General features: G+C 33.5%; 6 protein-coding genes across 9 annotated transcripts in view; 1 reads left to right on the top strand and 5 right to left on the bottom strand.

Annotated features, from left to right (window-relative positions):
* Positions 1–6,138, bottom strand: part of LOC145601085 (uncharacterized) — a 12,152-nt gene extending 6,014 nt beyond the window's left edge. The window contains exons 1-3 of the mRNA XM_081657018.1: positions 5,920–6,138; positions 4,049–5,301; positions 1–301 (exon numbers count right to left, since the gene is read on the bottom strand). The exon at positions 1–301 is cut by the window's left edge and continues 558 nt beyond it. Coding sequence (XP_081513144.1) covers positions 1–301; positions 4,049–5,219 — 1,472 coding nt within the window. The 5' untranslated portion in view covers positions 5,220–5,301; positions 5,920–6,138. The remainder of the gene's footprint in view (positions 302–4,048; positions 5,302–5,919) is intronic.
* Positions 6,139–10,951: 4,813 nt separating this feature from the next.
* LOC145588181 (uncharacterized) lies at positions 10,952–20,298 on the bottom strand. 3 transcript variants are annotated; one of them, XM_081644843.1, is made up of 11 exons: positions 19,893–20,298; positions 18,737–18,886; positions 17,833–18,000; positions 17,331–17,483; positions 16,801–16,953; positions 16,315–16,479; positions 15,993–16,172; positions 14,483–14,657; positions 14,208–14,355; positions 12,240–12,381; positions 10,952–11,516 (listed from the first exon to the last, which is right to left on the bottom strand). In XM_081644843.1, the coding sequence occupies exons 1-11, from the start codon at positions 19,957–19,959 to the stop codon at positions 11,482–11,484; spliced, it is 1,536 nt and encodes a 511-aa protein (XP_081500969.1). In that variant the 5' UTR covers positions 19,960–20,298; the 3' UTR covers positions 10,952–11,481. The 3 variants fall into 3 exon arrangements, with proteins under 3 accessions (XP_081500969.1, XP_081500956.1, XP_081500963.1); XM_081644830.1 differs by having other exon boundaries at positions 19,897–20,298; XM_081644837.1 differs by having other exon boundaries at positions 10,952–11,513; positions 19,897–20,298.
* Positions 20,299–36,237: 15,939 nt separating this feature from the next.
* LOC145588170 (RHOMBOID-like protein 12, mitochondrial) lies at positions 36,238–40,757 on the bottom strand. Its single transcript, XM_081644817.1, has 6 exons — positions 40,340–40,757; positions 39,341–39,470; positions 38,988–39,107; positions 37,846–37,956; positions 37,500–37,538; positions 36,238–36,614 (listed from the first exon to the last, which is right to left on the bottom strand). Exons 1-6 carry the CDS (start codon positions 40,678–40,680, stop codon positions 36,522–36,524), a joined length of 834 nt encoding a protein of 277 aa, XP_081500943.1. The 5' UTR covers positions 40,681–40,757; the 3' UTR covers positions 36,238–36,521.
* Positions 40,758–41,695: 938 nt separating this feature from the next.
* Positions 41,696–44,017, top strand: LOC145588161 (transcription termination factor MTERF15, mitochondrial-like). Its single transcript, XM_081644806.1, has one exon. The coding sequence runs from the start codon at positions 41,758–41,760 to the stop codon at positions 43,123–43,125; it is 1,368 nt and encodes a 455-aa protein (XP_081500932.1). The 5' UTR covers positions 41,696–41,757; the 3' UTR covers positions 43,126–44,017.
* Positions 44,018–44,583: 566 nt separating this feature from the next.
* LOC145601075 (ABC transporter B family member 25-like) lies at positions 44,584–50,962 on the bottom strand. 2 transcript variants are annotated; one of them, XR_014104341.1, is made up of 18 exons: positions 50,687–50,962; positions 49,769–49,825; positions 49,603–49,638; positions 49,438–49,512; positions 49,225–49,349; positions 48,610–48,709; positions 48,312–48,483; positions 47,849–47,967; positions 47,433–47,543; positions 47,204–47,351; positions 46,882–47,014; positions 46,433–46,508; positions 46,287–46,352; positions 46,025–46,132; positions 45,389–45,496; positions 45,107–45,304; positions 44,702–44,969; positions 44,584–44,649 (listed from the first exon to the last, which is right to left on the bottom strand). XR_014104341.1 is itself a non-coding variant. In XM_081657002.1 (17 exons), exons 1-17 carry the CDS (start codon positions 50,792–50,794, stop codon positions 44,766–44,768), a joined length of 1,944 nt encoding a protein of 647 aa, XP_081513128.1. In that variant the 5' UTR covers positions 50,795–50,961; the 3' UTR covers positions 44,584–44,765. The 2 variants fall into 2 exon arrangements, 1 of the variants encoding a protein (XP_081513128.1); XM_081657002.1 differs by having other exon boundaries at positions 44,584–44,969; positions 50,687–50,961.
* A 6,522-nt stretch (positions 50,963–57,484) lies between these two features.
* LOC145588150 (cytochrome P450 78A5-like) lies at positions 57,485–59,758 on the bottom strand. Its single transcript, XM_081644797.1, has 2 exons — positions 58,763–59,758; positions 57,485–58,339 (listed from the first exon to the last, which is right to left on the bottom strand). Exons 1-2 carry the CDS (start codon positions 59,747–59,749, stop codon positions 57,734–57,736), a joined length of 1,593 nt encoding a protein of 530 aa, XP_081500923.1. The 5' UTR covers positions 59,750–59,758; the 3' UTR covers positions 57,485–57,733.
* Between the last annotated feature and the right edge of the window lie 12,331 nt (positions 59,759–72,089).

The raw sequence follows: 72,089 nt of genomic DNA, 5'->3' as shown, positions 1-72,089 counted from the left end.
CGAGACAGCTTACCATCATCATCAGAAGAATCATCAGATGCATAGTTTTGTATAAGTCTGAATGGGCTATGGATATCAGCGGGTTGACCACCCAGCTTTTCAGGCTTTATCTCAGCACTAGTTTTAATTTTGACAGATGGGCTTGATTTTAGGGAAAGACTGTTACCTCTCGAACACTGCAAATCATTTTCATTCTCTTGCATTTGTGGTTCATATACATTTCCAGCTAAAACAGGCTCTGGCTCAACATCTTCAACTGAATGATTAACTCCATGCTCTTTATCAGATTGTGTGATATCATCTAAAAGCCACAATCCAATAGCAACAAAGCATATATAAACATTCTGATAAGAATAATTCAAATTTGAAATGATAAGAAATTTATCTAGGAAAAAATTTTGACCAGTACCCACTAGTTGGCTCCTCTAAGAAAGGAAGGGCAATTGTAATATATAATAATAGTACTATACGAGATATGCAAAAGAATTCATAGAAACCTTAGAATGGCTGAATGATCACTAAAAGCTTCATGAGACAGGGAGGCATTAATAAATTAATGCAACAATCTAAAGAGAAAAATGTCATTTTATCCCTTTATAATGTTTATATACCATAGCTTATTCTCTTTAAAATTGTGGATAGAAAATTAAGGCGATTCAGAGATCAGATTCTATAGCCCAACTGCAGAGACCAAATTCCCAATTGTTAAGAAACCATGTACTAATGGTAAAATATCATCAACAAAAGGAATCAAAATAGAATCGGACACAAAGAACAAAAAAATAAATAAACCTATTCTGCCCCAGCTTCAAGCATTTTATCAAGTGAATGAATGCCGCGACAGAATTAGACAGCACAGTTCACAATGTGATAGAAAATGCAGACAATAACCAATATGCAAACATTATCAAAAGTGATACCTGAAAAAGTGACCAGCAAAGTGAATTGCTCCACATGATTTCAAATGTGCCATTCAAACACTTCAAGCACAGATAGAGTCAAGCATGCTAGACATAGACCTCAAGTTAATTAAGAAGTTCCCAATTCAATAATCTAATTGTCATCCTACTGTAAGATAAAGCTGAAGCTGCACGCCCCTCTTTCAGTTACAATCATTTCAGTAGATCTCAAAAAAGAATTTACTACCTCCGGTTCTTATTACTCACAGCAAAGGAATATTTTATGTCTCACAAATAATACTCCTTGTTGCGAGTAACCTGATCATCTTGATATGGAAACTCTTCTATTTCTGCTTCGGCAGGAGGAGAACCGGAGGTAGTATATTAAAAACATGCAGAAGTTTTGGTATCTTAGAGTTCACTAAGGGAAATTAGCACTTAGGTAAGGATGGGAATAAATTTCCGAGCTAAGCCCAAAGGTATAGACAAACCATTACCTTCTACACTACTTGGAGAAAGTGGCTATTGAGGTTTGGTCACTTTCCAAGGCGGTGGAATCACCGGGTCAACTAATTTGTTTTTTTTTGTTTTTTTTTGGGTGCCAAGGTAACCTTTTAAGTTTTAAATCTAAATATAAATAAACAGAGGTTTCATAAAAACAATAAGGAATCTTGAATAATTTCAGGGAGGAATTAGCACCTAAGGAAGGATGGGGACAATATACCAAGCTAAGCCCAAGGGTATAGAGTCTAGACAACCAATTACCTCCACTACCAACTTATAGAAAGTGGCCACTGTGGTTTGGTCACTTGCCAAGGAGACAGAATTGCCAAGTCAACTAATTTGATTATTTTGGGTGCCAAGGTAACTGTTTACGTTAAAATCTAAATATAAATAAAGGAACAGATAGTTCATAAAGACAGTACTGGAGTTTCAATCTTTTCTGTAAAGCTCATAACAGAGCTCAATCCATACAGGAGTTTCAGTGTCAAAACCTTTACCTCAGAGTTCCCTAGAGGAAATTAGCACCTAGGTTAGGATGGGGACAGTATACCAAGCTAAACCCAAAGGTATAGACCATCGTTACCAGATTTGCGCCTACCCCCCACGAACCTCGATTGGGTTTGCACGAACCAATTCATGGTTCATCGCGTCCCAATTTGGTGTAGTTCGCAAACCGAAATGCCGGTACCATCATCCGAATCCGCAACCCTATTTTTAGCAATTAAAGGTCAAGGGTTGCGCATTAATTTTTGGAAAAGGTGTAAATGTTAGGGCTTTTGGTAGCCCTTGCAAGAGGATTCCCATGATAGTCTTTCTAAAAATTCCGATGTGAAGTGGTGGGAGAATAATGTTGCAAATGGCTGGGAGTTAGAAATCAATTAAAGAGAAGGGTGTGGTGAGGAGAGAGAAAAACATGTGGCAAGTAGATAATTTGACCGGTCAATAAGTAATTTTTTTTTATTATTTTGATCACCATCTTTTCCAGCTGGCTATCCCCTTTTTACTTTCTTTTATAAGAGTAACTTATAGAGTTGTATTCTTTTTATAAAATAACTGCATTACTTATTTTATATATGAAAAAATAATCTTTATATAAAAAAATCTAGCAAACCCCAAATCGACCAAGCCACGAACCCGTATCCATACCATGTACCGAAGCGAACCACGAATCTGGTAACACTGTTATAGACACTCCTATATACAACTTGGAGAAAGTGGCCACCATGGTTTGGTCACTTGACAAGGCGGTGCCGCGGTGGAATTGCGAAGTCAACTAATTTGTTTTTATTTGGATGTCAAGGAAACCTAAGTTTTAACTCTAAATATAACTAAATTACTTGGAAAAATAAAAAGTATAAGAGAGCAAAGACTACATAAAAATAAAAAAAAATTAAAAAATTAAAAAATAAAAAAATTAAAAAAAATTAAAAATTAAAAATTAAAAATAAAAAAAAAAAAAACAATACCCAAGCTACTCAAACATCAGTCATTACAATCTAATAAGCGCAGACAATGGAGGAGCATATGACAAGGAAAATTATAAGACATAGTAAGCAGTAGTCTAGTGGCCATAGCGGAAGTGTGGGACAAATCAAACCACATCATAAAACAAGATCCAGGGCATCAATAGTAGTCAACAAACTCCATGCACTTCTCAGTTCATGCAGTAGTAACACTACAAAGTAGATTAAATACTACACTATGTTTATGCTCAAAACTTTAATCGCCAGGAGAGTTATTGCTTCATTATGTGGATGTGAAATAAAACCATCATATGCACAACTTTGGGGAAGGGAAGTAAAAAAAAACAAGGGAACATAATGAAACACTTATCCTAGAATTAAAAAGATGTAAGATGAAAAACTGAAGACCAAAGGAGAAATCATACCCACAACATAAAATATGATTGCCAAATTTCAAAACATGCAATGCTAGACAAAACACATGGAAGACCATCACTTTAAGGTACAAAGCACACTACAACATCAACTACAAAAATTAGTTTAAAACACAGAACTAAAATTCAATAAGCCCTGAGGTGACTGCTTTCAGTGCTTCATCAATTGTGTCATATAGATAACTTTGAAGTTTAGGTAGCAATTTTGCATAAACCAATCACTATCATCATTTACTAAGCCAATTAGATTTAATGTACTGCCTCTGTACCCAATCCTCCCCATGTTTAATAACTTCCCTTTTTCATCTAAAGACTAGTTTTTACAATTCTATTTCAGGAAAGGCCCCAATATCATTTATAATCTCTTTTTCAATTACCAAAAAGTTAGGGCCTCACACTCTCTCTCACTCAAAAACAGTCTTCTATCACATCTAATTTTTTGGTAAAATAATAGCCCATTATCTATATTCACATCTGCTTTCTTGTAAAACAGAAATTGACAATCAAGCTTATCACCTAAAAGGGCCAAAACTATGTGTCATGTTAAGTGTCAAAACTAAGGTAGGACAGAGAGGATATTTCCTCCCCATTCAAGAAAGTTGACATAAATGATAAGTTCCAACCATTACAGAAGTAAATGATCTTAATTAAGATGAAAAATAATATATAGTCAAAGCGTGATAATATGAAACTCAGGACCTTTATTTTTAAATTAATAAAACACATTCGCTATAAAATTGGCACTAACCTTCCATGTCCACATCAGAATCTGCAGGTGATTGAGATGTTCTCACATTGGGTACAGAATTAGGTCCTGCAGAGGGCTCACAATCACCATACGTATGAGACAAATCTCTCCGGCCTTGACCTTTGTGCAAATCATTTACAAGACCACATTTCTTTTTCATCCACAAGAAATATTCATGTGCACATGAAGCTTCACTTCCCAGATCGCCTCCAACTAAAAAGTTGAACTCTGGATTTCCATATTCTTTTTTACGAGCCATTTCTTCAAATTCCGGCCCATTCTTAGCAATAAACTGGCACAGGACTTCAATATTACGAACAACATTCTCATCCGCTGGCTTAGGTGGTGGGGGAGGAAGATCCAGCAAAACACTTTGTTTTAATGATACATCCTCATCAGAAATTGGAGTGGCACCACTTTTGTGACTATGAGTGGTGACATTACCACCAGATTCAGACACAAGAACTTGTTCAGAAATGGAATCATGACCTGATTGCGTTGGTGACACAGAAGCTGTATTTGTGGGTGTAGAAAACTTTCCAGGAGAAGATGAGGAGCAGGCTGATGGAGGAGGTGGAGCCCTTGGTGGGGGAGAGGGTGGAAGAGGCGGTGGTGGGGGGCCTAAGGAAGACATATGAGACTCTGAGCTTTGTTGATTAGCAGAGTCAAAATTAGCAGGGGAGAAATGACCAGCAGCTGTTGGGGGTGGTGGGGCCTGTGGGGGCGGTGGTGGAAGTTGCATAAAAGGAGGTGGTGGTGGAGCTCTAGGATGACCCATAGAAGGGGGTGGAGGAGGGGGAGGATTGGGATTGGGATTGGGATTGGGACTTCCAGAAACAAAATTTTGTTGAGTAGCTAGATAAGGAAGTTGAGCAGGGGCTCCACTATGTAGAGGTCGATGCATGTAAGGCTGACCAGTGTTCGAAGTAGAAACTGGAGGACCTTGATGTGGCATGCTTGGTGGAGCAGAAGGAGCATTTAAATAGGCAGCCCCACGAGGTGGAACTCCATGAGGAGGTCCACCTTGTTGAATTACAGGTTGCAAGGGAGCGGCATTCCCCGGCTGGAAAAGTGAAGCTGAAGGATGACCAACAAGTTGTTGCTGATAAGGTGCCATTGGTCTTTGAAGACCTTGCCCAAACTGGGGAGCATAATTTCCTCGACCATACATAGCCTAATACTACTATTACTCAGAAAATTGCAATTATAAATAAATCCCCCACAATCTTTGAATTGTGCCAAATTACAAGTCCCTGCAACAAGAAAATCACAACTTTCTTGATGGTAGTATATTATTACAAACCCAACAGCAAAAGTATCATTTCACCAACTAAGGAAAACAGAGATTCACTAAACAGACATTCAATTACATTTTGCACGATTTCGAATATCGCAACAAGAAAATCACAAAATTCATAAGCATGGAAAGAAATCAAGTGTTGATATCTTCCAGCTATGGCAGCATTAATTATTAAATACAACTCATACAAACACAATTAGAAGCCAAATTTCAATTTATAAAAAAAAAAAGAAAAAACTTTCAAATTAAATTAAAAAAATTCAGCCAAACAATTTTAAAATTAAATTCACTCAGTACACAACAAGCAAAAACTAATCTCACTCTCTAATCCCCAATTATTAATTCCCAATTATTTTATACGAAATTGCATGAAAATAATAATAATAATAATAATAATAATACTAATATATAAATAAATAAATAAATAATCAATTCCACAAGCATCTAAAACCGCACTCTAAATGCTTCAAATTCGAACAAAATATAAATATAAGCACCAACAAAAGATCATAAATGTAATAATTCTTAGCTTCAACGAATCGAAAAGGCGAAAACAAAATGGTAAACGTACCGCATAGCAACGAGCAGCTGATAATTCGAGTAATTGGGAGAAAACCCTAAAGTTTGAAATTGGAAGAAAAGGATTAGGGTTTTTGAGGGTCGGAAAAATCCCTAAAAAGATGAATGGTGTGCAGTAGAAATTATGATTTGTGTTGTTAACATGAAACTCTTTTCCAATGGCTAGATTGAGTTGCCCTCAATTTTACTGCATAAATTGGAAGGGGGTGAGTTTTTTAGTTCAAAGAAATTGCAATTGATAATTTTTTTTTAATTTTTTTAAATTTTGTTTTTTTTACTCTTCACACTAAGGTTTGAGTATGACAAGGTAAGGGTGAGAGATTGAGAGTTCGATTTTCGGTTTGGATTTGAGTGATCGAGTCCGAATTTATATTCGTTTTTGGATTGTAAGTCCACTTCAATCTGACGTGCCAGCGACTTCCATTCAATCTAATCTAATTAGGTAATATGAATTCGATCTATAATTCAATTGATCAATGATAATACGATATTTGGTCGGTCTTTTATAAATAAGATGACCTTTTTTCATCACGGCCTAATCCAATTAGGTAATATGAATTCCATCTCAAATTTGATTAATCAATAATAATACGATATTTGACCGCTCTTTTATAAATAAGATGACTTTTTCATTACGAAGTATCATAATATAATACCACCTTTAATGGTATCCGTCTTAAATAGTTAATAAGTTACGTAAATTAAAATTAATTTTTTTAAGGAAATTTTGACATTTGCTACCAGGAAAAACACCTTAATTCACATTTGCTACCGTTTTAAAAGAAAAAAATTACTTTGCTACTACCTAAATCATATTTTGTTAGAAATTACTACCACTTAACGATTAAGTTTATTTAAAAAAAAAAAATTTAAAAAAAAGAAAAAAAAAAAAAAAAAAAAAAAAAAAACCAGCCACCCCCTCCCCTCAACTGCCACCCCTCCCCCTCCCTCCTGCTTGCGGCCGGCCAAAAGATTTGGCCAATGTCGGTGACTTCGCCCCCTCCCTTTTCCCACCCACGAAGCCAACCCCCCTCCTCCCCACCCACGAAGCCAAACCCCACCACCCACGAAGCCAACCCCCCACCGAAATAAGCCCCCCTCCCCGTTACCCCCATCGAAAGCGACCCCCTTCCCCTTCCCCCACCCTATAACTGACACCCCTAACCCTAAACCACCCTTAATGATTTTTAGGGTTTCGCTCATGGTGTTTTTTGGGGTGGTGGTTTAGGGTTAGGGGTGGCCGAAAAGGGTAGGAGAAGGGGAGGGGTTCGATTCCGATGGAGGGAACGGGGATGGGGATGAATTTGGTGGGGGTTGGCTTCGGTGGGTGGGGGAAATAAAGGGGGGGTTGGCTTCGTGGTGGGGGGAAGGCAGGGGGATTGGCTTCATGGGTGGGGGAAAGGGAGGGGGTGGCTGGACAGCGGTTCGGCCCCACTAAAGGAAATTGTTACGGTGTAAGGCATTGGGTAGTAATTTCTAACAAACTCTGATTTAGGTGGTAGCAAAATTTTAAAAAAAAAGAAAATTTAAAACAGTAGCAAATGTGAATCGAGGCGTTTTTCCTAGTAGCAAATGTCAAAATTTCTTTTCTTTTTTTTTAAATAATTAAATTGTAAAAAAAAAATTTTAAAAAAGTCTAACTAATCAAATAGTGACAAGTGTCACACTTAACCTGTTGATCGGGCTACCTGAAGGAATTGTGTCTTCGATAAGTGCAATTACTAGATATATCAAGGATCACTATTATGGAGATAATAAGTTTATTCTATTGGGGCGTCATCCTCTGTTGCTAGACTATGAGAGATGATCTTTGGGCTAGTTAAATAGTCCAAAGCCCTTTAGAATGGATCCTATAAGGTCACACACAAGGGTAATGGGTTAAGCAAGTTAGAGGCCCATTAATGGGCCTCATGAACATTTAATTAGTCATAAGTATTATTGGGCTAAGTGTAGTTTGAGTGGGATTAGGAATTGGGCTTTGACTTGGACTATTATTTAGAGATATGATCTATAAATAATAGTCATGCCTAGGGTTGATTAATTAAGTCACAATTAACATACAGTGAATTGTGAATCTAAGCAACCGTCATCCAAAGTCCTCTCTCCTCTCAAACACACGACCCTCTCTCTCCCCTCTCACCCACGGCCGGCCACCCTAGTGGTCCTCGTGGTGTTGCGCGGTGGTCCTTGGCTAGTTCGTTGTTCGTTCATCTCTGTAGAAGGTCGATTGAAGAGTTCTCTCGCGACTAACTAGCATTAGTGGAGGTCTTAATCCGTGCCCGTGGACCAAGTAGAGGAATCACACTTGAGGTTCTTTATCTCCCTAGTTCTTGCTCGATCACCGGTGGAATCACGCTTCAAAGGTATTATTCTTACTCTTTATGTGTTATGCATGAGATCCTTGGTTAGGTGCTGTATGAATATGATTCATGATTATTTCCGCTGCGTAGTACCTATAAACTAAAAGATATTGAATAATTAACTCTAGGCTAATAAGTTAAGTTCAGGTGAAAAAGATATTATTTTTAAATTAAGGAAAGAAACTAAAAGTGAAAACAATAGACATTGAATAATTAACACTTACTACACCGATTTATTCGTGAAAATAAGTATATTAAATGCTTATATATATGTAGCTTAAATCCAAAACCCCTAACTTCTAGAGTATGTGTTAAAAGTTAATTTAACATGAAAAATTGACAATAATCCAAACCTTATTTCTTTTAATCCGATTAATATAATCTATCTATGCTTTATTAGTTAGTTAGTATTAGTATTAGTATTTAAAATCACAAACCAAATTTCCACATGTCTTCCTTTCCTTTTAACCTTTTCCATTCTTTTTCCATGAGTCCAATTAATCTTTTCATTGGATTTCTTAACAACTACTCGTATTTATATTTTGCAACTTCTAATTTAATTCAACAAATTGAATTTCTTAACTTTCTCCTCTTCTCCCTCCATCTTTCAATTGAATTAGTCACATTTGCATTCAATTATTTTGCCCCTTATCTTCCCCCTATTAATCTCATAATATAAATACAAACTTTCAATAAAGTTTTTTGAGAGAGAGAGAGAGAGAGAGATATTTTTTAAAAAAAATGTAAATTGAGGTTACAAAGAAGGAAGAATTGATTTTTCATTCAAGAAAATGAAATATGTTCCATAGTATATATGACATTCCTTGCATGTCATAGGGTTTGGTATTTAGCTTTTTGATAAAAAAAAAAAATTATTGAGTAACTACACTGTAATTAAAGAATTTGATTTCATAATAATTAAGCCATTTTTTTTACAAGTATTGTTTTGCTAATTATTTGTTAAAAGATTGATCTTGCTATTATTTTGCTAGGCTTTTGAAACTTGCAAACATACAACAATTATAAGGGATCACCGACAATTAGTCAGCAAATGAACACACAAGCTATGTCGACTCTTTTCACATTCTTTTTCTATAAATCATATTATGCGGATTCTTCCAAACTAAACCATTAGTACTTTTATTTTTCAAACCCAAAAACAATATAATAAAAAAAAGTTAGTTATATCAAAAGCTCTTAAGAACAAAAGAAGCATTAATTACAATAATAAAGCATTAGAACCTAAACAGTTTGTAAAATATTATAATTGTTAAGACTCAATGAAATCAAGTTATTCAAGTAATTTGTAAAGTTTTAAGTATACATAACTAATAACTTATGCGTAGTCCGTGCATAGGTAGGGCTCAAAAGCTAGTTCTAGCAATAAGCTGTCAATATTGTTAGTAGGTATTTGATGTTTTGTTAAAGTCATACAAGTTCATTGATTCACTTGACCTAATAATCATGTATACTATCATTAGCTAAAATAGAGTGGAATTAGGAAAAGGGGGTGTGCTTAGAAAAATAGGAGGAATGTGACATGCACATGTGGGAAAAAGCAAGGGTGGTCAACGCCTAGAGTCAACGTCGAAAAGTCCAGAACAAAAAAAATTAAAACAGGTTTTTCCTAGCCAATTTTTTTTTAAAAAAGATTTGCCTGAACAAAAAAAATTACTTTAAAAGCTTTTTGGGAACAAATTTTCCTTTAAATTTATGTCTATTTGGTCAAGTATAATTTTGAATATATAAGAGCATCCACATTCATTAGGCTCCCTATAATTTCTCTCTCCTCACCTCATTAGTCCACATCACTTCCCACTAACTTCTTTACATACCTTTCCCTTTCCATTTTACATTTTCATACCTACTATCATTAACCTCCCCATTTACTTTCTCTCTTATGTTTTTCCATATCCCACCGCCTTTTCTCTCTCCTACTTTAAAATATCCCACAAGGCAAAAGGAAAAAAAAAAAAAAAAAAAAAGGAAAATGACCTTGCTTGATGATGGTGGTAGACAAAAAAAAAAAAGACGGTTAAGTATTGGCGCATAGCTGCTATTTATATATCAATTAAATAGCAGCTATACGACAAAAGAGTGGTGAATTTTTTTTTTTTCCCAGTGTTTGTACCACTGTTACCTAAAATAGCTATAAATAGTACTACTAAAATAGCTTATACTCTAATAGTACATTAAAAATTCCACTGCAAGTATAATGGTATATTAAACATACCACTATAGCAAATAAAAAATCTCAAAAACTAAATGAATTTACCAATTAACCCTCCTATATGGTTATATGCATTCTAAACATATAGGAGCTATACGCCTAGTTGCGCTCAAAAAGGACCCCACTCTTTCATATTGGGAGGGTTTCAATATTATTAACCTCCCCAAATTAAAGTGATGGATGGGGTGTTTGGACCAATGTTGGGAAGATCCCCACTTTTACTTTTTGTCAAATGGAGAGCTAAATTTCCAAGTTTCCAACCAATGTAGATGCTCTACAGTCTAACCTCCATGGATGATGCTAGTGAATAGAGGTGAATACGTATAGGTATTTTAGCAAATAGCCTCTTATGAAGTACGGAGTACATCTTTAAACTTACGTTGTATTTCTCATGATTGTCAAATGCAGAGCATTTCATAAGACTAGACAAATCACTGCTGAACAAATACACTCTTAGTCGAGTTAGTTTAACAGAAATTTGGTAATCAAGAATGACACAAACAAACAAGTAAACACATCATGACAGAATGATGCACCTCTATTCAAACTAACTGCCACAACTAGCCCTTGATTGTCAAGGTAAAATACTCATTCAAGAATCACTTTACAATTTAATGTCACTTGAATTTGCATATTCTAGTACTATGCATGTAATATTGTCTTCTAAAATGATACTAATGTGAAGAAGTTACAATCAATTTGTGGCAGTTGTCATCTGTCAGCTGTCTACGATCACCTTCAAGCTATGATGGATGTACAATTAGCTGGTAATATATGTACCTCTTCGACACAAATAAAAAATTCGACCCCAGAAGAAATTTTTGCATGTGCAAAAAACTGCCATTGCTGGAGCGCTTCTAGTCTAGTTTAGCAGTCTTCAAGCTCGATAACTGCCCAAATACTAACCGCAAAAAATGGTTTCCGCCCAATGTCAAAACTAGTTTTAAAAGCTTTTAGTCTAGCTTCATGTTGTCTCAGCAAACTCTATCTGGCCCTCTGCTATAGCCATAAACAAAATAGAAGACACACTATCAGGGAAAAAGTCTTTCACTAGTGTCAATCCAAGATACATAATAGAGAACACTGATATTTGAATTATAAAAAACACCAGTCCACCACAACTTGAGCGATTTCTTTCCAAAAAACTTAAAAATAAAGAAAAAGAACAATCCATCATGACTAGAAGCATTTAACTGGGCTAGAATCAATATTGTTGATATGCAACATTGATTGGGCATCAGTTGAACATCTGTGAAATGGGATGCTATGAATGCTTTGAAATCATTATTTACTCTATAGGAATAAAGGCAAAGTGGGAGAAGCAAATCAGAGTCCGAATATCCTTCCAAGGTTTGAAAAAAAAAAAAAAATTAATCCGTATGCAAGCTCTGGTAAAAAAAATCTGCTTCCAAGGTTTCAAAAGGCAATACCAAATTCTACTTCATCTGCTGATCCGTGACGCTAGTTGCATCGTATTATATGGCCAGTGGGGATTAACTAATTACTGATGTTTGCTATCCCTTTGAAATAAATTGTCCACTCCCAAAAAGAAAAAGATTTTAAGAATTATCAATTTAGAAACTAAGCCTGGAAAATCGGTGATAACAGGGTAAGCATTAGAAATTAAAGCTCTTCTAGAACAGCCACTCAAGAATTCTCTTCATCAAGACTCGTTCTGCATACATGAAACTTTTCTTACAAAAACTTGGAAAACAAGCTTACCTTGGCTAGTAGGTAGCACAACAGAGCCCTCAGGCATTGAAGATGGATTATCCAAGAGAGCTGAATCTGATGGGGCTGCAGCTCCATCTGATTTCTTGACTTCAACATTCGCTTCTAATGTTTTCGACTCTCTAATTTCTACCTGAATAATCATTCAAGCAGAACAGCACAGGTCAAAAACACATAACAGTTATCTAGACACCTGTAACTCAAATGATTAATGAAAGCATGGTAATAAGCCAAGTATTTAAATTGTTGCAAATTGTGAATTGATTACAAAATTATTTTAAGTCCAAAGTGCAATATGAATGGATAGGCATGAATGCGTGATAAACTAATTGATTTGCCAAATGAGCCTCTTATTCCTCAAGAGTATTATAATAAGGGCAGCCGAGCAGGTAGTAAAGCAGGATAGCCCGTTAAGCTACAGATCATATTCTCTGACATGGGTAAAATCTATGAGCATAACGGTTATTAATTAAGGGAAATTCTCAATGGTAGCCTCATGTTTTGGCTTTTTCTCAATGGTAGTCAAGTTTTTTTTGAATTCCCAATGGTAGACTTCAACTTTTAAAAAATTGCAAACATAACCTTAATTATGTTTTTCCGTCAAATATCTGTTAAATCTAATCTTATTACAACCAAGGTTAACTTTAAAAATAATAATAATCAAAAACAAATATCAAAAATAAAACCACCCCTCCCCACTAAGCACTTGCCCAACCCAGCTCAGTCTAGATAACCTCCCCGGCCCTGCCCCCCACCCCCCTCTTCTACCGGAACCCAGCTAACCCTTGTCCATCCGGCGCCCAGCCAACCCCCACCCATCAGCAATTTTCCCCAACATCCATGAGTATTCACTATATTATTAAGCATTCAAAATAATTTCATTTTGAAGTTAAGTTAGAAATTATGAAATTTGGGTTTAGCTCCAATGGCTTCCGACGCCTCTGCAACTACTACTTCCTGCCTACCTTTCGATGCATTTCTCTTCTTTGTCAAAGGGAGGTAATACTTCTTCTTCATCATCTTCATTTGCGAATTTCTTGGTTGAAAAATATGGGTTTCTCCAACCACCAATCTCTCTCTACTTTCACTACACTCGCTAGTTGGCGCCCTCGGCAGAGAATTAGTCGGACAAAGCTGGTTATTGATTTCAATTTGGTTGAAAAGGGTTATTCATTTTCTTAAGCAAATAGGTTTTCAGCCATCAGAGGAGAGAGAAAGGGGAAGGTATGAGAAGAGAAGTGTGAAAATGGCAGGCAAGGGTTGGGGGGTGGCTGGGCAGGTGGAGAGGGGTGGTTTTATTTTATTTATTATTATTTTGTTTAAAAGTTAACCTTGGTTTATTATAAGGTTAAATTTAACTGAAAGTTAACGGAAAAACTTAAATAAGGTTACGGTTGTAACTTTTAAAAAGTTGAGGGCTACCAATGATAATCGAAAAAAAAGTTGGCTACCATTTAAAAAAAGCAAAAATACAAGGCTACCATTGAGAATTTCCCATTAATTAATCAAGTGAGTGCAAATGAACTGTGAGAGTTATTCATCTGAGCTCTGGACTCTTTAAGTGCTTTAAAATGTAAGAGGCACACTTCTCAATTTATACATTTGTTTCCTAACACCTGTTGCTAATTTTGAAGCTTTACAATCTGGTATTGCAGCAGTGCCTGTCTCATACAGTCATACAACTCTCGTTGATTGCCCATCTCATAGTGAGGAAAACTCTAATTAGCATGCCTTTTAAACAGGTGAAAGAATCATTAAGGACAAGGCAAAACCACACAAGGATGTTTTCAGACTCAATAGAACAATATGTGTAAAGTGTATGAGAGAGTGACATATGCGACTGAAGGATGAGGTAAAGCAGAAAACATACAGCACATTTAATTAGATGCATAATTAATCTAAAATAGGGTAGGGTAGTGATCAAGCTTTCAGTTTTCTGATGGCAACATATAAACTAACCTCCTGTGACTGGCTCAAATCTGAATGCTCTGCAATTTTAGAAACCGATGCATTGGTAGGTTCTATAGACTCCTGAATAGTTGGAGATATTGTAATAGGACCCTGTTTTTCATTTACCTTGGACTTGACATTTTCAGAGTCCTTTTTCCTGAACAGTAATCACCATGAGTAGATATTAAAAATAAAAAATAAATTAAATTTTTAAAAAAAAAAAAAAAAACTTTAAGATAAAGAAGTAATACAAGAAAAAAAAAAAAAAACTCCTAGAGCCTCACCCATGCAAGCTAAGGTTAGCTTCAACGGAAGTTGAAAAAAGAACTCCACGCAATGGTTTTCCGTCAATAATGGTTTCAATAGAATATCCACTAGCAAAATTTTTAGTAACTTTGGCTTGAAATGTTCTCTTCCCTATTGGGGGTCGGTACATATTTAGATGGAAATACTGCTGACCTGCACAATAGCTCATTGTCTGTAAATCAAGAATACATGTCTGCATTAACAAAAGAAAAAGAAAATCTTCGTGGAATCATCAGGTAATATGCAGGAAAATGGTACATCATAACATCAGCAAACTATGACAACAGAAGATTTGAAGTCATAAGTAGTACAGTGATAGTAAGCAATTAGAAATTTAAGTGAATTGAAATATAGGGGGAAAAACTAATCCACACCATTGGACATTATGAGTGTTCAAGCTCACCTATTCTGTCTCCGGGGTCACATATTATAAGATTTGAGATAATTATACACCATATAAATGACATGTCACATCACATAATGTCATTTCCGATCCGTATGAAACTAAAATTCAGCACTTATTGCATTAACTATTGATCTTATCATGTATGGGAGCCTCTACAAAAGGTCTGGGCTTTAAGGTGGCTCAGAAAGAAAAAAAAAAAAAAAAAGAAAGAAAGAAAGGCCAGCTGTTGATATAGACCCAATGCTGCTCCAGTGACAAATATGGAGACAGCCCCAGGAACTATGATCCTACTTCTGTGATGCTCATCACCCCCTTAGACTTCAATAAAAATATACAATCTCAATCACATTCATTGGTTTCAAAATCTACCCTAACAAAGCCACTGTAATCCTAGACAACTATATTGTTACCAGACACCATGCCAGGGGTTTTAATTAAAAAAAAAAAAAAAAAAAAAAAAAAAGAGTAAAGAAAAGAAAAGAAAAAAGAAAATGTCACTCAATGAAGGTCTTGCTGCTTTCAGCTCAGCCCTTTGTCTGTGACAGGTCGCTGAGTGGAGGCCTACACTCATTCAGAGTTTAAGGAAGGGGGTGGGGAGAGAGCAGAAAGATCTGAAATCAAGAACCTAGTTATCCATTAAATGTGAACATGTCACAGTACTACAGATGAACCCTAATTCATGTGGATCCTTTCACGAGCATATACTACGTATAAAAGATTGAAGGAATTGATGCTAATGGGCTTCATCCATTTTGACTGTGTTTATCCTATGATAAACATGATATACTCCAACTCCTATGCATCAATATTAAACTAGCAAGGTTTTTATGGATGGAATACTTTTATATATCGATTTAAGTTGGCTAATATCATCATATCGCAGTTATCAGCTATATGAGCATTGCACGACTAGAGCACAAGCATGAAGATTAAGTTCATGAAATTTGAGAAATATGCTTAAATAAGCAATGATATCACATATTTCTATCTTGTTGATTGCTGTATGGCACAGAGAATGGTGGCATATATTGTTACGTGTAACTAGATACATATAATAAAATACTGGATATATGTTGTCTTACTTTGTTGGCTACCATATGGCACAGAAATTGGTGAGCTAAGATCGGCTGCCTCATATGCGACTATAGCCTTATCGTTCTCCGAAGAAGCAACGTATTGTTGTTGACACTTCATCTTCAGTTGTTTTCTGAGAGACAATTTTTCTGACCTTCGCTCATCTCTTCCATCATCCCTAAAAAGTTCTAGTATCAAAAAATAAATGCAATCAGCTCCATGCTGCCATATACAAATTAATTGGTGAAAGTTCAAATTACCATTAACTGAGTATTGTAATAGCATATAACGACGCGTACATATTTAAGTAAAGAGTAGAAATGTAAAGACCTGTGTGGAAGAAGTACATATCATCCAGAGCCTCCAGATTTTTATTGCAACCACCTATGAACACCAAAACACCAACTTTTGATGGATCCAAACAGTCACCAGCCATGGAGAATCTAGCCGAAGGTCCATCACCACTGGGCATAATTTTGGTCCAAATACCAGTATCTGGAAAAAATTTAAAAGAGCAATGAGTTGAGCACACAATTACCATAAAAAGAAAGCATTATTACATAAAACAGTGATAATACTGTATAAGGGATAAAAAAACAATAGAGAAAGGAAAAGTAGCAGTTTTTCATGAACTCTAGGCAGTAGGGATTACAGTGGATAAGAAAGTGGTGCAGCTGATAAGATCAACAGCTCCCTCAGAGAATAAGATGACATGAACAGCCAAATTGTGAAAATGATGTGAATGTGAGCTAGCTTATTAAAAAGAGTGACAACAGTACAGTGATTGAGAGGGACAAAAGAACAAAATATTCTTACCAATGTCAAGCATATAAAGATCATCGTACAGGTTCTGAGCATCAGTGAATCCCCCAAATACAAATATGTGCTTGCCAAAGGCCACAGTTGAGTGCCCAGCACGGGGAGGCAACAATTGGCCAGAAGTATTCAACTCTCTCCAAGCAAGAGTATCTGTTTCAACAAATAACCACCAGTGTAAGACTACTTTCTCCCTCCTTTCTAACATGAACATATGCATAGGAAACAAAGAAGGCCCAAAATAATAAGAAAAGAAATGTTTGTCCACAGTAACAAACTAATTTTAATAACCTATAATACTTTGTTTCTACTAGACTGGCTAGCTGCCAAAATAAACCGCCATGGTTCTTAATCATGCAGCATGGTGTATTCTATTTCTTCTCATTTTTGTAGAGAAAGGTAAAATGACACTAGCATAAACTTCTGCTGTATCGAATAATCCAGTCGCCAGTCATTAAGAATAATTGGTTCACTATATTGAACTATTGTGTAACACTGTAACCTCAAGTAATTCAGGAAAAGAATTCAACCTGTATCAAGGATGTGAACATCGCATAAATAATAATCATGCTCATCTTCACCGCCAATAACAACGATATTGTTCTTCCAAGATGAGCATGAATGGCTATCTCGTGCAGCCGGTGGCTTGCCAGATGTTGTAGCAAATTGCCATACAAAGTTCTCTGCAATTAGAAGGAAAGGTAATTAATATCATTTCTTCATTCAGTTGTCACTTTCCAGCCTAACAGAACATTGTAGTAGCCTATAGAGTACGTTACTTGGTACCCATGTCCATGAAAAAAATCCTTGATTTTGAACTAAAAGTGAAGTGTCCAAGTGTTGAAAGTCCGACACGGGTACTTGAGGTGAAATAAAGAGTATGAATAACATAGCCTATAGATACTATCTCTGTTTTTTTTGCTTTTTTTTTTTTAACTATTATTTTTTTTAAGTCATTGCAAGATGTTACTAAACTTACTATTGACTTATTGAGGGAGACTTCACTTGAGAAATTAGAAGCAAAGGGCTTACTTGTATTCAATATATGAAGATCATTATAATACACTTCAGTATGATGGTTCACAGATTTGCCACATCCACCAAAAATGAAAAGTTGTTCTCCAACAAGGGCTGCACAATGGCCTTCTCTTGCCTGTGGTCCATCGCCCCTTACATGTGGAGAAATCCATGTATTTGATGCTGCAAATGTATGGACCACATTAGCAAAGAAACATCAAGTGCCAATACCTTGACACAATAGTCACACAGCCCAAAACAAAAATTATATGAATAAATAAATAAACCTCTGGAAGTAGGTAGTATTTCTCAATAAGAAATTTGATACTGGTTAAGACTTAGGAGCGAGACAATTGAAAGCCTCATGCATAAACCTATGATGCAAGATGAGCAAACAAGGATACATCACATAACCCATAAATTGGTTATACAAATTCCCTTCTGTTAACAGAGTCCAATCAGAAAATTCATGCATATATAAATATAATGAACCCGTGCATCCAATAACAAATTCATACAAGATGTTAGTCCCTCTTCTCTAAATTGCTGATAAGCATAAAACTACTGGGATACGTAGAGATACACAAATCATCATAATACTGTCTTTATGTGGAAACTATATAAGTTTCACATGTAAAAGTTTGCCAATATTTTAAAGTTATGAAAGAGCCATTTGAAAAATCACAATAGTTATTCCTTGAGTGTTTGACCATATCAATTAGCTACTCTCCAGGCCAGTAGATTTTGGATACAAGAGTCAGGGAAAGTAATATCCTTAAGAGCATTACATCAAACATAACTAGCATGTACTTGATTCAATTTAGCTATCTAAAAATTTTATATCCTATTTTATTGTTTCCATCGAATACATGAAATTTCAAAAGAAACAAAGACAAATATAATTTTCACTTGAACTTACAAGTGTCTAGTATATATAAGTCTCCAAGGGGGTTCATCCCATCTGTCCCACCAAACACGAACAGATTGTCTCCAACTGTTGTACAAGTATGACTGTCCCTAGGAGATGGCGGAGTTCCCTTAATGGCTGGCTCACTCCACATTTGAGTATCTACAAACCAACAGCACAAATGAGATGATGAAGAAACCTCAAGAAGAACATAAGGGAAAGTTTATAAATATGAAGAATAAAAAAAAAATGAAAAAGAAAAACATGAAAAGAAATAATGAAAGAATATAGAGATGTTGGAGCTAGGTTGAATACACTTGAATCCATACATGTTAGACGTTACTCGTATGAAAATATCATGATATTATCAATGCCACCTAAAACAGGATGAGATTAGAAATACACACACTAATCAAACTGTACATTTTGACTTTGAGATACCAAAGTATATCTGCTTCAGCACTCACTTAAGATTTTGGAGCATAAATAAGTTTGGCAATGCAAGTACTCAGCTACAACGACCTTCACCTTAGATTTGAGCTGATTACCCGAAATTCACCCCCAATGAGCCATTACTAATCAAGGATATGGTAAGAAAATTTGCTCCAACACCATACTGTTACTCCAATGCCTACAAGCTCCCATCTAGGGTATGGTAAGAAAAAGGCAAATGTACAAAGCAACATATGGTTAAATCGTGTATTGGCGTATTGCAAAGCGTTTGTTTTTTTTCAACCCGAAAATAAGGCTTGGAACCAGCAATAATTAACATGCACTTACTTCCAAACACAATTCCAGCCAACAAGAATAAACAATTGAATTTATCTAGTAGTATTACATTCCCTCAAAATAGGTATTTCAAAATCATAACCTAACGGCCCGTTTGGTAGACGATATAAACAAGCATAACCAATGCAGCAAAATTGAGCAAGAAACATAAAAAGTAACAACTTAGCCACCACAATTCCACAAAAAACACATTAGTACATTACAATTAACTATGAACAACATAATTCCAATTAATTACATAAAATAACAAATACCCACGTTAGGAATTTAAATTTAAACAAATACCCAGAAAAATTACAAGCATAAAAAGAATTCCCAGAACAAAATTGAAACAAAAATTCAAAAAATAATTGAAAAAAGAGGAGAGAGAAAGACCCACCCACCAGTGTCAAAAACATGAACTTGGTTAGTCTGAGAATTGTTCTGGCCATAACCACCAAACACATACAAAAGCTTTCCTCCTCTAATGGCGTTGCAGGTGTGTCCCCACCTTTTTCCGGGCCCACCTCCCTTCTCCATTGCTGCGCTCTGCTTCCATTTCTCCCATCTCATTTTTCTGTAATTTTTCTGGGTTTTTTTTTTTCTCCTCTTCTCTTTTGCCAAATGTTTATACAAGAAAAATTGGGAACCTGGGAATTGAATTTGAATTTTGATTAAAAGGGTTGATTATAAAAATTTGGGAAAATTTTTAAATCCTAAAGAGTAATCTCAGTCACTGCTGAGAAAAAGAGGCCGGCAAACAAGTGTTATAAGCTGCTAATAGAGTTTACTCAACGAGAGTAACGTTTTTTGAGGGTAATGTTGTATTGTACTTAAGTTGTTAAGACTTAAGAGGATCACATACTCACAACTCATAAAGGATACTCACAATTCATAAAGGACAATGATGTAAATGAAATTTGATTTTATGCATCCTTCAAAACTTTAATCAATACTTACTCATTTTTATTTCATAATAATCATAATATTTTGATTATTTATGTACAACTTTGACTATTAGTATTTATAATTACATATTATTAAAAAGTATAAATGCTTAATTTATACATAAAAACTAAAAAATATGTTACATGACAACATATGTTTTTAATATAGTTACAACAAATAGTGTATTGCTAAAATACCACCATTTTTTTAATCAAATCACTAACATAAGTGATGAAGAAACAAAATTACCCTTACTAATCCCTACTTTGCTCTCTCTCCTAAATCCATCAAACCTCAAACTCAACCGTCAACCACCACAAAAGCAACCACCACCCACGCGACCACGACCACCACCACCCACCATCACCGCCCACAACCACCAAGAGGTACTAGATTTTTGTTTGTGTTGTCGAAACCACCAACAACAGTCAACAATCATCGGAAAAACAACCCCTCCACCTTCCCTCGTCGGCAAGAGGGTGGAAACTTTTTATTGTTTCAACGACCGGCATAATCGACGCGCAAAACTGGTCACTTGGGACGATAATCGGCGTCCAAAACCAGCCACCATCTCGAGTGACTAGATTTTCACGCCAGTTGGCCACAATAACTGGCGTCCAAAAACCGGTTATTATAGTGTACTGTGTAATCGATTTTGCATGTCAGTGGTTGCCTCCGGTTGTTGTCGTTGTTGCCTTTCCACCTCCGACGTATGGTTGAACACAGATGCACAATGTAATGTTGTTTAAATATTGGAAAATTTTCCAAAAATAATATAAACTTTGGTCGGTTATTTTTTTTTAATAATACAGCCTTTGGATTATTTTGTAATAATGTAACCTTAAATAGGTTTTCATTTAAACAAGACAAAATTGAATTTTCAGTGGATTTTGAAGTTAGGAAAAGAGGAGAGGATGAGTTTTTGGTGGTGGGGATGGGGATGGGGAAAGGGGGAATATACCCTCCCCTTCTCCCACCTTAAAACTCACCGAAAATTCGATTTTTTCTTGTTTAAAATGAACACCCCCTAAAGATTGTATTATTACAAAATAATCAAAAAGGTTGTATTATTAATAAAGAATGAGCCAAAGGTTGTATTTAAATTTTTCCTTAAATATTTAGGGTAATGTTATTTAAATTTGTTCACCTGCTAGTTGCTACGGCAATTGTTTTCAACTGGATACATAAATTTTTGCACTTGCTACTTTAATTGTTTTCAACTGAATATATACATAAATTTTTGCACTTGCTAGTTCATCACCTCCCGTCGTCGCTGCCTTCCACCTCTGACGTACAGTCGTTGCTTCCCCTTTACATCTGGTGTACAACCGCTTTTGTGGCTGATGGTGGTTGAGAGTTTCTGACCCTTATGGGTGACGAGAGAGAGAAAAATACGAGTAAAAGAGGAAAAAAAATAGTCGGGGGGTATAGTAAGGGCATGGTGTCCATTCACCTAAATGTTGGCGGTTATGATAAAAATTATTGTCGGTACTTAACACCCTCCAATAAATGTAATCAAATTTTGCATTAAAAAAAAGTAGATGATAGTAAGCATATGAATAGTGCAAAAGTTAAAGTTGCGTTTATTACAAAACGGAGGTAGTGTTGTACACCCTTCGTTCCCAAAATTTTGCCCCATTTGACATCTCGCGGTTTTCAAGATTCGTCATAAATGGTTTTATTTTCATTTTCAAACGTATATAAATTATTAAACTTAGTGTCTCTGTTCCTTTGTATTGGTTATGTTTTGACTTTAAACATTTGACAATTCACTTATTTGACCATACTTGTAAAAATTATATTAATTGAATATGGGAAATTCTCACTAGTAATCACTAAGTAATTTTTTTTCTCAATGGTAAAGGGTGCAACTTTTAATTATATGTGGTAATCAAACATTAATCTGATTAATCAAATGGTAACTATTGTTTAAGTGTTTAACCATGGTTTAGATCCTGAGATGTGAAAAGACAAATTTGCCCCTATTTATTTTACTCCAACCAACTGTGTCTAATCAATTTATGGGCATAACTTTGATCGATCATCTTCTTCATTTGCAAGAGAAAATCTGGAGAGGAATTTGCGAAGAACATCAAACCAAATAACACGAGGGATTTAGAAATTCTGGGTTTTTGTTTAATTCATAGGGTTTTTATCCAACAAATTGGGGTTTTTTTGGGGGGATTATTTGGGGTTTTTTGGGTAGAAGATTCGTGGGTTTGCTGGGTGGATGACGGCAATATTACATGCGTGGGATTGAAAGATCAAATTTTTAGCAAGTATTTGAAGAAAATTACAACATCCGACTTGAGTTGAAGCCAGGTATGTATAATTTTTTTTTGCAATTAAGTATGCTATGCTCTGTTTTCGTGTGTTAGGGTATGATTCTTATAGTGTTTGTTGTTGTGTTTTGTTTGGTCGTGTGTTTGTTGCAGAATGGGTGATACTGTAGTGTTGCAATTTCAATATAGGGGTATAGATGTTTCTGTGAATGTTGAGGATGTTGATAAGGTCAATTTGATAGACCTCATAGTTGAATATTGGGAGAAGGCTAAGGAAAAAAAAATGTAGAAACACCCCAAAACCCGACTTTTAAATATGTGTATAAAATGAAGCATGTTTCTCTGGAATGTGATGCTGATTTGATGAAGATGTTTGCTAACCTACCTGGTAAGAAAGAGATATATGTATGGGTAGGGGATGGCCTTAAGGATATTGAAGTTGTGTATGCTGCTAGGTCACTTGTTTTAGGTAAATCAACCATGGACATTGATAAACAAGTAGTTAAAGAAATAGGAAGTCCTAGTACTAAGATACCTAAACTGACCCCTAGAAAGAGACATAACACTTTGAATGAAGCTGAGGTTATTTCTGAAGAGGAATTTGAGAGGCATGTTTCTAGTTTGAAAACATCAGAGTCTATACCCAAACCCATAGTTGAAGCTTATATACCTGAGGGCACTAATATTGAAGATACTTGGGATGATATTTTGAGGGATGGACCTATAAGAGGAAGAGGGAGAGGTAGGGGGGAGGGAGAGGAAGGGGTACTGGGAGAGGTAGGGGGACTGGGAAAGGGAGGGGTACTCGGAGAGGGAGAGGAAGAGACATAGGTAGGGTAGGGGTAATGCACTTGAAGATTGGTTTAATATCTCACCAACACCATGGCAAGTTGATCAATACATAGAATTTGAACCTCAGTTAGACCATGAACCTATGACAGTTAATGAACCCCAGCCACAAATCAGTCTCCAACAAACGCAATCCTAGCCTTGTACCTAAGCTATGATTGCACCCTTAGCAAACACTGGAGAGTTTGGTGGAGGACAGAATTCTGAATCATCTAAGTCTTCTAGGGCAGCAACCATTTTTAGAAGAAAACTTCCTAAGACTACTGCAAAGAGGAAGGGAATTGTGATAAGTGCTAGTGCATCTGGTGGTGATAGTGATGTGAACACTATGAGTGTAGTTGGGAGTAGAAGAAGGAGTAGTTCTGGTAATTTAGGTGCTGGTAGTAATGGGAATGAGAATCAGTGCCTGTCTTTATATGATGAAGAAGATGATGGAGGATATGAACCAAATGATAGTGATGAGGGGTCAAATACTGATGAGAGTGTTGACACTGAATATGACATACCTCAGGAGGAGTATGGTGCAATGGTTGAGGACACTTTTGATCTATTTGATTAGCCTGCTTTTGAGTGTGAGAAGGATGAGGATAATTACTTTAGTAAGCTTTACAACAATGGAAAAGTGTATCAGGATATGGGTTTTGGGAGAATTGAGTTGAAACCATGGCAGCTATTCATAGACAAACAACATCTTAGGGATGTTGTAAGGGACTACTGTATTCAATGTGGCTTTTCATTGGTAGTGGACTATGCAAACAACCTGAGATACACAGTTAGATGTTCTGATGCACACTGTCAGTGGAGATTGCATGCTGTTGTTCTGCCAGATGGAACCACTTGGGCTATTAAAGGCATTCAGAACTCTGAACACACCTGCCAAGGATTGGAGTCTAGGAATAGCATGGTTAATGTGAGGTGGGATAAAAGGGTATTGATGGAAGACATTAGAGAAAACAATGACATACCTGCTAAGTCATTGAATGAGCTGCTATGGAAAAGGTTTGGCATAGAAATGGCTCAGTCAGCACTGTACAGAGTGAGAGCTAAGGCCTTAGAAGAAATCCATGGAGGGCATGATGTGTCTTACAAGTTGCGACCATTGTACTGTGATGTCATTAAAGCTTTGAACCCCAATTCCTTAGCAAACTGTGCTTGGAATCCTGCAACCCATCCAGAAAGCCCATTAGCATTTAAGAGCATTTTCATATCTTTTAAAGTTGTATTGGATGGGCTATTTGCTGGTTGTAGAAGCATAATTAGGGTAGATGGGACTCACCTTAAAGGGAACTATGGTGGAGTGCTTCTGGCAGCTGTTGCTTTAAATGCAAATAATGAACTTTTTCCAGTTGCCTGGGCAATAGTTGAAGCTGAAAACACTAATACTTGGAAGTTTTTCATATGGAATTTGAAGAATGCATTAAAGGATAGTGGAAAAGGAGATGAATGGTGTATCATCTCAGATATGCAAAAGGTAGACTCTGTTCCCTTCTCTTTGTATTTCATAATTTTACTAAATGATGTCTTGCCGACAACACTTTGATGATCTGTATGCAATGCAGGGTATACAAGCTGCACTAACTGATTTGTGGCCAAAAGTTGGAAGAAGGTACTGCTGCAAACATCTTGTCAAGAACTTCAAGGCAAAGTTTCCAGGCTTACTTATGTTCTCACTCTTTTGGAAGGCTGATGGAGCTTGCAACCCTTTAATTTTACTTTTAAAAGGCAATGGAAGCTCTGAAAAAGGCTAATACATTAGCATTAGAATGGTTGGAAAAAGTGGGACCCCAATCAACATGGTCTAAACATGCATTTAACCCAAATATAAAGTGAGATGTATGTGAACAAGTTAAATTTTGTTGAAAGCTTTAATGCTACTTTGGGAATTAACAAATGCAGACCTGTTCTTACTTTATTTGAAGGTAGCTTGTTATAAATAGCTTATGTTGTATATGAATTACCACACTTAGGAAATAACACTGACCATCTTAACCTGTTATTGCAGGGATCAGAAGACTGACTATGGTCAGACTGGCCACTAGAAGGGAGCAGTGTGAGAGTTGGAATGATGATATTTGTCCAAATATCATCAAAAGACTACAAGTGGTTAATCATGAGTCAAGGACTTGTAGATGTTTGAAGGCTGGAGCTGGAGAGTATGAAGTGCTAGATGGTAAATCTGTGTTGCCTGTGAACTTAAATGACAAGACTTGTACCTGCAATGTGTGGCAGCTATCTGGTTTGCCATGTAAGAATGCAATGAGGGCTATTATACATGCACATGAAGATCCTAAGAAGTTTGTGAGTGAACGGTACTCCTTGAGAAGGTACAAGATGGTTTATGCCAACACCATCAAATTCATCCCAGATGTTGAGCAATGGCCTGAAAACAACTACCTAGAAATAGCCCCACCTCATATGAAAAGAGGTATTGGTAGGCCTGCAAGAAATAGAAGAAGGGAGAAAGGTGAACAGGCTAAGGGAAAGAGGTCCAAGACTGTTAAGTGCAGCAAGTGCCATAATTATGGGCATAACTCTCAAACATGCCAAGGTGGTCTTACTAGGAAAGAGAAGACATCTATGGCAGCAAATGCAGGGCAGCAGAACAAGAAACATTCCCCAAAATCAAAGCCAAAGGGGGTGTCTTTGTCCCTGCCTGAGCCAACAACAACTGCTGCATTGACAAAGGGGTTATCCCTGTCCCAGCCTGATCCAACAACAACTGCTTCAACATCCCAGCCTGTAAGAAGATCACCAAGAACAAAGAAGGGTGTCTCTGCCTCTCAGCCTGTTTAGTTAACTTAGTTACATGGCAACATATATTTTTTGGATATATTTGCAACTTCTGATGGTTTTTGGACATATTTCAAAGTTATGATGTATTTTGTCTAAGTAAATGGTGTTAGTAGACACATCTTTGACAGTAGTTAGTGGATATGGCAGCTAGTTATAAGGTTGCTTAACTTGCTTTGATATGATTTTGTAGACAATTTGATGATTGGTTGCAATTAACTTATGTAAGCTTCACATTTTGCAGTTCTATTACATTGGATGCAATCAACTCATTTTAACTTATGTAAGCTTCACATTTTGCAATTCAATTATATACTGTTGTATTGGATGCAAAGAAATTCATAAATTCAGAAGCTACTATTTTATTCATAATGGCATAAAAGCCTTTTACAGTACATCCTTTAACCAAAGCATACCAAAAGGGAATGCATACATTAACCATGGCATAACTAAAAGGGAAGGGAATGCATACATTACTACTTAGAAACAACAAACAACAACACAAAATACAATATCAGCGCTATTTTCACAACAATTTTCATGAAATTGGCCAAATCCTTTACTTTTGTCTTCAAAGAATCAGATGAACCTCCTTCAACCTCAAATTCATCCCCTGCCCTGACTACATCTTCTTCCTTCACCCACGCAAAATAATTGCAACCCCTACACTTGAAGAACAACCTTCGTGGGTTTTTCATGGTTTCAGATACTTTCACCACAACAATTTTAGGGGGAGAACAGTTGCAAGTCACGACCTTTACCCGCTCAAGCTTGTCGTCCATGGTGATAGCCTTCATTGACACAGATGTTGAACCCGATTCTGCCATAATCCCAAATCTGGAGAATGAAGAACCCTAGAAAATTGAGAATGTGAATAATCGAGGAAGAATTGGGGATTTTATAAATGGGTTAGGGAAATCAGAACAAAAAAATTGGAGGGAAATAATTTTAAGGGTAAATTAGTCAAATCATTGTTTTTTAACCATGGTTTATGATTTAATGTTGTTTTTTAAAACACAAGTTACCATTTGATTAATCACATTAAAGTTTGATTACCACAGATAATTAAAAATTGCACCCTTTACCATTGAGAAAAAAAAATTAGTTAGTGATTACCAATGAGAATTTACCATTGAATATTAATAATGTATTCGTTAAAATGAATCAAACAATACCTCTCATGACAATGTTATGTCTTATATATTGGGAATAAATTAAGAGATTGTCTCATACTTTATTATCCCTTACTCTCACGATGATAGTAGAAATAAATAAAATATTAAAATTCAATTGTTACAATCAACCAACGCTTGGTCCTTTCTCCTTTTATTTTATATTTTATTTTAAGTACTAAATGCAGCAACAATATATTTCAATTCTTATTCGAGGTTCGCCATCACTAAGTTCAAGTTAATAGGGTCAATTGACCCACTTTTTTACTTAAAAAAATAGTTTAAAAAATATTTATAAAATGAAAAAATAATGATTTTTGTAATATTGAATTATTTAATATGAAAATAATAATATGTAATTAAAAAATATTTATAAAATGAAGAAATAATGATTTTTGTAATATTGAATTATTTAATATGAAAATAATAATATGTAAATTTTAAGTAATATATGAATTAACTGATATTTACATGTAATTGGTTATTTTATAAATAATTTCACGTAATTTGTTGATGTATAAATAATTTTAATATTATTTGTTTGATATTATTTCAACAATGCTCATAATTATTTTAATAGCAAAATACAATGATTTATATCAATAAATATAATTTATTCACCACTAAAAACAATATCTTAGGCTTTTTGTCATAGAAATAAACCATTTCGTGCTATTAATTACATCAACCATCTTCAGCATGATAGGAAATTTATCCTTTCTAGTCATAAATCTCATATCAACCATTAATGATTGCGCTAATAATATATATAATTAAGTACCCTACTTTATTAATAACAGTTGTTGAAAATCACTTGACATCCAAAACACCAGATTTATCATTAACAAACCTGTTGATGATATGAACAAAGTTATATGACACTGTCGTTACTGTTAGAATACAATGGATTCCTTAAACCAATTTAACCGAGGTCTAATTTCGACGGTGACCGCAAGAGCCTAATGAGCAACTTTGTTCTCAGATATAAGACTTTGATCCTTAATTATACGTTTTATCACACAAACTGAAACTTACTTTTTCCGATGGTTCATTATCAATTTCCTAATTTTCTTTGTCTGTATTCTCTTTTTTCTTTGGCCTTCTCTTCCGACGATTTAATCGGAGAAACTATTTTCGTCTACTTTTTTCCCTTTTTTTTCTTCAGCTCTAGTACAAGCACTGTTCATATGTATTGTTATACAAAAGTAAAAGAATGATGTACCCGTTATTATGTATTTTCAGTTCTTCTGATTCTATTTGTCGCTATATTCTCTATCCTCAGTCCTCACTACTTTATCTACTTTCTGTATAGAGTAGAAAACATTCCTCTAAGGCTCTACTAGCAAATTTTGACTAAGGTTTTACTTTCGCCTTAGTCTCCTACAATATCCTCGAAATTGGCGACGATGGGTGGGCTACGACGGGGTTTACAATAAACCGAAAAGGAAGAAGTAAGTGTCATTATGTTGTTAGTGTGTTGAATTAATAATTGTTTTGAACTTTTGTGAACTTTTGTATATAATAATTTGAAGGCAGTTGAAATTTTTTATTTGTGCGTGATTTATTTAGGGTTTTATTCGAAATTTTAAGGTTTGTATGAAATTAGTTATCTTCGTTCTCTTTCAATTGACAATTTGGGCTTTTAAATCGATATTCAACAACGAAATTTTGTTAATGTTAAATTTGGAGGTTTTTTTAAATTAAGGTTATGTTAAATTTGGGGGGTTTTTAAAATTTAGGTTATGTTAAATTTGGGGGGTTTTTAAAGTCAAAGTTTTAGGGTTCGGTTGTAGCAATTAAGTCCAAGTTTTAGGGTTAATCTGAATGAGGGGTTTATTTATTCAAAGTTTTGAGGTTCATGGTAGTGCTTGATGTTGAAAGTTTAGATTTAATGCTATATTTGGGTGTTTTGTATAATTCGAATTAGGATTAATGTTAAATTTTGGGGTATTTAAATTCGAAGTATTAGGGTGCAAATGTACAAAATATAAGGTTTGTTAAAATTAAGGTTATTCATATCGAAATTATAGGGTCAATGATAATTTAGGGTGATTATTAGATTTGGGGGATTTTGAAATTGAAGTTTTAGGGTTCATTTGTGAATACGTGGTCTGTTAGCCAATTTGGGGGGTTTTTATAGTACCATGAGTTGCTAGATTATATTCAATTGCTTTATTATATCTGGAGTATTCTGTGTAGACATGAATTGCTTGAATATTTGGTGATTATATGTGGATTATATTGCTTGAAAATCAATAACATTGTTACATAGTCATAGATTGTTGCAATACTTTTCACAACCTCTTTAAATAACCAATAAGGTCTTCACTTCAATTTATCCACTGTCGTTCTTGTTTTGGGGGTTATTGGACGATCCCTTGGGAGGAGAACTCAAATGCTGCAGTCAAAAGGCAATTAGGACCTGCAAAACAACGAACCCTTGAGTGTGTTCGGTAATTTGCCTCCGAAGCTTAAGTTAGTAATTGAGTGGAGAAAAACAATTAATACAATAATTAAAATGCGTAATCAATTAGGGAAATCTGGCAGAGCCTCTTTATGTGTGTGAACAGTGCTCCCCACACATCATTTATTGATGTGGTACTTATATGCAGTCAATGAGTATCATCCCAGGGTTCTGTGCCCTAAGATGATGATTTTTGATTGGTTGCCCGATTAGGAGGAGACACGCGTTTCTTAGAGGGTTAACTTTAAGGTTTTTCACTGTTTTTGGGCCAATGTTGGCCTTAGGTCATTCTCTTTTCTATTTAGGACACTTGTCCTTGATCAACCATTTATTATGATTGGTTCAGATCGTGACATCTAGCGTACTTAATAGTAGACATGTGTCACCCTTTTATTGAACCACGTAGATAGGGTATTTAACCCTCAAACATTTGCCACTCAGAAGAAGGCTAACGTGGCTTATCAACTCAAGAAGAGAAGAAAGAGGGAAGAACAGGAGAAAGTTTGGGAGAAAAAAGGAGGGGAAATTGAAAGGAAGGTGGTTATTGGGACCCACCATATCACGTCATCAAGGTTGGGTGAAGTGGTGGTAGTTTTTAGTGTTTTTGATAAAATTAGGTGGTAAAATACAATTAAAAAAATTGAGGTGGTATTGTACAATATGACAACAAATAAATAGTGGTATTTTTCTAATTTTCAAAATGACACCTCGTTAACTTATTTATAAAGTAACAACAATGATACGTGTTCTATTTCTTCAAATAAAAAATAATACGTGTACTATAAAAATAAATTAAAATAAATAGGAAAAATAAAATTAAAAATCCAACATTTGCCCAATCTTCTCTTAAAAATCTAACCTTCAGTTTTTCTCACAAAAATCCAACCTTTATACACCACCTTCATCTAAAGATCCATTATTTGTTGATGACCGATTTTTGTAAGTTATATGCCACGTGTCAGCTAATAATAGGTCAATTATCTTTTTTATTGATAAAAAACAAAAATAATTAAAAGAAAACGAAAAAAAATAATTCAGAAAACCCTTTTCCACCACCACCGGCCACCTTCTCCTGCCACCACTCCCTCTCCCCCTACCTCCCCTGCTCGCCCACCGCCCATCGAATTCCAACGCACACGCCACCAATAAAAACGCACAGCCCACCGGAACCCAACGCACACCTCAAATCACCTCTGCACTCTCCACTCTTTTTCTCTCCTCCAAAACTCTTCTCCAAAAAGTCCTCATTCTCTGCAACCCCTCTTCAAAACCCTCTTTCTCACTACAAGAAAATACCCTTTTCGTAGCGATTATTTTAACCTTTAGTATCGATTGTAATTGCAACAAAAGGCTTTCCCAACGAATGGTCATTCGATACAATATCCCCCGTTGCCTTAGCCTTTAGTAGTGGTTTTCAATATCGCTGGGGTTGGCCTCAATAATCGATACGAAAAACTACATCCAATCGTGGTGATTATTGTAACTCATTTTCTTCAAAAAATAGAAAACATGCGTATGATCTTTACAAGATTCGAACATGCAACCTCAAACTCTTATATTAAATGTTTCACCAATAAGCTATGACATATTTTATGTATTCTTTGTCAAACAATATTTATATCTTTAGTGTTGAAAAGGCTTTTCGTATTGATTTTTAGGATTTAGTGGCGATTGTAAATGATACGATTTCTCAAAATTATATAAATGTGTAAAAATAGTGTGGATATGTATTATTATGCTTTCCGTATCGATTTTATATGGGAAAACCATGGCGATTGTAAAAATGATACGACATCCTTAATTATTTCACAAATATACTTGCATATTGTAGCGAATGAACAATCGCTACGAAATAATCGGTACGAAAAGTGATTTTTCTTGTAGTGTCTGTCAACCCTCATCTTCCTTCTGATCCCTCTAATGGTGCCACTTTTCGAAGAGCCACCATTGTTCAAAAATGACCTTAGAGTTCATGATAATCAGATAATGAGTGTCTTACAACAACAAACAATGAGTCAATGTCTGTTCTTCCTGTGTATTGTTTTGATCCTAGCTTAGGGATTACGGGAAATCGTCTTCTGGGTTTGATAAAACCGGGCCATTTCGAGCTTCTTTCTTGGTTGAATCGATTTTTGATCTTAGGAAGAATCTTAGGGCAAGGGTCTGATTTGGTTGCGAGAATTGGGAAGCTTGAGAGGGAGAATGAGGGGTGAGGGAGGGGTAAGTTGTGGCAGAGGTGGCGGCGGCGGAGGTGGTGCTGCATACTCTGTTTCAGTTTTTGAGGAGAGATAAAGAGGAGTGAGAAGGGAAAGTGAGAGAATTTAAAAAAAAAAAAAAATTATCTTGTTTAACCGGTTAAATGTCAAATGGATCTGTTGGAAAATGTGGAGTATAAAGGTTGGATTTTTATGAGATTAATGGAATGTTGGATTTTTAGAGAAGACCGGACAAAGATTGGATTTTTAGTTTCCATTTTTACGAGATCTGTTGGAATGTTGGATTTTTAAGAGAAGATCGGACAAAGGTTGGATTTTTAGTTTCCATTTTTCCAAATAAATATCAATAATATCTTGTTGGAGTCACAAGGTGCCAAGGGCCCAACACCAAACTTATGAAATCTAATTATATAATTCATGATCGTATAAGTATTTAAATAATAGTATAAGTATTTTTTTTTTTTTAGGGACAGTATAAGTATTTTAATAATATTCTTAAAAAAAAATACTTAAATAATAAATAATCTATTATATAATTGCAGAGTCAGCGAACGAGGAGCCTCCAAAACCCCCATTCTTGATTCTCGTGCATTCCCGCCTAAACCTGAAATCCCTCCAACTAAAAAAAAAAAAAAAAAAAAAAAAAAAATTGCCTAAATAAATTCGTGTACATGTGCAGCAAACTACTCTAGCAGTTCCCCTTCAAAAAAAAAAAAAAACTACTCTAGCAGTTACTGGGAAATTATGAAACTGCAAATCTACTTCATTTCCTTTGTACGGAGTACATTTTTAATTTTGGGATTTACTTCGTATATACTTTGATACAACTAAAAATACATGATGATTAGTTTCCTCTTTTCTCTCTTCTTTTCACCTCTTCTATGGCTTTCAATTTCTGTTTCTTATGTTTATATATAATTTCTCACGATTTCCCCCTTTGCAATAAAATACTTTTGCTAATAGTTTCATTTTTTATGTTACTTTTTTAAAAATTTAATTTCGTGAATTCATTTACTAGCTTACTCAATTTTTTTCCTTTTTTGCAAGTACTTCATATATAGGATTAGTATAGCAGGGAGATGCTCTTTATTATTTAATTGTATCTAATTTAGAAAGGATATTCTGATGTTAATTCTTATGGTGTTATCATGCACATTTATTTAGGTGCCATAACTATGTTATGATACATATGACATTATGTGTTCCTTTCCCCCAAACCAAATGTAGCCAATGTCACTAGGCTATTATCATGTACCAAAGTCGCCCGTGTGACAACTGAAATCGGGCTCCCCGACTCGGAGTCAAAGGAAAATACAGAGGAAACTTTAGTAATATGAAGTATAATTTATGCTACTAATGTTAATGGTTTGATGTACTGTATACATCTACCTCCAACTTTTTCTATGTTCATTTATCTCTATTATATTGCTTTTATTGATTAGCATTATGTATATAATTAAGCTTTGATTTTTCAAGCACTATAGTATACATGTGTAACATACACGGGATATATATTTTACAAAAAAGATATTTATGCTTTGATTTTCAAGCATTTCTTTAATGTAATTAATAATCTAAATGTAAATTAAATGTATTATGGTTTAATTGATATTATACATTTATTAAATTGTTGTAAGGCAAATGATTGATAATATTTTAAACTACCGTCATGAATAGTTATCCTCTGATTGATCTTTTTCTGATTTTCTATGTCCTATTGTAGAATGACAAAGTAAACCTTATAACACTATAACAATGACAGGTAACCTTTATAGACACATTAACCTTTATAATGCAATATTGGTTATATAGGTAACCACTATAACACTGACAAAGTAACTCCCATAATAGCTAGGTACACGGTGTGGCTAGCCACAAACGTAGCATAATATTTAGTTACTATATCAAAATCAACTTCCTTTTTTTTTTAAATACAATTGTTGTTAATAGATTTTTTTTATTATTATCTTTAGGTAAAATATATATCCCGTGCATTTTGCACGGGTACACTCTAGTATGATTAAAAATGACAGTATAACTGTTGTCAATGACAAATTTAATTTTGAAGAAAAAAACTTATAAAAATTTGTTTTAAATGATATAAGTATTGTACATGACAATATAATTACTTAAATTATTTTACAATATGATTTTTTTTTTTTGACAATGTAAATTAAAATAAATATCAATAATATTTTGCAAAGGACCAAACTTATGAAATCTAGTTTTATAATTCATGATCGTATAAGTACTTTAAATGACAATTTTTTATTTATTTATTTATTTATTTTTTTTTTTTTATTATTATTATTATTATTATTATTATTATTATTATTATTATTATTATTATTATTATTATTCTATTGAACCAAACCATTTCATTAATGAAAAGTCATACAACACTTTCAAGTGAATTCTATATTAACAAATACATAAAATATAATTAAATAAAGATTTCCTTTATCAAAACTACCATGATTGGATAAATAAAAAAAATACTACGTAATAATTAAACCCTATAGGATAAAAGAGGAGAGAGAAAAGAAAAAGACATTCATATTTTTCTGGAAAATGACCCTTAACTAATACTTCCTCCGTTTTCTTTTACTTGCAACACTTCCCTAAAAAGGAAATGTCACAATACTTGCAACACACTATAAAAGGAAAGTTACTTTAGGAAAAACTATACTATTTCCCTATTTATTATTTAAAGCACATGACCCACTAAATTACACTTCTAACAACCACTCATTCTATTTTAAAGTTTATTATATGTGTAAACCCCTCCTTTCTTAATTACCACGCTAAAGGGTGTGTAGCATCTAAAAGAAAACGGAGGAAGTACTTATTAAATCGTCATTTGTTCATAGCAAATTACAAAAAAAAAAAAAAAAAAAAAAAAAAAAAAAAAAGAAATAAAAATAAATTTGGTGAATATTTACAACATTTTTTTTTAAAAAGGAAAAATTGCCTAGAATAATCCCTCTTTGGAGAGTCCGCCCAAAATAATCCCACATTTGGGGTTATTTTTAAATAATCCGACCTTTATACCCAATCCGCTTAAAATGATCTCAACCGGTCATGTAACTTGTTACATGTGACGGCCTGTGATTGGTAAAAATAAATAAATAAAATAAAATAAAATATTTAAAAAAGTTAGATTTTTTAAAAGAAAAAATAAAAAAAAACCACTCACCACCCACCAACTGCCTGAGCCTTAGGGATGGCAGTGGGTCGATTCAAATGGGAAAACCGCCCCACCCTCGCCTTAGTGGAACGGGGATGGAGAGAGGTTTGGCAGGTGATGAGGCGAGGAAGGGTATAAAAATGTATCCGCTATGGGTGGTGGGGTGGGTATGGATTTTAGAGTAAAACCGCCCTATCCCCGCCTCGCCCCATCACCCGCCTTATACTACTTTTGTAAAGGTTGAAACAAGTTTGGAAGAGCTTAGAAACTAGACTATAATAATATAATAAACACAAAACATAATATTAATGACATTAGTATCGTATGAATTTCACCAAGTGGATAAAAAGAGGTTTATTAGAAATGATAATTCTTCATATTATTGTCCTACAATACTGTCATTATGGTAGCGGTATGAGGCGGGTCTGAGGTGGGCATGGATATCCAAATGGGTGGTGGGGCGAGGATGAATATTAGCTTGTACCCGGCGAGGCGGATATGGATGTGGATATTGTACCAACCATGGGTGGTTGGGCGGGGATGGGTGTAAGATTATTAGGCGGGGATGGGTGTGGAGGTACCATCCTCCGCATCCGACCCGCCCCATTGTCATCCCTTCTGAGCCTGATCCCCTAACCCGCAGCTCTGGCCACCTAGCCCCAACCACAACGCCGGCGTCAACGTCGCGACCAACCCCTCCCCTCCCCTAAACAACCAACCCCATCCCTCCCTCCCTCACGCGGCATCCCCCTACCTTGCAAAACCCCTTTCCCGTCCCGATCCCAGCCCCCTCCCCTGAAAAATAGTCGCATATACATTTAGATTGACAACCAAAAGTGTAGCCACAGTATCAGAGAACTTCCATTTATGATCAGAGCAATTTCATATTATCTGAATATTAGATGACAATCAATCACAACTAGAATGTGATTTACACTAGTCAAATAGTTTAAGCCCTACATTAAAACAACTAGAACCAAAGTTTCAGAAAGCTTTGTTTTTATTTTTACCACAATCAGATCACTAACCTACCCCGTGAAACATAAAGTCATGCATGATTCCAGCACGACAGCAAATCAAATAGCTTGAGCAACCCCAATTAAAATCAAGAATCACAGTGGTTAGAAACGGAGTTTTCGCGTAACACGTAGCCATGCCACAGCCGCAACTACAGCACCACCCAGGTGAGCTGATCCAGATATGTTTTGATCCCCCTGCAGACAATACGTGGAAACTATAATAAAATTTTGCATAACCATCTCACCACTTTCTCACTGTTTAAACTTTAAAGTAATACGTGGAAACTATAATAAAATAAAGAAGAAAAGGGATTTTTTTTTTTTTTTTTTTTTTTTTTTTAAAAAAAAATATGAACTTCAATCTTTTCCCTACAATCTGTAGGTCTTTCCACCTAACATTAAAATGATCTCCACGACTAAAAGGCAGACAAGGATATTGATTGTTAGAAATTATTGATCAACTTAATACAAAAATAAGCGAAGATAGAATAAGATGAGCTTAACTCTGTCCTTAGGAAAATATTAGCCCCTACTATAAATGAGATTAAGGAACTAATTCACCCCCAAGATCCATCCTAATCATCTCTATCGACACAATATTTGTAAATTGTAATTTTTACAGAGAAGAGAATAACATAGATTGATATTTATAACATAATCTGCCCATTTGAATTTAAAAGAAAACATAGCAGTTATCAATAAAACATTAACTAGTTTGCTTAATTTTTTTGAGATCGTGTCTCATGCAAAGTGCTAAGCGTTAGTCTTTGACTCTTTGATCAGAAGCATACAAACACATTTTTTATATCAAATGCAAGCACACTCAAGCTCATATAAAAGGTTCAATTCACATAAATAATCATTTGCACATAATGAGTTATAAATGTATAAATTAGATAAACTACTATTCTTCTTCCAATGTGAAACAAACATTTTTACATAACAAATTTCTCCATTGAAAACTATTAATACAACAATCCCCCATTTAGTCGCAAATATCTACAGTATATAAACAGCTGATTGTTGTGAAACTATAAAAGAATGGAAACTACCCTATGAAGAGCCTAACCAAAAACTTACCAGCCCAGGAGTTCTTGATGGATTCCTTCTGAAAGTTCCCTGTCCAAACAAAAAGTAACATGTTAAGGAAAAGTGATGCACGTACTCTATAGGTCAAAGTCCGTCAAACAATGAACTTGCAACCGATCAAACTAGAAATCAAAAGATAAAACATTAGCATTGAAGGGAAAAAAAATATAATAAATAAATATAAATAAAATAATAATAATGAAATCAACAACCATACTAAAAGGCAGAAGAAAAGATATATTTGTCTTCAATTTTTCATAGTGATATTCCACACAATGTTCAAAAAAGAGTAGTGAATGATGCACACACCACACAAGTCAACCTTGATCCCTTATACCTCATATGTATTAGCGAGATAAGCATGGTGCACCAAATAAAATATAGATCCAACAACAGCCCCAGCGACATACAGCTTCAGCAGATACTCTGGTCCAAACACACTTCCAATCTGCAAGAACAATGATCTTACCAAGTAAAAAACAAGGTTGAAAGAGCCAATACTCTAATAGGTGAAATAGACCTCATACAACTAATAAATATATCCGTATATGTCCCAATACCATACAACTAACAGAGCAAGAAACAGGATGACGAGACTTGAAAAACCAATATATAAACACAAAAATTAATAAAATAAAACTAGAATTAACAAAAATCATAGCAGGCCAACGATCCTGTTTTTTAAAAGTTTTCTCAATGCAAGATAAAATCAAGTCCAGAGCACTCAATGACTTTAACGTCTTATAAGTACCACCTAGTTACAGCCCTTACATACTACAGCTTTTGGCTCACCAATTCAGCATAAAGTTTCCAACTATAATTTAGCTTTTTGATGAATTTCATATAAATGCTTCCGCAACAACCTGACCATGCAAAATTAAAAGCAGGCAACAAGAACTTTGACATCAAAGATCTATCAGACAGCAGCTATTTGCTAGTATTTTTAGAATTCTGTACACTTCAAATCACACCAAGGGGTTAAAAAAATTGTGTTCAATAAAGTAAAAGTTCAAGGTTAATAAATAGCAGCAGACAGGTAGTGTTTTGGAACAGAATATAATAATTCTTCAAACAAGTTCAAAGGTTTTCTTCTCACTGCTAATAGCTACTAAGAGTCTACCACAGCTGACAAATACTACAAAATTAGTTTGCACTACATAAAATGATTAGGAGATTAAGGCCTATGTGTAGTAAACATCTTAACCTTGAGAAAGAAGTATTTGTAGTTGAGCAAGTTTGAAACAGTTCTATTTTGCAATCTAAATCATTTCCTAATAACACAGTGTAACATGTCCAAAGCAACCAAGTTTTCCTCGCAAAATGTTGGCAGGTTTGAATCAATATAAAGATAACAATGTGAGATGTTAAATGAAAAGAGCTGTAGTACAGTGAGAGCAAAACAACAACATATAGTGAAATCAACTTCAGAACTTTAAATAAAAAGCAATGAAATTAACTAGATTGAGCAGCCACTCTTACACTACTGCCAAAGAAGTAGAGACCAAGCATGTTGGATCCAATATGTTCAATGTTTATATGGCTGAATGCGGAAGTAAGAAGTGTGTGTATACGTCCACTTTTTATGTTTTCCACTGAAATCTGCATGCCAAGGCAGGGGTACAAAAGCACAAAAAGTACAGTGAGAAACATAACTGCTAAAATTCACTTATAAGGGCATATCAGCATAATAATACGGAAATTATAAAAGTTGCAACAAGATGCATGGAGCAGAAATTGCTAGCTAACAATAGATGGTAACAGCATTCAAATTCAATACACAAGTGCGGCCAATTTATACATATACAAACAAACAAACATTTACAAAGACTTACTGTAAAGTTTCGATACATGAAATCTCGAGGTAAAACCCGCCACAGCAGAAAAACAGCCGCATTGGCAAAAATTAAGCCGTAAACTACACTATCAGCCGAATAACCTGAATACCCTCGGGACCAAGAACTCCTACACACAAAGACAAGAGAAGCAAGGAAGAACCAAGTCAGGATGAAAGCAAGAATACTCTTGAACTTTGTCTCCTATTCACAATAGATAGGAACAAACACAAATTGCAAAATCAAAAAGAAAAATGCACAACAATGGAAAATTGGATAGTACTTGATGTAAGATGGAATTAGAATTAGAAGGGTACAGCAGGAGCTGAATTCCCGTACCTCCCTCTAAACATTAGTTTGCCACACATATGGCATTATAATGCTTAGTTGTGCTTATGTATTGTATAGGACCTATTGGTTGAATATGTAATCATGATGGACTTTGTTGTGCATTAACATTTGTATACTATCATACATGTCTTATCATAGATTCCTGAATTTGCCATGGCTTCAGGTTGGAAGAAATATTTAATGTGTCACAATCCACATTAATATCTTTATAGATTGCATCACTAGACTAGTAGTCTAGACCTATATTTAAGCATTTACACCTTCAAATTCAAAATTTCTCAGGATGAAACAATAAAGTATAACTAAAACATACATCAAAAGAAATCCAACTATCCAAGCACATTTCTGGAAATAAGAAACTCATTCGTAAACTCAGAAGTCAGAACAATAATCAAAATAGCCAACCTAGCAAAATGTCACACAATCAAAACTGAAAATCAATTGTCACAAAAAAAAACCCCACAAAAACCCTAACCTTAGAACCCTAAAAATCCACACGATCATTGAGAAATTCTACTCCAACCCAACAAAATTGATAAGCAAAATGTGATTCCCATATGATAAACAGCATTCATATGATAAACAGCATTCAAAAACACCAACTTTGTAAATGAAAGACTAAAAAAGAGTAGAGCATACATAAATTACCATCCACGCTGCTGAATTGGCCCTTTAATCTTGGAAAATTGGGTAGTAAGAAACCCAACTCTGGAACCCAGAAAGCTTTTGATTGGACCCTTTATCTGAGCACGAGAAACGAAGTGTTTGTTAAGAACAGGGCTTTTGAGGAAGCCATTAATGGCGGATGACCGCCATTGATGGTAAGGAGAGAGAAGAGAAGAAGGATGGGAATTAAGGTGGCTGCCATTGTTGTTGATGGGATTGGAGAGAGAATGAAAAGGCTTAGAGGAGTGAAAATTGGTGGGAGTTGACAATGATTTATGGAGTTTTTCAGAGATGAATTTGAGAGAAAGTAGTTGCTTCCTCATTTTTAATTATACAGAAGATGTTGTGTTGCAATTTTGCAGTTCAATTATTTTTGAAGTGAACTAGTAACATGTAAATATGTAATACGAAGTATTATGTGATTATGTCCTGTTTACATGTTAAGTACGTGATGCTATTATGGATTTACGAAAACAGTTTGAGCCACATGAAAATTTATGATTCCTTTCTGATTGAAGGTAGGCAGGTAGCCCTGGTAGGGGTGTAATTATTATGAAATTAAACTGAAATGCTCGTCAATAATCTACTTATAGTCTATAGTTAATGTATTTTTAGATGTCTATTTTAATCATGTTTTTATTTGTCAATACAAGTATTTGATTATCAAGAGATATTTATAGATGATTGAGTTTAATTTTGATTTTTTGTTTATGCAAATGAAAGACAAAATATAATTTAGCTCAACATGGTAAAAAAAAAAAAAGAAGTTACCAAAAAAATTGAGTCATTTACAAACATTCTAAATATAGGCTTTCTTAACTGATTGAGTTTGGACAAACTTTGAGTTCGATTGAAAGCTTAGCTAGCCTAAATTCAATGAGCATAAACATGGAAAATTTAGGCTTAGGTGGATTTACCTACTTAAATATGTTCTTTGGGATTATTTTTCAATTTAAGTTAAGCTCTAACTTTATGATTATTTAATTTTTGGTTCAATTTTATAAGGTTCAAATTCATAAATTAAAACTCACACAAAGATAAAAGAGAGTATAGTTTAATCTTCGTCATTTAGGCCCTGTTCTTTAGAGCTGCTCTGCTCTACCCTACCCTGCTCTGCAATGTGTGAAAGTCTAGCCATGTTTTGTCCTACTTTGCTCTGTCTTGCTTTGCACTAAGCTAAAAAGAACAAGGCTAAGCCTAAGATCTGTGAAACATACTTAAACAATGTGTAGTGTAGTACTTGTTGCAATATTAAGTTAGGGGAACAAAAGAAGTACTCAAGATTTCGTTTTTTCATGCACTAGTACAGTAGTACTTGCTAAAAATTCGATTTTTACATGTTTTGTGTTTAATTAAAGTTTTAAACTTCCACTAGCAATTCAAAGGCTTCTGCTGCTCTAATGAGGAACCATTTGCGAAAGTTGAATTCCCTCTTTCTACCTCAAATTTCCATCCCAAAATTTCCCAAATTTGTACCCTTTTCCAACATTCCAAATTCACAAAAAAGTTTCAATCTTTCAAACTCCCTCCCACAAACCCAGTACAGAAAACAGATTTCACTTGCCAATCTTTTGCAGAGGTATGGTTTCCCCTCTTCTGATCTTCACTCTTTTCTTACCAAGAACAAATTTTTATTGACTTCTAATGTATCAGAAATTGAGCAATCTCTTGGAATTTTATTATTGTCATTCAAATTGCAGCAAAATTTGATTGTTTCATTAGTTAATGGGTGCCCTAGTGTTCTTGATTTGGGGTTTTTGAAGAAATGGGCAGTGGGTATTGAATCATTGGGGCAATTTGCTACTTCTCCTAGGGTAATTCGAAGCATTCTCGAGATTTCGAGGCGGTTTCGGATTGACCCAGATAGGTTTTCTAGTTGTGTGCAGATTTTGAAGGGTTTAGGGTTTAGTGATGGTACCATAATTAGGGTTTTAGAGGGTTTTCCTGAGGTTGTTATGATTAATGAGGGTGAACTTTGGAAGAGGATAGACTTTTGGATTATGATTGGTTTTGAAAAAAGTGACATTGATAGGATTTATCATTCTTTTCCAGGAGTTTTAGGGTTTCAGGTAGAGAATAGGTTGAAACCACTGATGAATGAGTTCTTGGACATGGGGTTTGGAAGGCGGTGTGTTAGAGAAGAGATCATTAAAGAACCAAGAATTCTAAGTTTGGAGCTTGGGGAGCTGCGGCGGTGTTTGGAGTTGCTTCGGAAGTTGAGGTGTAGAGAATCTATTAAAGAGAAGATATTCAGTGAGGGGGAGATCAAAGCCGGATTTGCTGTAAAAATGAGAATTGATTGCTTGTGTAGATATGGGTTGATCCGAAGAGATGCTCTGAACATATTAAAAAGAGAGCCAAGGTCAATAATATATGACATCGAGGACATTGAAAGTAAAATTGAGTTTCTTTTGGATAGGATGAAATTTGATGTTGAATGTTTGATGGAGGTCCCCGAGTATTTGGGGGTGAATTTCGATAAACAGATTGTTCCTCGGCACAATGTGATCGAGTATTTGAGATCAATAGGTGGGCTTGGTTTTGAGTTAGGATTGAGGGATATTATAAAGCCTACTAGGGTTAGATTCTACAACCTTTATGTAAAGCCATATCCTGAATGTGAAAAGATGTATGGCAGGTTTTCTGAATATGTTGAACAGAAGAGCCGGCATCCTGTTGGACTGTGGCAACAATTCAAGCCTCCAAAATGCCCAGAATTGAAGCAAGATTTGAAGAATGTGAAATCATTCATGGAACTATTGGTTTGACGTAGAAGCCTTGATTTGTTTCATGATCACATTATGATCTCCTGGGTCTAAGCCAAAGGTAATTAGGTTCTGATACTTCCATAAGGCCTTGGAATGTATGGTTTTTGGCCAGAGAAAGAGAGCATTATGCAGATAACTTGAGTAATATACAATGAGATTGGTGCTGCATTCGTGGATATCAATGAAGAGTTCCAATTTCTGGTTTGCTGTTTAAGGTCAGGGCAGTTGATCCTGCGGCACTATTGTTGCTGTCTGGCCTGAATCTATGCAGCTGGTGTCTCTTTGTTAGAGACTGAGCCTGAAATAAGAAATGATTGAGCATCTTCAGCATATCAGCATATGTTTGCATAAATCAAAGCCAATAAGACATGAAAAACATGGATGTCATTTGCTGAATTTTTTGGTTCAAAAGAGAAGTCTGAAAAGTCTCATCTGTCTCATATAAGATGTTGCGTGTATGATGCTCAGTCTGAGGGGAAGAATTTATTTGCTAACAAATAGAGCGATGACTGAACGCAGAGTAAGGAATTAAGGATGGTATAACATTCACTTAAAAATTCATGAAGCATATGGATCCGGATACATGAAGGACATGGATCTGGATTTGCTATTGGGTGATATTTTTCAACTGATAGCTATTGCAACTGCTATTGCTGTCCGACTCCAACCTCTAGTCTGCAATGTTGATCTCTCCTTGTTACTTGAGCATAACATGTAAAAAGATCAAATAACTGGAAAATTAGTTTGGTATAGTTGCTTTATTCTTTGCTATTGGCCTACTTTTTTACTTTCACTAATAACAATCAGTAGCCAATTTATGTGTCAATTTATAGTGTATACATTAATCCATTTTCCATCTCTTTTCATAATGAAGTGTCAAATATGGTACTAATTTTGACGCGATTATTGTATTTCAACTTTGCTTTATGAGCTCCTTTTTGCTTTGGGCAAATTTTGCCAAGGTTAATAGGGATTTCTACAATTTAAATACGAAGTATAAAGGTTTAAGAGAAGCGAAATATCAAGTATTAACTGACAAGGAGGTAGTAAGATGAACCTGATTTCAATTTGTCATTATGTACTATTCAACGGCTTAATCGAATACATAAGAAGAAAGATAGAATATTTCCAACTAATGAATAATAACTAAGCATATCATATATGAAGTGACATATGAGTAATTAAAAAAAAAAAAAAAGTCAACGACACAGAATAATCACTTCTGGTTCATGTAGTCAACCCCCATTTATGAGATTAAGACTTTGATTGATTTTAGTTTACAACAATGGCACGTCTAACTCCTTTCCTTGGAGGCTTGGACTGTTACTAAACTCTTTTTGAAGCCAGTATTAGTCTATTAGACACTTGTAGACATTGGGATTGCCCCCATCGAAATTAAGATAATATTAGTGAAGCAAAACAGAAGTAGTTTACAGATTATGCAGATAAAATACTTGATTAAAGACTAAGGTGAGTAGGTGACCTTACATTCCTTTAATAGACCCAATAAAGACATACAGAGACGTGGAAGCCAAAAAATTAAGCTTCACTTGTTCAGTTACATGGCAGAGAAGACCTATAATACAAATAGAAATTCTGAAATTGTATTCTGAATTGTAAGTAAAGTAATATCTCCAATGTTAGCTATCGGCTTTGGGTCCTTGCAACTGACGCCTCACTAGTGCAGTGTAGATGCCATCCTTGCTCAAAAGTTCATCATGAGTGCCGCTTTCCACCACCTGACCATCGGATATAACAGCTACAACATTTGCACTTTTCACAGTGGAAAGCCTGTGTGCTATCACGAGGACAGTTCTTCCATTCATCAAGCGATCCATGGCATCCTAATTAGCACCAATAATTTGAAGGTTTATACAAAGATGCAACCAGAAACAATGAGAGATGTTGAATATAATATACTGAACCTGCACAATGTTTCAAAAAAAAAAAAAAAAAAATACTGTAAAAAAAAATACTGAACCTGCACTAAGTATTCGCTTTCAGCATCAAGGGCACTCGTTGCTTCATCCAAAAGTAGTACTTTTGGGTTCATCAACAGAGCTCTGGCAATTGCTATCCGCTGTTTCTGACCACCTGATAATCTAACCCCACGTTCTCCGACATGAGTTTGATACTTCTCAGGAAACTTGGATATAAATTCATGTGCATTTGCCATTTTCTGTGATATTGAGAACAAAAGGGATCAAAAAATGATACTTCATACAAAGAATTAGTTGGAATATTTAAATATGTAGCATCTTACAGCAGCATTTTCTATATCAGCAGTGCTGGCCTTGCCATTTAGTCCATAAGCGATGTTCTCTTCTATGGAGCAATTGAAGAGAGTTGGCTCCTGGCTTACAATACTAATCTGATGCCAATGATCAAAATCTAATCAGAATTTGCAGAAAATTAGGAGGCAATTTTTTAGCTAATTCTCCTCTGTCTAATTATAAAGTTTACATCATTTTTGCACAAAGTTTAGGACAGTGAAAAAGTAATGAATAACCTACTAAATAAGGGAACATAACCTTCTTCACGGGATATACCCAAACTAGAAGATATAATCTTTATTAAGGATGGGGGAAATAGAAGCATAGTCAAACTTCATAAATAGCAGAATAAAGTGTCAGGAACTCAGGATAATAATAACTAACTCGGCTCAGGTTAAATTTCTCCAGTTAGAAACTTAGAGTTACAAAAGAATTATAAGATCGGGGAAAGTAGCTCACCAACAAGTAGACACCAAACACACATGTACAGATATCACTAGGCTACATGAAGCTAACAAGTTTTCTCTTTCAGTAAAACATTTGAGATACCTTTTATCATTATTCCTATACTGATGAGTAATTTCCTGTTACATATGAATTCTTATAAACGAAGCTTACAGCTTTACCTTGCTATGCAAGTGCTTGTGAGATATTTCTACTAGCGGAACCCCACTCAGCAAAATCTTCCCTTTGGTAGGATCATAAAATCTTTCAATCAAATGTGCTATCGTAGTCTGCATCAATAGTAAAAGATAAAAAATTAAATTAAAAATTAAAAAAAAAAAAAAAGGTGCAGAAGTTAATGATAGGCTCATATTACAAGGATACACAGGTATTTCTTCAGTATAGTCACAGATATCATGGGAGCTTATGATGAATAGAACTTACTTTTCCACCACCACTTGGACCAACAAGTGCAACTTTTGAACTAGGCAGCAGTTTTAACGTTATTCCCTGAAAATTAAAAGGACGATTCTCAGTATTGCATTCAGTCAGTAGAACCACATTGAAAAAAGCAGGGGTTTTATCATTACCTTTAGTACCATATGACTTGGGCGTGAAGGATATGCAAACCAGACATCATCCAATTCCACTTCTGCATCTTGATCACTAATAAACAGCAGCAACAACAAAAAAGGAAGATCATGAGACTTAGCATGAAATTCTTCAGAAAAGGACTATTAATCAGAATCCCAATGGAAGATCAACTCTTAGAGCTACTTTTTAAGTCATAAAATCATCCTTTTCTTCCTAAGTTTCTGTTATTGCTTCCACATCCTTTGCAAAAGATATGAAGATAATTGAGGACTGTCACACTTATTTGCTAATATCAACAGAAATAATTCTAAGAGAATTTCCTCAGTGGATAAAGATTGACAACCCCCCACCCCCCAACCTCTCCGTGAAGCATGTGAACAAAAATTGACAGTAAGATAATCAGGAGCAAACAAAATAAATAAATCGGAGAAGTTGATTAACTCACCCTAATGGACACTTGGATCCTGGCTCTGGCATGGATGATGTTCGGTCTAGCAGTTGGAAAACACGCCTACTGGCTCCCGCAGCTTTCATTGCCACAGTGTATAATCCAGAAAGTCCAGATATGGATGACCCAACTGCATTAAAATAATCACAATGGTAAAACTATATTTTTAAGAAAAAGTACGCACAAAGAAGACAAGAACAAATATTCTCAAGTATAGTCATTCAATAATAAACTAGAATTTGTTGATACGTGATAATCTTAATGGTTAATTGTTCTTGTCTATAGCTACATGTTTGGCACCAAACAACTAATCAGTTACCTGTAAGGCTATAAAGTATGAAGGATGTGAGAGCACCAGGTGTCATGCCAGTACCATTGATAGCCAGGAAAGCTCCATATATCACCACAACAATAACTGACAGGGTGGATGCTGCATTTAGTCCTCCAAAGAATAAACCTGCAACTTTCTGTAGCAACCAGAATCAGACGTCACAACTCACAAGCTTGCGATTAACAAAAAGAGATTGTAACACAGAGGAGAATCTCACAGCTTGTGTAAGTCCCAAGTTTAAAGTCTCGTCAACTTTCTCAGAATACCGCTGAATTTCATAATCTTCTTGGGCAAAGGACCTTACTGTGCGGATGGCACCAAACGATTCCTGTAAAAAACTGTACAATGTGAAACTATTTTCAATCACTTCCAACCTCATAGAGGCTTTCATTGAGAAACCAGTATTCTAGTGTTGATATGACAATATCCTATTTGCATCAAGAAAGGAAAATGTAAATGTGACACAAAACTAAACTGCATCGAACATCTCACTAAGATGTATGTTCAGCAGACTGGATAGCCATGAATCCCTTGGCCTTTTCTTTGGGCCAACGAATTTTTAAAATTTGTAAAAATTAGGGGGAGGTGAACCAAATGCTTTAATTAGTGTTGATATAAATGGCTGCAACATACCTCTGCAATTGAAGATGCTGCAGCAGCAGCAGCCTGAGTCTTGTGTGAGAGTTCACGGAGAAAGCGACCAAATTTACGCACACCAACAGAAATGGGAGGCACAACAGCCAATGCCAACACTGAATATGAATAAGATCAAATCTTATCAGACAGCAATGTAAAAAGTGGATGGCAACCTTTGTTCAATATAAATGTTCCCTTTTAGTTTTTCAAAAGTCCCATATGATATTCTGAATATTTAATAATGTAGAATTTGTCTTCCATTATGCACAATATGCTTTCTTTATTATTTTCAAACACATGTAATAAACATAGATTTAAACTAAGTAGACAAGGTTCTTTTGTCATCAAAATCTCAACACAACATTGATTGTCTTGCAGTGTGTTCTTAATCTGGGTGTTTAGTCAATGAAGAACAAATAACAGGAATGCAGGGAGCAGCTACCAGAACTCTTATTCTTACATGTCAACTTCCATGATGTTGCAAACATGAATCCAAGACCAATGAATGCAGTTGCTAAATTTCTCAAAGCTTCAGACAGATTAGTAGTAGCAGCATTCTTTATGATTTGTGTGTCTTCAGCTAGTCTACTCAAAAGCTCTCCAGTTCGAGTAACGTCAAAAAAAGCAATTTCCTGAAAGTAGGGGGGAGAAAGAAGAAAAAAGGCATCAGGGATCAATTCACTGCAAAATTGAAGTTGAACAATGGACTTTTAAGTTTGTATTTGTACATAGCAAATTCAAAGGGATGGTTTCTCCACCTGGCAAATTAGATGGGAGAATAAATTCTTTCTCAGTCTTGCAACAACCCTTTCACTTGCAGAATTAAATAGCCACGCCCTCAATGCTGTGCAAATTGAACTGGGATAGAAAAGAGAAACAAGTACATGAATATGATGGAACAAAAGTACCAGAACACCTAGAATGAAGAATTTAAAGGACATACGAAGGATTAGATTTTACTATGTATTCTGTTTTGGGTGATCCCTTTTATTTGTAACAAAGTTCCTACTTATTTCAAAAAATTTGTGCCCATTTCACTATTTAATTCATTGGTGATGTAATTAACACAGCATTCCAAAAGACATCAGTGCTTAATTTTTGTTTTTATGTATATAAATTGTATGTAAAAAAAAAAAAAAAAAAAAAGGGGGGGGGGGGGGGGGGAAATTGCTATTTTTTTAATTTTTATTTTTAGTTTAAAAAAGCTAAATGAATTATATCACAATTGTGCTTTCCTCAATATCTGTGCATGATACCAAATGTAAGAAATATAAAGGTTTGGAGGGAATACTTGGGCAAGGAGAGAGTTTAGAAAGAATAGTAATCTGCAAAGTATTTATAAAGCTAAGCTATCATGTCTGAAGTGGACTTACCCTACAATAACAACCATGACAATCTCTAGTATGGTGCTCGTAACTGCATCCCGAGCTTCAGCTTTCTTTTCTGGTGAGCTGATATCTCCGGACACAATATCAATTACTTTTCCACCAAACTTTGGCTGCAGCAAGACAGGCAGATGCTCAAAGTATGTAAACAAATATAATCGTTTTAAAACTTCAACTCATTTAGTACAGACATAGACATACCACTAATATGTTTGATGTGGCTGCAATCAACAGAGCAACTGTAGCTATAACAAGTTTAGGTGCATCAGGTTTTGCCTGCAAAATGAGATATAAATATAAATCACGTGAACAAAATGAAATATTTGAATAACACACTATGAAGAAACTGAAGAACAGTGCACTTACAAGAGAAAGAACCCTACCGAATCCCACATTTGCAGCCTAAACAATCCAACAAGAACGTATCAAAAACTATGTTACATTAATTATCATCACATTAAAAAAAAATAAAAATAATAAAAATAAAAAATAAAATAAAATCAGGATTTAGATGATATGCGGTTGGCCTTACCGGTGCATTACCATTCTCAAGGTCTGTTGAGCCAATTTCCTCTCTTTTGAAGCCGGCCTTTAAGAAGTATGATGATTAGTAAAATAATGTTCTCCATACACAGGGTCTATTCAGGGCCTAAAAAGTAATATCAATCATAAACACTTTTTACCCTATATAACAGCTGAAGATCAAATGATTGTTAAACCTTGTTTCCAAACCAAATGCTTATACACAGAAGGCAGGAGGCTGCTATCCTCATTGGGGCAGTTAAAATTCCAAATACATCCAACAATTCTAGCAGCTATAAGCCTAAATCTACAACACTATCAAAGTTTACAGTAAATTGCAACCCTAAGCTTCGAATTTCGAAAATTCGAACACTCCTAGAATAGTGCTATTCCAACACAAGAGTAAGAATGTAAAATGCCATTTAAGAAACATACACAGAAACAACAGTAGTTATACAGCAAAATAACCATGGCATTGTTCCAAAATTTACAAATACTCATAAGACTTATAGCTACTGATATATGCACATATTCATGTGATACAAATAGATGCAATTTTCATCATATTATTCATATAACCAATAACATTTTCTAAAAAACAATATCCAATATTTGCACCACCTAAATGACCCACATTCTTTCCAAAAATATGAAAGAAAGGTTACTTTTCCTCTTCAAATAATCATAACCTTTAAAACCCACAATTTCCAGCCGTTAAATCAATTAATTATCTCAATAAAACTGACCAAAAAGATTCATCAACACTTCCCATGATCAAATTATACAATACCCACAAACTCCAATCATCATATAATCAATCAATAACCCCAAATTAAGTAATAATATCAAAAACCCACAAAAAATTACTGACAACCAATCACTAAAAACAGTAATCTAGAACAAATGAAGAAAGTAGGAATAAACTCACATGCCGACCCAAAAGAGGAACTCTATTACCGCCACCACCACCGCCTAAACCATGTCCTCCACCACCACCATACCCACCACCACCACCACCATGCCCTCCAAAATTCATGCCTTTTCTTGTAAACCCAACTCAAATTTATGTTAGAAAAATCTTAAGAAAATTACAAAATGTTGTCAATGTTGAAAAATCAATGAACAAGAAACAAGTGGTTAGATGTTAGTGTTGAATATGAGATTATAAATAGAAGTAGCAGATTTGATATTGGGCTTTGGGACTTTGGGAGGCCTATAACTAAACTAGTAATACTGTAAAATTAGTGCCAATTTTAGTGGGTTGCTGTAAAGTTGAACAAAGACATTGCCAACGTATGGAGTTTGTGAAAAAGACAATTGGGTTTTCGTCACTCATCACGTCTTCTCTATATTTGTCACTAATTAGGATAAATCTAAGTGTTATACACTTATACATAGTAATTAAAAATTATGCAAAGAATTTCATTATTATTTATTTATTTATTTATTTATCCTCTTATCTTGTCAGAGTATAGAATATTAACAGAATGGTTTGTGATTATTACATTCTTGATTTATTATTATATACAACATATTAGGGTAGTTCGTTATCAATCTCAATTTTTAATATTTTGTTTTGATAATTTTGTAAGTCACAATTTACACTCTCAGTATATGAGTACAATTAGATCAAATACTATTTGGTTGAGAGAGAATAAGATTCATTCACCGTATAACCGGTAAAAAATTACTTTGATTGAATGAGTACATTTGATAATGCATATATCATGTTAGTAATATGTGAATTTTTACTATACAGAGAAATTGATATTTGATAATAAAGAGCATCATTTTTATTAAGGCTATGTATGGTAACTAGCTTATTTGACCAATATTAGCTTATTGATTATTAAATAAGCTAATTTAAGGTGTTTGGTAAGTAGCTTATTCCACAGAATAAGCTCTTTTCAAATAGGAGATTTTCAATTAGCTTATTCAATTCTTATGGTGAAATAACACTTATATCCCCATTTAATTAAAAATCCTATATGAACTACCTACCTCACAATTAGTTTATGGGTCATTTCACATAATCAATCAGCTTTAAACAATCAGCTATTTATCAAACATGTTTTCTACAATAAGCTAATAATATAAGTTAGTCAAATCAGTTAACACAATCAGCTAGTTAAAATCAGGTTACACAATCAGGTTTAGTTTTCAGCTTTCAACTTTTTCCTAAACACGGCCTAAGTAAAATCACATACAAGTACATTTTTATATTCCTTTGGTTGCACTATGCACTCAAGTGTATATCACACTTTCTATTAAATATGAGCATAATGAAGTACATCGTACTAAGACGTGTTCAACTCACATTAAAATAAATTGTTACCTATTACACATATTTAATTAACAATAGATACATTATTATCTCCTTTTTGACTTCCTCACACAGTCACACCTTTTGCTAAAGGTTCATTGGTGCCTCCTTTAAATCTTTAATATAGCTACATTCAACAATATTCCAAGATTTGGTGACATGTACAACATAGTGCATGTTGATGAAAAGTAGTTTAAGCAAATTACGACTAGGTTTTAAAGAAAAGTTAAATATTCAAAGTAAATTTTTTTTTTTTGAGAAAAAATATTTAAAGTAAATGACATGTACTTTATTTTACTTTCAATTAATTACACCTGATCAACATAGGCCTGTTGGCCCGGCCTAATTTTAGGCGGGCCATGGGCATGAAATAAGTCTATTGTAGACCCTGGTCCATCTAGAATAGATGGACCACCAGCCCATATACACTACAAACTTCAACTCACGCGGCCCAAACACTCTCAATTTCTTTAGTTTCTTTCTTTTTGTAATTTCGCTATACATACATATCTATCTCCTATGCAATAGATTTCATTTATTACTTTCATTTCATTTTTCAAACACTCAACTACTTATCTCTCTCCTCTACATTGATGAATCACCATGGAAGAAAAAACAAGAAAAGGTCAAGAAAGGTAATTAAATATTTAAACAACTTAAAATTTCTTTAGCTTTCTTCAAATTCGTTGATTGATTTCCTTCAAAGTTGTTGTAATTTGGTAAAATTATTTAAATTTTTGTAAACACTCTCGAATTTTTGAACAATATTTACATTTTCTTAGACACTCGAGAAATTCTTCAACAAGTAATGATGAAGATGAACTGTAAGTAAAATAAACCCTATATAATTGTTGAATTTTGAAATTAGATGATGAATTAAAACCCTAAATTATTTTAACAGAAGAAAAAATTGGATGATGTATCTAAATTTCCAAAATTTGCTATTTTCGGCTTTTTTACCAAATGTTCAAATTTTGCCATTGTTCAAATTTTTTTTACTAAATGTTCAAAAGTAAGGCGTGGTATATTACAATTGTTCATATATTTTTACTAAATGTTCAAAATTTACGATGTTCGTATTTTTTACTAAATGTTCAAAATTTGCAATCGATCAAATTTTTTTATTAAATGTTCAAAAGTATAGGCGTGGTACATTGCGATTGTTGAGATATTTTTACTAAATGTTCAAAATTTTCAATGTTCAGTTCAGATTTTTTTTGTATAATGTTCAAAATTTGCAATCGTTCAGATTTTTTTACTAAATGTTCAAAAGTATAAGGCCTGGTACATTGCGATTATTGAGATATTTTTACTAAATGTTCAAATTTTTCGATGTTCAGTTCGGATTTTTTTTTACTAAATGTTCAAAGTTTGCAATCGTTCAGATTTTTTTTTACTAAATGTTCAAAAGTATAGGTGTGGTACATTGCGATTGTTCAGATATTTTTACTAAATGTTCAAAAAAATTTATGTTCAGTTCAGATTTTTTACTAAATGTTCAAAATTTGCAATCGCTCGGATTTTTTTTTACTAAATGTTCAAAAGTATAGGTGTGGTATATTGCAATTGTTCATATATTTTTACTAAATGTTCAAAATTTTCGTTGTTCAGTTCGGATTTTTTTTTACTAAATATTCAAAATTTGCAATTGTTCAGATTTTTCTACTAAATATTTAAAATTTGCGATGTTCGATTTTTTTTACTAAATAAATCGATAAAATTAATGAGAACAATAAAAAAATATCAATTAATCGATCATAATGGATTACGATTGAAATCGATCAGATTAGTTTCAATGAATTCAATTGATATTATTAAAACAATAATTTCATCCACAAATTCATCTCAAAATAAAAAAAAATAAATAAAAAAAATTAATATTGATCACAATGAATTCATAATATATAACTAATCTGGATTGATCTTTTCAGAAATATCGACAATTACCATCACGTTAATTGCAAAAAATCAATGGAAAATATTAATGGGAAAAAAATCAAAGAACAGAGGAGAGAGAAAATAAGAATTTGAAAAAAAAAATAAATTGAAATCGAGAAATAAATAAAAGAGATTAGATTAAAAAAAAAAAAAATTCTGTATAGAATGAAACAAAAAATTAATTAAGAAAAAAAAAAGGAAGAAGAAGAAGTAAAGATGGAGGGAGAAGGAGTAGAGTTGCATTTGATTTAATTATTTGTATAGGGGTTTGTTTTAGGAGGTGGTCCATCTAGAATTTGTATGAACTTTCAGCTCAAATCCGGTCAGAAAGCTTTTTTGGGCGGCCCTTGGACATGCATTTTACAAATTTTAGTTATTTTTTATCCGGTCCAAAAGCCCAATAGGCCTAATTAAAAATTGAATGTTTGGGCAAGCATTTTGGACCAGAATTTTGACGTGGCCCGACTTGATAGGCCGAATAATTAGGCCTGGCCCAATTATAACCTTATTGTGTCCTTGCATTTCGTAGAATGATGAAAATATTAAAGAACTAGATGAGGCCCGTGCGATGCACGGTTTGTTTCAATTTTTTAAAACATTTTTTTACAAATAAAATTTGTTACATATTTAGATAAAATTTTTAATATCAAAAAATAATATTTTATATTTAATTAGTTTAAACTTAAAAATCTCAATCGCCAATTTTGCGTGGTATTTGAATTATATAATTCTAAAAGAAAATAATAATCTCTTATTTGATTGGCTACAATTAAGCATGTGCGATGCACGATTTATTTGAAATTTTTAAATAATTTTTTTAACATTATATTTATGTGCTAAAATTTGTTATATATTTAGATAAAATTTCTAATACCAAATGATAATATTTAATTAATTTAAACCGAAAAATCTCATTTGTCAATTTTGCTTACGTGTCATTTAAAATATTTAAATCTAAAAGAAATTAATAATCTCGCATTTAATTGGCTACCACTAAAATTTATTATCCTACATGGCGCCCTGAAAAAATTTAATCCTATGTGGCTCTCTAAAAACTTGGGAAAAAACTCCCCTTTTTATATATATATTAGATGTAAACAAAGAACTCTAAATTAACTTACGATAATGTGGCTTGAGCGTTTAATTGGGTTGTTATTTTAATTAAACCTTATTATTTTAGACTATGTTTTTAGGTGTTTAAAGAGTCACAAGGACGGGCGATAATAATCAATTTCAGGATACCTGAAATCAGGTGGAATGCTCTAACCACATGAGTTATCTTTCACTCACTTTAATTTTAGAATTTGTGAATTATATACACTTATTTTCATGTTTGTAACATTGATTGATAAATTGATAAATAAATTAGTTGGTTAGATGACCATCTTTCTTATACAGAAGTTGGGTGTTCAAATTTCTTATCCTTGATAAATAAATTAGTTGGTTAGATGACCATCTTTCTTATACAGAAGTTGGGTGTTCAAATTTCTTATCCTTAGTAACATACAAGTAAAATTTACAAAGGTTAGATTACTGAATTTTGTTGTTTAGGAAATAGAGTGACTATAAATTTTGTTTTGGGAAATTGGTCACCGGAGTAGATAATTCATCTTCATAAGTCATAACAACAATTCAACAAAGGGAAAGTGGCCAAATCAGTATATCTTCTTAGTTGGGCTAGCCTTTTCAGAATTCTCATGAAGAAAGTGGATATGGGCCCACATAAACACTGGGCTGGTCCGATGGGTTTAGATTAGGAGGACTGGGTCAAAATTATACAGCTGACAATGGTAAGTCAATATGCTCCATCCAGAATAACTAGGCCACAAGTATTATTCAGATTTTTTTTACTAAATGTTCAAAAGTATAGGTGTGGAACATTGTAATTGTTTAGAGTTTTTTTTTACTAAATGTTTAAATTTTGCAATGTTTAGATTTTTTTACTAAATTAACCGATCAAATTAATGAGAACAATAAAAAATATCAATTAATCGATTATAATGGATTACAAATTAAAATCGATTGGATTAGTTTTAACAAATTCAATTGATATGAAAACAATGATTTCATCCACAAATTCATCTCAAAATAAAAAATAAATTAATTTTTTTTAACAAATAAAAATAAATTAAAATTGATCACAGTGAATTCATAATAACTAACCTAGATTGATCTTTTAGGAATATCGACAATTTCCATTACGTTAAATGCAGAAAATTAATGCAAAAAAAATAAAATTAAAAAAAAAAAAAAGAGGAGGGAGAAAATAAGAATTTGAAAAAATAAATAAAAGAATGAATTAAAATCGAGAAAGAAATAAAAAGAGATCAGATTAAAAAAAACAGAAAGAGAGATTCTGTAAAGAAGGAAACAAAAAGGAAAAAAAAAAGAAAATTTTGACTTTTACCACCAAAAAATTTGGACAAATTGTTTTTTACCACCTACTATTTTAAAAGTTGTATTTTACCACCAAATAATGTTCTAAAAAGTGTTTTTCACCACCTACCGTTAAGAAAACCGTTAAATCTAACGGTGTTAAAAAACATTCTTCGATTTTCGTGCCCGAAATATGTTTTTTATAGGTTTAGGGGGGCATTTTGGTCCTATAGGTCCAATTTGAGGTCAAAATTGATAAATAATGATCGAAAATACCTCGTTTTGCGTGTTCACGCAATTCGATGTTTTTTTAAACACGCATGCATTTACTAGTTATTATGATTATAAACCACCACACTTTATTATCTTCAATACGAGTACTTTTTTTCCTTTTTTTTTTGTGCTATTGATTTGATAAAGTACGTAAATTAATCCATAATTAGTTAATTACATTTAAAGCATGTATTTATTTAGTATGACTGTCCAAATGACTTCTAAATTAATTTAATAATATATGTAAATTAATCTATAATTAGTATCCAAAGAATGTACGGAGTAATTATTTAGCATGACTGTCCAAATGACTCCCATCTCTTTCATGCCTTAATTTTCATTAAATTATCCTAGCAAAGTGTACTCCCTAGCAAATTAAAGCAAAAAGTAAGAAAAAAATCAGAAAAATAAGAACTCTAAACAAGATACTCAAAAAAAGAAATTAACAAGAATTTAGATAGAAGTCAGAGAATGAGAAAAGTAAGAGCTCAAAGCAAGATACTAAAACAAGAAATTAACAAGAGTTTAGTTAAAATTCAGAGAATTAGAAAAGTTGTAGCTCAAAACAAAGATACTAAAGAGAATTTTTTTTTTTTTTTTTTTTTTTTTTTTTTTTAAATATATTGGAAACTAACTTTTTTTTATTTTTTTTTTTGACGAATTTTAAACTAACAAAAAAATTGGAAACTAACAAGAATTTAAGGCAGTGTCTAAATGACTAATTATTCTATAAAATATCCGCATAAACTGCAAGTAAAATCAGGAAATAAAAAGCAGAAAAATAGAAAATTAAGAGCACCAAACCAAATACTAAAAACAGATAATTAACATTAATTTTTGGTTTTCGAACAAACTACACATTTTATTAATTTACCAACCATCTAAAGCTAACAAACTACTAAGTTCGAAAGCTTTAATCTATGTGACAATTTCTCCATTTCCGAAATGTGCAAAATTATGGAGAAAGATCACTTATGTTAGTCCTTATTTAAAAGTACTACTAGTGGATATAATAGCACACACACATAAAGACATAACCTTGTTAACATAGACAGAATAGTTGAATTAAGCAGAGATCCTAGGAACAGCCTTGCACACCAAAGACGACTTCATCTCCATTGAAAGCTTGAGACACTCGGTCAAGTCCACACCGTTCTCGGTCGGAACCCACTTGAAGTTCTGAAGCATCTGAGCCAACCACAGCTGAGCAGTAGCCATACCCATTGCCTTTCCGGGGCAGACACGACGTCCTGCTCCGAAAGGTGCGAGCCTCAGGTCTGAACCCATGATTGGGACATCCTCCTCCATGAACCTCTCGGGTTTGAACTCGTTGGGGTTCGACCAGATCTTCTCGTCGTGGGTGATGGCGTACATGTTGACCATAGCGGTGGTTCCGGCTGGGACGAAGTGGGGACCCACGTGGGTGTCGTGGATTGAGAGACGAGCCCATGATAGAAGTGGGCCTGGTGGGTGGACCCTCAATGTCTCCTTGAGGATGGCTTGGAGGTATGGTAGGTTGGGGAGGTCTGAGTCGGCGACTTGCCTGTTGGCTCCGACTACGCTGTCGATTTCGGCTTGAGCCTTGGCTTGAATGTCAGGGTGCACCACCATTCTTGCTAGAGTCCATTCTAGTAGGATTGCAACTGTATCTGTTCCTCTGAAAATCATTTCCTGCATTAGAAGATGAACAAATTAGAAAACAGTACACTATAAACATAAAACATATATAGATGATGATAAAAGACGCACTAATTAGATGCCCTAATACAAACTCATTTAAAAGAAAACATACATTATCCTCAACATAAACATCATATATATGATAGAGGTATAAAGGCCCATACATGGAAAAGGACCCACAAAACCCAACAAATAGCACATGATTATAAACAAATGTAAACGAATAATATGAACCCACAAAACACAAATTATACGAACTCACCAAAATGGCACATATTAACCTATACCATTTCTAGTATTAAATCAAATAAATTAAGAATAAAATAATAAAACAAATAGTATACATACAATGAACAACAATTATAACATGATCAAGACAAAAATAACATGAAATTAACAAAAATAAATGCATACCCAAAGAAGAGCAATCATGTCAGAGTCAGAAAGCTTGTTCTCTCCATCTTCCAAATCAAGAAGAACATCTACAAAGTCCTTTGAATCATCATCAACCTTCTCACTCCTCAATGCCCTGTGTTCTTCAATCACATTACCAACATACTTGTTCACCTTACCAACTAAATTCTTACACCTTCTCCTTACTCCTTGTAAATCCAACCACCTTAGAGGGGCAAAATGGTCACCCCAATTGAATATTCCCAACAATTCATAACCCTCCTTCACCAATTCCTCAAGGTTATCAGCTTCCTCGGTTCTCTTTCCAAAGAAATCGTAACTCTTTCCAAACACACTCATCATAACATTGTTCAACGATCCGAAATGCAATACATTTTTGATCTCAACATTACCTTCTTCACCCATCAAAGTGTTAATTTGGCTAACCATCTTGTTACCAATTTCCTGACGGAATCCTCCGAAGTTGGAGATTCTTCGAGGGCTGAACAAATATGTTGCGGATATCCTACGGAGATTCCTCCAGTAATCGCCGAAGGGAGCGAAGCCCATAGCCCTGTTAAAGAGAAGCTCATAAGCCGACTCCTTAATAGGACGATCAGCGAACTCAGAACTGTTCAAAATCTCTTTAGCAGTCTCTGGTTCACTCGCTATCACAAAGCGAGTCAACCCGACTGAGAAAGCCATCAAAGGCGTAGCCTTAAGGCTTGTAGCAATACTGGATAAAATTCGGTGAGTTTTTTCGGAAGCGAAAACATGACCGAGACCAACAAGGGGTAACCCGGTTGGTCCAGGGATAGCCGAAGCGGACTTACCGTTTCCGCTTCGGTTGTTTTTAACAGCGGAAAGAGACCATGCTAAGCCTCCTGGGTACAGGAATATGGTGAAAAGGGACAGAAATGCTGCAAATGAAAGGAAAATGGGTGCTGAAAGAAGGTATGATGCTGTTGGTAGCAATGAGAAATTCGTTGCTAAAGCTTCTACTGACATTTTTTTGGGTTTTTTTGTTGCACAAGAGAAGTTTGTTGTTAGGTTGAAAAATGAAGAAAAAGATGAAAGGATGATTTGGTGAGGTAGAAGAAGTGTGAAGGGCTGTTATTTATAGTGGTTGTGAAATACCTTATACAGTAATATTATTTTAATATTAATATAATAAATGTAATTTACTTTGGGAGTTTAAAGTTGAGATTATGAATTAATGTTCACGGTAAAATACGAGTAGCATGAGTCAATGGTAAATAACGGTGAAAAAGATGAAGGATTGAAAAAAAGAGTGATTATTTATTGTGAGAGGCGGTTAGACAGTAATGTGAAAGAGCTAGTGATACTCCGTATTTTGGAGATTTATGAAAAGAGATGGTATTGATATCTTAATATAGTGTTGGTACTAAAAAGATGCATGTTTAGAGTAATGGAGATATTTGATGATATTGTTCATTTACGGGTTTGGAGTACGAACGGACTGTATATGAGATAAAAGTCGGCTGTAACAGATATTCCAGTGTTTAATGCGATTATATTGTAAATTTGTACTCCCTCCATCTCTAATTAGTTGGATGATGCTTTGTATGTTGTTATCTTTATTCTATTTCAAAAATGCAAAATCTGTATGGTACTCCTAATAGACTACACTTTCCTTTGTTTGTGGATGAATATCTTTAAATTTGACAGGAGTAAGTTTTTTTATTCAATTAATAATACAAAGTAAAAATTATGAAAATATAAATTGCTGGAGTACTAATTTTATTATTTTTTTAAAAAAAATACACTACTATGTAAGAGTCTAAGAGATATATTCTTGAATCAATCTATTCTAAGGGTTTGTTCTCTTACGATGAAATTCAGTTCATTTCCGTTCAGCTCAGTTCAGTTCAGTTCAGCTGAGTTCAGTCAATGAGAACAAGCCTTGTACTTTGAAGTTCAGTCAATGAAAATATTTAAGTAGTATTTGTTTCATACTACCTCTGTACTTTTTTTTTTTTTTTAATTTTTATTTTTTATATTCACTTACGTTTGTGAAGATGAAATATCCAACGTTAATATTTCACCAAATATTGTAGGCATGTATGAATGTATGTAAAAATGTAAATTTGATATTTTGATATATGGATAATATTGAGTATACATTAAAATGATTATAGTAAGCTATACATGAAAATTTTATTGTATATAAATAGCAAACAATGACCATATTTTTTTAGTTTGATCCCATAAATAAAACGATGGCCATAAGTATACAAGTTTATATTTATACTAGATGAAGCCCGTGCGATGCACGGTTTGTTAGTATTTTTTTAAAAAAATATTTTTCATATTTATGTGATTTTTGTTACTACGTATTATATTAGCTTTAAAATATTAGATAAAATTTCTAATCTCAAAAGATAATATTTTGTATTTAATTAATTTAAACTTTAAAAATTTCATTCGTCAATTTTGCTAACGTGGCATTTGAATTATTTAATTGTAAAATAAATTAATAATCTCTTATTTAATTGGCTACAACTTAAATTCATAATCCTACATGGCGCGCTAAGAAAAATAAATCCTACGTGGCTCTCTAAAAACTCGGGGAAAAACTCCCCTTTATCGTGCGATGCACGGTTTGTTAGTAATTTTAAAAAAAATATTTTTCATATTTATGCGATTAAAATTGTTATTATATTAGTTTTAAAATATCAGATAAAATTTCTAATCTCAAAAGATAATATTTTGTATTTAATTATTTTTAACTTTAAAATCTCATTAGTCAATTTTGCTTACGTGTCAATTGAATTATTTAATTGTAAAAGAAATTAATAATCTCTTATTTAATTGGCTACAACTCAAATTTATAATCCTACATGGCGCGCTAAGAAAATTAAATCCTACGTGGCTCTCTAAAATCTCGGGGAAAAACTCCCCTTTATATATACAACTCAAATTTATAATCCTACATGGCGCGCTAAGAAAATTAAATCCTACGTGGCTCTCTAAAATCTCGGGGAAAAACTCCCCTTTATATATATATATATATTAGATTGCGTATAATCCTTTTCATAAATATCTAAATTGGCAAAAATATTATATAAGATCAATAATCATTATTCTAGTATATATATTCTAATATCAAAACTATATTCAAGTTGTAATAATTAACTTTCTTGTGTAATGATATTTAATTTTGACAAATTTATTTGATATGTTGATTTTTTATGTTAAGAATCATAATGAACTATTATGTACATATATATACAAGTTAAACTATTAGACAACAATTGTATCACATAAGATCAATAAAAGATACTACCTCCGGTTTTTATTATATGCAACTTTGGTGTAATATTTGTGAGATATAAAAAACTCCAAAGTTGCAAATAATACGAACTGGAGGCAGGGGCGGATACAGGTTGGGTTCAGGTGGGTTCATTGAACCCACTGAATTTTTGAAAAAAAATTAAAAGTTTTTTTTTTTTTTTTTTTTTTTTTTTTTTTTTTGTTAAAAAAAAAAAGAAAAAAGAAAAAAGGGTTAAATACAATATCTTTACACTAAATATCAACAAAACAAAGTTCAGCCTAGTGGTGATTGTAAATTTGTGGTGTTTATAATTGATTTATTGATTGAAATATTGAATAATTAGATTGTTGGGGTTTATAATTGATAAATTGATGATTATTCTTAGCCATTTTAATTGTGTGTTTAGTGTAAGTGTGTAGTTAATTTATTGTATGATTGTTGTTTGATTTCAGTTTGCAAATGAGTTTAGAGTCTTTTTGGAAACGTGTGGGGAAGTCACAAAAATCCTCTACTTGTTCTTCACCTAGTTCAAGGGATCCTCTTATAGAAGAAGATGATATTGAGTCTCCGAATGATGATGCAATTCCTGTGGCTGCTTCCATTCTAACCTTTGAGAGCACACCTCAAACTTGTCAAAGGGAGAACAATCCAAATTCTAGTGTTGAAACTGATGATACTCGCATTTATGATGTTGATCTTCTTCCACATGACCCTGGGAAGAGAATTCCAATTTTGGAGTATCCTCTTAATGATCAAGATGCTGTGAGAAGAGGTTATATTACAATGAAACGTTGTGCTCCACGAACACATAATTTCCCTCGAAGACAAATAGGAGGTATGCGCCGCTTTAATGTTGCTTGGTTTGATAAATATGATTGGCTTGAATATAGTGTTGAGAAGGATGCAACTTTCTGTTTTGTGTGCTATCTGTTCAGGGATAAAGATACTCATATGGCTGTTAATGATAACTTTGTTAAAGGGGGGTTTAGAGGATGGAATAAGATTGGTAGATTTGATGTTCATGTGGGTGGTATTGGTAGTTTACATAATGAAGCTAATGAGAAATATAAAAATTTCATTAACCCAAAGACATTTGTTGCTGAATCTTTAATTAATGTATTCGCGTTTCTTTTTTTTTTTTTTTTGATTCCGAACCCACTGTTCGGAAATCCTGGATACGCCACTGACTGGAGGTAGTATATTTCTTTGCCAATATACTATATAAGATCAATTTAATGTATAATATTGTCATGAGTATTGATAACTTTAGATCAATTACAGGTAAAAAAAAAATGTATGTGGAGAAGAAAAATATTTTAAATGTTAGGAAATAATTAGCTAGATTTGGTATTTTTATTTTTATTTTTATTTTTGTTTTTTGAGGGAAAGATTTGGTATCTATATCACACCTTACACATACAAAGTATCCAATATTTTTGAGATAATCAATTTGATTATGTAAATATTTTGTTATCTAGCTACTGTTATTGTATATTATCTTTCCTCACTATCTTGTCAAAAATGTTATTTTATCAAATATATTTCATTCTTTATTATATATAGTGGAAAAATATTGTGAAATTTTCTACTTTTAAGGTTAATGAAAATATTTTGTACATAAGATCAATACAATCATATTATTTTTTGCAAAAAATATTATATAATATAAGATCAATCAATATTATTTTAGTATATACATAAACTGATTTTTTTATATATATATATTATACGTAATATTTAAAGGAAATAGAAGATCTTAGATTATTTAGTAAATAATCGCTTTAATTAGGATAGTGGAAAAGGGCGAAAAAAATTTGCATGGGAAAGTGACACGTGGAGCTTTTTTTTTTAGTGCCCTCTATTTTAGTATAGTTATAGACATCCTTCTCTCATAAAATATTCACTATTATTTTATTATTTTCTCTTTAACACTAATCCCACTTCATAAACATTTTATTATATCTCTCCCTTGCAACCCGACTTAGGGCCTGTTCATATTTACTTATTTTCAGTTCAGTTCAGTTCAGTTCAGCTTTTAATTTCCCTCTCTCATAAAATATTCATTTCAGCTTAGTTCAGTTCAGTTCAGTTCCAATCAGTTCAGCTCAGTTCAGTTCAGTTCAGTTCAGCTCAGTTCAGTAAATATGAACAGGCCCTTAAACTACTTTTTATTGTTTCTCACAATCTCCTACTAAAAGTTTGTTTGGTTGCACTTATTTGACATGGGCAATAGATATTTCTAAGAATTATTGCTTAGATCCCTTATGTTTGGTTATTAACGAGAAATTTAATTTGCAAAATGAGGGAATTCCAACTTCCTAGCTAGGACATTTGAGCTGATACATATCATGACAAATTAATTACATTACCTCCCTTATGTTCTGTTTGGATATATTGCTTTAATTTCAAATTTTGGATTTGAGTCAATGTTGCTGTTTGGAAAAATGCAAGAATTTGGACTTGTATTTGCTTCAATTCCATGACCATTAAACATGCCTCAATTTGATACTCCGTAGAATTTCAAATGCTTTGTGAAACACTGTCATTTACAATTCACTTCCTTAGATTGATGAATGCCGATGGGCATGTATCCTCATCTTTTCCAAAATAAATAAGTGGTCAACATTTATGCAATTTGCTTGTCTCCATTTTTGCAATCTTCATTTACATGCATTATTTCAATTTCTTTTCCATAATTTTTTATAAATTATAAAGTAAACATCTTACATAAAATTCCTGAATTCCAATTCTAGTGTTTCCCAAACACACGTAATGGAATTTTAATTTCAGAATTTGAAATTCGGGAATTGAAATGAAATAAACATAACTAAACACAACCTTAGGTCATTCACAATTCACCAGCCCCGTTCCTAGAAATTTATGGGCCCTAGGCATAATGTAAGAAAACGGCCCCTTATGTAAACAAATTTTTTTACACGCAATAGCTTTAAATATAAGACAACGAAAATAACTTAAATTATTTGAATAGTAAGTCTCCATACACAATACTGGAGTAATAACTTTGCATAATATTTCGGTAATTGAATAAATATGAAACGGTGTAATTGAAAAGATTAATATTTTGAAACAGATACTCATAAAAACCGGAAGATAAGAAGAAGAGGTTATATTGCATAGTTATCTCCACCTAATTGACATCTAAGTAATTTAATGTTAATTGCTAACTAAATGCATTTATTATCTTTTTTAAAAGTAGCTTATTTTTTAATGAGTAAAAACTACAATTTAAACAGTTTAAATTCTACAGCTATGCAAACTGAATTATTTTTTTGAATTTTTGGGTTCCTTCTGTATATTTTTCATAAATTTTTGTGCATACCTTAGCAGCATTGCAATTATAATTTTTCTAAATATTTTTTTATGCTTGTGTCAGATAATATAAAACTTCTCTTTTAGAGTGATTTCCATTGGTCAATATTTATAGGGTTACAATGAGAAACCTAATCATATTAGGTAACTATAAGATATGTACAGATATCAAAGATAATCTTATACAAAATATATCCTAAACCTAGGATGAGAATATTCTATGGATATTCTCTATCACACCCCCGCAGTTAGAGCGGGAGAAAATCGGATGCTCAGACTGGATCTGAATCACGCATCGAACGGTAAGGATAGTATAGTAACCCATGATCAAAAGAGAAGTAGTAGACGTGTGCTGGTGATGACGATGAGAAGCAACAACCACGACCTACGTATAGTAGAGATATGCGCTTTTAGGCCGAAGGAGAAGAGTCACACATATACTTGGGCCAAGTTGCAGATCCAGAGAAGAATAAGTTAAGGGATCTAACCATCATCGGGGAGAAGACTCATCTACACTACTACGTGAAATCACAGTTGAAGAAAAAAAAATAAAATTGCGCAAGAAAAGATTAAATCCCACCGCTTGAAATTAATCAATTCTCAAAAGAGAAACCAGGTAGCAAGAATTAATACTCCACAAAGATTCCAAGTGCTGCAACAATAAAAGGAGCTAACTTGATAGCAAAAGAGATGTGCAAAAGTTGACCTTATTGTGATATACCACCACCAAAACAAAATCTATGTGATTATGTGTAAAAAAAATTAAAAAAAAAAAAAAAAAACCAATGAGGCAATGTAAGAATCATTGTTGGTCATGGGGAGGTGGAAATAGAGTGCGGCACATGGAGTAGGTTGGCAGATGTGGTTACTGCCAGTAGGGGGAGGCGGTAGTGTATGTGATTGCCAACAACGATGGAGGAGGCTTTCGCGATTGCTACTGTTGGTAGGAGGCGCAAGGTTACATAAAGATTCTAAAAAAAACTTTGAGAAAAGAAAAAAAAAATCTATATGTGTGTTTGCGGAAGCATAAAAAACTTTGTATATCCCGCCGGTGGGTTTAATTTTCTAACCCACCGGAAGGGTGAGAATTTTTGTATATAATCCCAAGATCTAACCTAAGCTGTGATACCATGTCAGATAATATAAAACTCTCTTTTAGAGTGATTTCCATTGATCAATATTTATAGGGTTACAATGAGAAACCTAGTCATATTAGGTAACTATAAGATATGTATAGATATCAAAGATAATCTTATACAAAATATATCCTAAACCTAGGATGAGAATATTCTATGGATATTCTCTATCAGCTTGATTGATATTTATTGAAGATAATAATTTCCTCTATTCAATTATTTTTTTTTATTTTCTTGATCGATATTTCATAGGTTACTAAAATTGCAAGAAATTTGGTTGCCAATTATGTGATATGATGAAAAAAGAGAGGTGGCACTATAAGAGCGAGGGAAGCTGTAGAGACCCATTTGTGTCTCCCCAAAACCAAACCCAGTGATGAGTACCTTTCGCGTCGAATCATAATCGAATGAAACGAAAGTGTGGAAAGGTCTAGTGTTGCGGAAAGTTTTTTTTATTTCTTTTCTCTTCTCTCTGTTTTTGAAAACTTTATTTTAAGAAAACAGCCAATCCAGTTTGGTTGGTCCATGATATGGGTCCAATAGTAGTGTAGTTGGATGGGGCTTGCAAAGACCTTTCCAACGATATATTATAAGCCCAATTCCGATGAATATTGAGGAAATTATGGCCAATTTACTAAACTGGGCCCGGGTTGAGCTTTATGTACGGCCCAATGATCTAGGGGAGGGCCTAATATGATTTATCATTCCTAATGCAATTAGGAATGGTTTTAGTCTTCTAGATTCTTCTAGAAGGTTCTTTTCATTCCTAATTCAATTAGCATTGATAAGTTGACTTTGTTGACTTTTCAGAGTTTTAATCAAAATCAAATAGCATTTTCGAAGAAATTATATTATTTTATCTTCCAGTACGGTAAACTTATCGGATTTTCGAAAACGCGTTAGAATCAAGACTGGCGTCCAACACCAGGCCTTGGCGCCTGGAACCAGGCTTGGCGCCAGGCGCTAGCCATTGGCGTCTGGCGTTAGCCACTGGTGCCTAGCGCCAGCTAGCCAGGGTTGGCGCCAACCTTGTTTCCTGAGCGTCAGACTCTGTTTTGTTAAATTATCTTTTTTTGGCTGATTTTCTCTATAAATATCGTATCAAAAACTCCGTTTTCATTGATCATCGACATCTATCATTCACCAATTCTCCTCAATCATTAATTCTTTAGCATTCTTTCATTCAATTCTTTCTTACTTGTTTTCATACAAAATTCCGCATTCACAAGATCTAGAAACACCTAGCCATATTCGAAGTTGCCTTCGCCCAAGACGTGAAAGGTTTTAATTTCTGAGGGTTTGGTCCCAAATCTCTCTTTCAATTATTTAATTTAATTGCTTTGATTAGTATTTTCCTTGAAGTTACTAACGTGTGTATTTTGTTATTAGAAAGAGGTACGAAGCATCAAAGTAAGTACTTTAATTGATTAATTGATATTATGATGTAGAAATCATGTTTATATTGTTATTATGATATTCCTAATATCATGTCTAGGGTAATTTTAATATTAAATATGATTGTTACGATGCTTCCTATGTTCTTCCTAATATTTATGATTGTTAGTATCATGTTAGGGTTAAAGACTTGATTTTTATTGCTTAGTGACATGCTAGGGTTTGTTATTAATCTTGTTAGTATCATGCCTAGGATCTTGCTATTTTTATTATGCTTTAATATTAACATGAACATGATTATGATTATAATTGTTATAATTTATGATGATTATGAATATTATTATTATTATTATTATTATTATTATTATTATTATTATTATTATTATTATTATTATTATTATTATTATTATTATTATTATTATTATTATTATTATTATTATTATTATTATTATTATTATTATTATTTTGATAATGATTATTTTATTTATGATTATTATCGTTTTGATTATGATTATAATTTTATGATGATTATTATTATTATTATCATGATTATTATTATGTTGCTTGATGCTTATTATTTATTGCTTGATCACACCTTTTATGCATGTTTTAAAGGGAATTGGTACTTGCAATCACGCTTAATAAGATAATTAATAATCTTGTTAGGTTTAATATGATTATAATTCAAGTGATCGCCAATAATAGTTTATTTGTGCATTAAATTCAACCAACATAGATTAAACAGGTTTAGGGTTAATCCTATTGATTGCATGTTAATTAGAAAGCGCACATGAATACGACCAGAATAAAGTAGAGGTCTATTATTAGGGTAGGTTCAATCTCTTTTAGGTTGGATTTGTACCTTCATCCCCGAACCCTTATTTGGTTCTAGACCTTATGGAGTTGACGATCTCTTGGATCGTTAAGGGGTGTAACCTTCACCTCGTGAACGGTTTACAAGTTCCTTAAAAACTTGTTGGCGACTCTTTTGCTCTATCTTCTTTCCTTTTGGACGCCACCGTACTTAAGTGTATGATCACAGTGGGGTTCGAGCTAGTGGGATTAAGGCTTGAAATTATTCCCTACAGAAGCATTTGGGTTTGATCTCCTCTTATTAATCCTTATTCTTGAATCTTGATGATTAATAATTAGATTTTATTAATATATAATTTTCATGATTTTTTAATACAAAATTAAAGATACTGACAAATAAACCCACACATTAAACGATAGAATATCATTACTTTCTTTTTATTATTTTATTTAATCTAATTTTTTTTATGTGAAATAAATATAAATAAAGTAAACTAAACATATCCTTAATCAATTTTCTTATGTTTTTTCTATTTTAATACTTTCTATGTTTCTTTATAGTTGCAACATGAGTATTTTATCACGGTATTTAAGAAAAGTGGACCTCACATGATATGATACACTTAAAATGGGGTTAAGAAATTGTTTGAAGCACAATAAAGTAGGCTATGAGGTTTAATATTAAAGATAACAGTGCAATTTTCACCATAAAAACTATCCTTTTATAGTGTATTGCAACCAGTGGCAGAGGGATGGAGTACAAAGGAGGACATATGCCCCCCCCCCCCCCACTTTAAAAAAAATCAGGTATTTCAAAAAAAAAAAAAAATACTCCGTATATATGTAACTTGTATTTATATTAAGAATTTATTTTGTATTCCTTAGTTAGTTAACTAATCCATTATTTTATATGTATATATTTGATTATTACTTGAGGTTTTTATTGAAATTTAAATCCCACACTAGAATTAGATATTATAAAATTTGTTATTCTTAAAATATTAAGGTTTTTCGGTTGTTAACTTAATAAGGGTCTGTTCTCATTGACTGAAATCAGCTGAGCTGAACTGAACTGAGCTGAACTGAACTGAGCTGAGCTGAACTTAGTAATTAGTGATTTTTAACTACGGATTAGTGATCTTTGATTATTTATTACTATACACATGTGTATATACATATGTACATATTAAAATATTTATGAAAAATATACTTTATAATTATAATATTTATGGAAAATATATTATAAACATGAAACCCCAAAACATTATAATCATGTATACTATATAATTTAAAATTAAAATAGTATTATGACAAAAGAACACAAAACACTTTGTTGTTTAAATTTCTTTTTTTTTTTTTAAATAAATAAATAATAAATAAAATTACGTTTTCAGTTGCAAATAATCGTTGCTTGTTGTATTCTACACAATTTTATTCGTTTACATGAACTAGGGATTCCATTCACGCACCAAGTTGAAGTCATGGAGCGAAGAGAAGATCATATTATGTACGATCCTAACAGAAAAGCGACTATGGATATTGTACGACAAGAAATAACTGATCAGATATGGGAGTCAGTTCAGAGGAATGTTGAGGTAATGGAGGAGCTTGGTGGACAAGAAGAAGACGAAGAACTAACCGATTATGAAAATTAGTTTAAGTTGTGTAGTACTCTAATTTTCTCAATGAGTTTAACAGTAGAAATGTGTATCAAAAAAATAGAACCATTTGAACAATGAATTGTATCATCATCATCATCATCATCATCATCATCATCATCATCATCATCATCATCATCATCATCATCATCATCATCATCATTATTATTATTATTATTATTATCGTCGTTGTAATAAGAGCTTAAAAGAATGAAATTTGGCTTTATATCATTAGCAATATCATTAGACATAAACTGAACTGAACTGAATTTCAACGTATAAGAACAGAACCTAGCTAATTACTCTGTATTTAAGTTATTCGATAATTTAATTATAATTTTAAATGTGGTAATTGATTCATGACATGTCAAATGATTCACCTAATTCAAACTAATTTAAGACAACATGAAAACAACTCTATCTTCAAAAATTCCTATTAGAAAGAATGAAATCTCAAGGAAATCGTCATTTTTTATTACTAACTATTTACGTAACAAGTATTTTACAACTAGAACTTCGACTATTTAATTATCTTTGCGTCAAGTTTTTTTTCCTAACAATTTCGCCACATCATGCGATGTCTTCCATTTGTCTCTCCGGTTAAAAATTTCTAGCTCCGCCACTTATTGAAACTATTATGACATTTTCATTTTAGGAAAGTTTTAAAATTTAATTAAAAAAAAAAAAAAAAAAAAAAGGAGAAAGTATATAACATTTTTTTTTTTAAAAAAAAAATAGAGGAGTTGAAACTACCCAGGCCAGAATCCAATTGTATGAGTAAAAAAAATATGATGCGGGCCATGGATAAATTGGGTAGTAGGCCTAGTAGCTAGCCTAAATCGAAATAACAATACACTCGTAATTAGCTAGTCTAGTAATACAGAGTATTATTGTATTAATACATGCATGCATAGGTCAAAATTACACCAAAGTATTTGGTGCAGAATCGCATATACATGGCAAATTACATGTAATGTAAAGACTTTGAAAAAGTTTTTTAAAAAAATCTTGGAGAATACATACTCCATTAAACCATTGCATGCAATATAAAAACTTTGAAAAGGTAAACAATAAAAATTTAAGAAAAAGTTACTTTACCCAATCTCCCATATTAAAGGACTAAAGGATACGATACAAGTTACACCAATAGAATAGAAAGGTCACTCTATGGCTCTATGCAAGTTGCACTGACTACAACAAATTTGGATGGTATTTGACATTGTATTATTGCATGTTATACAAGTGTTTGCTTGTTACTACTCTTAATCTTTATTATGGTCACAATATTTTTATTTTTTTTTAGGATAATGCTAAATATACTCTTAAAAATTGTATAAAATTGAAAATTTATGACAAAAACAAGAGTGAATCAGTATAATTAGTGTTTATATTTTTTTGATTTCCTAACTTTAATTTATACGATTTTTTAGTGTATATCTCATGTTTGTATGTAGCCCTATGAGCTAGGTATAACATTTTTTAGTTTTTTTTTTTATTTTTAAGAATGGTGTGAATATTTGTACCTAAAAATATTTATTTACACATTTTACCTAACAACGGTAACAACTAAATTTGTGATACATCAATCCCAAAGACCTCATCAACCATGATTGGCTATGGTCCTAGACTAGTTATCTTAAAAAATTGTAAACATGCATTGGGTTAAATAAGAATTAATTTATTAAGTTTTTTTATATGCACGATGTTGCATTTTAATTTTA

The sequence above is a fragment of the Chenopodium album genome, chromosome 2, assembly GCF_948465745.1.
Source record: "Chenopodium album chromosome 2, dcCheAlbu1.1, whole genome shotgun sequence".
NCBI classification, from domain to species: Eukaryota; Viridiplantae; Streptophyta; class Magnoliopsida; order Caryophyllales; family Amaranthaceae; genus Chenopodium; species Chenopodium album.
Note: the sequence above shows the minus strand (reverse complement) of the source record. Positions and strands in the feature narration are given on the sequence as shown.

What these genes read in the sequence shown, in the direction of transcription:
- LOC145588181 (XM_081644830.1), bottom strand. Translation starts at nt 20,065, where the DNA reads ATGAGATGGGAGAAATGGAAGCAGAGCGCAGCAATGGAGAAGGGAGGT. An exon ending in TGTTCACATCCTTGATACAG is followed by an intron (nt 16,954 to 17,330) that starts GTTGAATTCTTT and finishes TTGTTGAAACAG; the next exon opens with ATACTCTTGCTTGGAGAGAG. An exon ending in GCTAACCTTAGCTTGCATGG is followed by an intron (nt 14,356 to 14,482) that starts GTGAGGCTCTAG and finishes ATTACTGTTCAG; the next exon opens with GAAAAAGGACTCTGAAAATG.
- LOC145588170 (XM_081644817.1), bottom strand. Translation starts at nt 40,680, where the DNA reads ATGAGGAAGCAACTACTTTCTCTCAAATTCATCTCTGAAAAACTCCAT. An exon ending in CCAATTCAGCAGCGTGGATG is followed by an intron (nt 39,471 to 40,339) that starts GTAATTTATGTA and finishes CTTTGTGTGTAG; the next exon opens with GAGTTCTTGGTCCCGAGGGT. An exon ending in CATCAAGAACTCCTGGGCTG is followed by an intron (nt 36,615 to 37,499) that starts GTAAGTTTTTGG and finishes TATTGTCTGCAG; the next exon opens with GGGGATCAAAACATATCTGG.
- LOC145588161 (XM_081644806.1), top strand. Translation starts at nt 41,758, where the DNA reads ATGAGGAACCATTTGCGAAAGTTGAATTCCCTCTTTCTACCTCAAATT.
- LOC145588150 (XM_081644797.1), bottom strand. Translation starts at nt 59,749, where the DNA reads ATGTCAGTAGAAGCTTTAGCAACGAATTTCTCATTGCTACCAACAGCA. An exon ending in ACATGATTGCTCTTCTTTGG is followed by an intron (nt 58,340 to 58,762) that starts GTATGCATTTAT and finishes CTTCTAATGCAG; the next exon opens with GAAATGATTTTCAGAGGAAC.
- LOC145601075 (XM_081657002.1), bottom strand. Translation starts at nt 50,794, where the DNA reads ATGAATTTTGGAGGGCATGGTGGTGGTGGTGGTGGGTATGGTGGTGGT. An exon ending in TTGAGAATGGTAATGCACCG is followed by an intron (nt 49,639 to 49,768) that starts GTAAGGCCAACC and finishes TGGATTGTTTAG; the next exon opens with GCTGCAAATGTGGGATTCGG. An exon ending in GTCCAAGTGGTGGTGGAAAA is followed by an intron (nt 46,133 to 46,286) that starts GTAAGTTCTATT and finishes CTATTGATGCAG; the next exon opens with ACTACGATAGCACATTTGAT.